The sequence below is a fragment of the Momordica charantia genome (genome assembly GCF_013281855.1).
Source record: "Momordica charantia cultivar OHB3-1 chromosome 7 unlocalized genomic scaffold, Mcharantia_2.0 BLBB01000007.1, whole genome shotgun sequence".
Classification (NCBI taxonomy): domain Eukaryota; kingdom Viridiplantae; phylum Streptophyta; class Magnoliopsida; order Cucurbitales; family Cucurbitaceae; genus Momordica; species Momordica charantia.
This window is the reverse complement of record NW_028275165.1, coordinates 1472942-1545030: the sequence shown is the minus strand read 5'-3', so window position 1 is coordinate 1545030 and position 72089 is coordinate 1472942. Positions and strand designations below refer to the sequence as shown.

At 32.7% G+C, this 72089-nt stretch overlaps 6 protein-coding genes across 9 annotated transcripts in view; 1 reads left to right on the top strand and 5 right to left on the bottom strand.

Moving 5' to 3' along the window:
• The window catches only part of LOC111014746 (large ribosomal subunit protein eL38z/eL38y), a 2389-nt gene extending 433 nt beyond the window's left edge, over positions 1-1956 (bottom strand). Inside the window, exons 1-2 of the mRNA XM_022289555.2 lie at positions 1799-1956; positions 542-725 (exon numbers count right to left, since the gene is read on the bottom strand). Of these exons, the coding sequence (XP_022145247.1) occupies positions 542-725; positions 1799-1801 (187 nt within the window). The 5' untranslated portion in view covers positions 1802-1956. The remainder of the gene's footprint in view (positions 1-541; positions 726-1798) is intronic.
• A 15518-nt stretch (positions 1957-17474) lies between these two features.
• Positions 17475-19914, bottom strand: LOC111014689 (protein SHORT-ROOT). Its single transcript, XM_022289491.2, has 2 exons — positions 19400-19914; positions 17475-18896 (listed from the first exon to the last, which is right to left on the bottom strand). The coding sequence occupies exons 1-2, from the start codon at positions 19835-19837 to the stop codon at positions 18006-18008; spliced, it is 1329 nt and encodes a 442-aa protein (XP_022145183.2). The 5' UTR covers positions 19838-19914; the 3' UTR covers positions 17475-18005.
• Positions 19915-40330: 20416 nt separating this feature from the next.
• On the bottom strand, positions 40331-49284 carry LOC111014716 (RNA-binding ASCH domain protein). Of its 4 annotated transcripts, none has more exons than XM_022289519.2 (11): positions 48949-49283; positions 48158-48336; positions 48017-48080; positions 47858-47906; positions 47356-47410; positions 47192-47279; positions 45872-45990; positions 44266-44391; positions 42403-42496; positions 41398-41552; positions 40331-40619 (listed from the first exon to the last, which is right to left on the bottom strand). In XM_022289519.2, exons 1-11 carry the CDS (start codon positions 49136-49138, stop codon positions 40560-40562), a joined length of 1179 nt encoding a protein of 392 aa, XP_022145211.1. In that variant the 5' UTR covers positions 49139-49283; the 3' UTR covers positions 40331-40559. The 4 variants fall into 4 exon arrangements, with proteins under 4 accessions (XP_022145211.1, XP_022145213.1, XP_087982746.1 ...); XM_022289521.2 differs by having other exon boundaries at positions 48017-48077; positions 48949-49281; XM_088126620.1 differs by lacking the exon at positions 45872-45990 and having other exon boundaries at positions 44266-44396; positions 48949-49284.
• A 12347-nt stretch (positions 49285-61631) lies between these two features.
• LOC111014707 (Peroxidase superfamily protein) lies at positions 61632-64748 on the top strand. Its single transcript, XM_022289510.2, has 4 exons — positions 61632-61931; positions 62046-62225; positions 62909-63068; positions 64081-64748. The coding sequence occupies exons 1-4, from the start codon at positions 61677-61679 to the stop codon at positions 64497-64499; spliced, it is 1014 nt and encodes a 337-aa protein (XP_022145202.1). The 5' UTR covers positions 61632-61676; the 3' UTR covers positions 64500-64748.
• A 1609-nt stretch (positions 64749-66357) lies between these two features.
• On the bottom strand, positions 66358-68618 carry LOC148209989 (E3 ubiquitin-protein ligase RSL1-like). Its single transcript, XM_088126596.1, has 2 exons — positions 68098-68618; positions 66358-66556 (listed from the first exon to the last, which is right to left on the bottom strand). The coding sequence occupies exons 1-2, from the start codon at positions 68616-68618 to the stop codon at positions 66358-66360; spliced, it is 720 nt and encodes a 239-aa protein (XP_087982722.1).
• A 611-nt stretch (positions 68619-69229) lies between these two features.
• LOC111014657 (uncharacterized) overlaps positions 69230-72089 on the bottom strand; it is a 4578-nt gene continuing 1718 nt past the window's right edge. The window contains exons 1-2 of the mRNA XM_088126510.1: positions 70952-72089; positions 69230-70873 (exon numbers count right to left, since the gene is read on the bottom strand). The exon at positions 70952-72089 is cut by the window's right edge and continues 1718 nt beyond it. Of these exons, the coding sequence (XP_087982636.1) occupies positions 71892-72089 (198 nt within the window). The 3' untranslated portion in view covers positions 69230-70873; positions 70952-71891. The remainder of the gene's footprint in view (positions 70874-70951) is intronic.

The following is a 72089-nucleotide window of genomic DNA, read 5'->3' as shown; positions in this document are numbered from 1 at the left end:
TAGTGAGGAAACGTGTGGAGAGGGAGGCTAGTGAGGAAACGTGTGTGGAGGGAGGCTAGTGAGGAAATGTCTATGCACATCGAACTACGCACATAGAAGCTAGTGAGGAAACGTCTACATAGAAGCTAGTGAGGAAACGTCTACGCACATAGAAGCTAGTGAGGAAACATCTATGCAGAGAAGCTAGTGAGGAACCTTCTAGAGAAGCTAGCGAGAAAATGTCTCTGAGGAAATGTCTGTAGAGAGAGAAGCTAGCAAGAAAAGTAAATGCAGAGATAAACTAGTTAGAAAACGTCAATGCAGAGAGAAACTAGTGAGGACATATCTAATGTGGAGAGAAGTTAGCGAAGAAACAAGTTGGTGAGAAAATTTCTATGAAGTTAGTGGGAAAAGTGCGTTTTAGGAAATAAAGGATTGCATGACGCAGATGATAAAAAATCAGTCAAATATAAAAATACTTTGTGAAATACTTTTAACCATTTAAAAGTACTTCCAATCATACTCTAAAGAAAGTTGCAGTTGTAGTAAATCAAAAGTTAACCTGGTGGAAGAGACTGCTTCAACTTGTCTGCCTTCTCAGAGTCAAAAACACACAGAGTATAAAGATATTTGGAACATCGAACTTTGAACTTGACGACATCTTTGCTCCTCTTGATTTTCACAGAGCGTGCGTCCTTCCTTCTGGCAGTGAGAAGGAAATCTTTGATCTCGTGAATTTGCTTCGGCTGCACATCGAAATACAAAACAAGAGGATCAAGAATCAATAATAATAAGGGTGTTTGGGAGTGATAGCCAAAATCACTTTGCCATTGTCAAAAACACTTCCCTTCTATCGATCATGTGTGGCAAATTTAAAAATTGATTTTCGGAAAGTTAAAATCACTTTAAATTGATCTTTAATGTATCACTTGGATGGTGATTATGAAAAATCAATTATACTTAACTCTACTTTTCAAAATCACTTATTCTACCAAACACACCCTAAAACACAAAATATAAGACGTGTACAAATGAGAGAAACCACACAACAGTCACAGAACAAAAGAGAAAATCCACATCTCAAACAGTACTGTTTTATATATCCCTGGGGCCTAAACAGGAAAAAAGAAAATTCAAGCAAGAAAACTTCAGATTTCAATCTCCATAGAGTGAAAATCTAACAAGAGCAAACCTACCCAGAACGTTGAAAATATTTAGTTACCGAGATTTGATTATGAAAAGATCTGGTGAATTCGCAATATTCTAGTACCAATGACTCAATAAACAGATAAACAGAAGCCAATGACAAATCAAGATGACCAATAATCATAGCAGAGGCATGAGAGGGATCACAATACATCGACCACCATATCAAGTTTAAGTTCAAAGAAAAAACTAGAATTTTTTACCAAATAAAATGAATTCACTTATTCTCCACAAAGAAATTGAAGATCCCACTTTTACTCTACGAAAAAGTCGAAGATTAGGAATTGAAGATTTTACTCGTACTCTACCAGAGAAAATGAAGACTTCACTCGTACTCTTACCCAAAAAAAAAAATTTTTTTGAAGACTCACTTGCCCTCTACCAAAGAAATTGAAATTGAAGATTTTACTTGTACTCTATCAAAAAATTTGAGATTTCACTTAAACTCTACCAAAGAAAAGAAACTGATAAGTACATATTTCTAAGAAGTTTATATCCCGCAACTCAAAATCAGCTATTCAACAATCTAAAAGCCCTAATTGGATGAAATCAGCCATTAAACAATCAGAATCCATGGATAAATCTTCAAATAGAGTTAGGGTTTGAGAGGTACCATTGTCGTCGAAGAACAGAGAAGCCGTGAAGTTGCTGATTAAGAAGGCTGAAACCCTAATTCTGAGAAACTCTTATTTATATGGCTGATTCCTTAGGGCGGAACACCGAACAGGGATGATGGCTTAATTACCTTTCTATCCCTCCCCACTCTTCCGTATTTTTATTTATTTTTTTTTGAATGATAGATTTTATTTTATTTTTTATTTTTTTGAAACAATGATAGATTTTATTTTTATATTATTATCTATTTTGGTCCTTATATTTTTGTCCCGAGGAGATGTTTTGATTTCTGATTGGAACAACTTAACATGCCCAATACAAATTTCGTATCTAACAGAAATTCTTACAAAATTGAGACAATTTTCAACAAATTTAGGCATAAATTTGAAAATAAGAGATTAATAAAATTTTAGATTTGAAAATTGAATCTCAATTTAAAAAAATTGTTCCACCTGTTTTTAACAATATATGGGTAAATAAGTATTTACTAATTAAATTTTTAGTTTAATTTAAATAATTTTAATTAATCTATTAACAATTTTGTTATAATTTTTTTAGTACAACCATTTTTGTTATTATTTTGTATAATTATTGTTTTACAATGATATATAATTTATAATATAGTCTATTTCACATGTTTTCATTTTTACAAAATTGAAATGAGTTTATAACCTGAAATAATATATTTATCAAAGTTTTTATTTTTTTAATTTAATTAGGCATTTTCAAGTTTCAAATTTAAAATCTGAAAATAATCAATACATACAAACGTTGTTTTATAATTTATACTATTTGGATCACATGATCATAAAATATATATATTTTTTAAATTGTATTGAATCCATGAATTTAGTAAATTTGAAAACAAGAAAAACATAATTGGGATTGACAACCAAACGGGATATTTTTTTTCTTTTTTCTTAAAACAAACAGGACCTTATTGACTACAGTTGTCGAATCATAAATTTTGGACAATCACAAACAATCACGTCATATTTTAAATTAATAATGAAATTACATTTCGATTTATACATGTCTCCAAATTAACAAGGGTCGAGATGCCTGAGTTAGACCACCCGACCATACCAATCCTTGCCCAATTATACTGGACCACCGGACTAGACCAAGCGTGACCAGTACATGACCAAACCACTGATCATACCGAACTCGACCCAACTAGGACTAGATCACCCGGCCGAGTCAATCCATCTAAAACTCGCTTTGTAAATAGAAGGGTCAAAATCCGATTGACTGGCTGCACTCAATATGCAAATATGAGCAGATACTTGCAGCGCGAGGTACGCTCTTGCTGCCATACATTTAATATTGTTCAACTAAATGTTTTGCTGACTTAACACCAAATGGATGTAGCATCAACAAAATTATTAAATGAAGCTTAAATGAAGGATATGATATATGTTTTCTTAAAGTTTCTTCTATAATATATACAGAGGTAGATAGATAGTACATGGGACAAAATAAAATAAAAAATAAATATTAACTACCTTTTAAATATAAAAACAATAAACATATTAAAATACATATACAATTATACACATATATATAAGGATGCTATTTGATTCCTTCTATGTTATATATATATATTTTGAACGAAATACTAATTTTTGGACAATTCCATTTTAGGCATATTTGTAATAAAGATATAATGAAATTAAAGGCCCAATCTCAATCTAATGAAATTAAAATATATATATATGTTATATTATATTAAATATATAATGTAAATTCAATAAGGTTAACTTTTTAGTTTGCCTACAGTAAAACAAAAAAATTCAATTTAGTCAGACATTTTCTGTAACTTATCAATTTAGTAAATTTTTGAAAAAAAAAATACTCAAAAGCTTAAAATCAAATTTGTTGAGAATATAAATTCAATTATTTTTAGTACAATCTAGTTTAAAAATAAAATGTCTAAAAAATATTTTTTAAAAAAGAAATGATTTTATAAATGAACTGGTTGAGCCAATGTGAGCCTAATTCAACTGGTTAAAGTCATGTATGTTGATATATAGTATGTTCAAACTCCCACTTCTACCTTTTGTTGTACCAAAATTTTTTTTTATCTAATAAACTAAGGTCACGATTTGGGTCATGGGCTTAATTCTTGGAAGTTGGCTTGGTCAAGTCCAAGCCCAAACTGTATCAGACCTATCAAACTTAATTGAGCCTCACACTGTGATACTATTTGGAGATAATATTTTGGGAGAGCTGTTTTAAAATTGTATTTACACAAATGTCTTCAATTTTCTAAGTAGAATTTTATTGTAACACCCTTTCTACCCTTATTTATTGCTTTTTAATATATTATAATTTTAAAATTTAAAAGATTTGAATCTTTAATTTATAATTATATTCCTTTAATTATTGTGAGCCCATTCAAATTTTCAACCTAAAATCCTCAAATCTGTCAAAGATTTGATCCTCCCACCAATTAACAACTTCCAAATTTGTGAAAGATTTGAATTTTCCACTTCGTTTTCTGCCGTCTCCAACCTCCTTCGTTTGCTGCCGCCTTCCTTTCAGACGTCAGACCTTCATCAACGAGGATAGGATATTGCATACCGTCTTCTTTTAATTCTTCTTTCCTTCTAGATCTTCTTCTTTTCATTGCCGAATAGACTTTCCATCGACGTCGTGTGCTTCCGTCAACGAGGTATTTATTCCTTCAATTTTCGTTGCACTTTTCCGACGCCGTGCAGCATTCTTCCATCGACGCCGTTGAGTGTTTATCTCGTCTCCTGTCTACTTCTGTTTTTATCATTGGTAATTATTAGTCTTCTGTTAAGATTGGTATATATGAGGATATATTTTATGTATGTGTATAGAAAATTGAAGTTCTAAACGTCTCATAGTCTTAGTATTCTTGATTATATTCGTATATATGGGTATATATTGTATATGTGAATATATCTTATGTGTATATATTTTATATATATAAGATATATACACATATATCTTATAGTTATGTAGAAAGGGTCCTCCAAAATTGAAGTTCTAAACGTCTCATGGTCTGGACGATTGTTATTTTTGGATTTTGGGGGATTTCTGAAGTTTTCAAATTTTGGGAATTTTGGGATATTGTTTCAAATCTTTGTCAATTTCTTTTTTACAAAAGCCTCTGTAAAATGGATGTTTCATTTTTTTTTGTTTCTTTCTTTTGAGAGATTTTTAGACGGGATTTAGAGATATTTTGGGAGGTTATGATTTCAATTTTGGGGAATTTAGGGTTTTGTTTTTAATGTTTTGGTGTTTTAATTTGTTTTGGAAAGTATCATTAACCTAGGATCTAAATTATAACATTCCAATTAATCAATTTTGAATAAAAAATTAATTTGTAGATACAAGAGGGTATTTAAGTAATTTATGTGATGGGTACCCTCTTAAATAAGGTTAATAGATGACAAATGTGTAAATTCTATACATTCCATCATTTTATGTAATTAGGATCTTTAAATAGCCCATCAATGTACTAATCCCTACTATTTGATTAAGATAAAATTATTTCACGGACTCTTTTGGAAACTTATTTTTCAAGTATCTAATGTTTACAAATTTTGTAATTTTAGATTTTTGGATTTAAAATTTTTCCCAAATGCTAAATTTAATGGCATTTATATTTATTATAATTAGTCTTTTTTATTTAAATGTAAAAGATTTAATGTTCCAAATTTGATTTTGTAAACATTAAATTATTGTGGGATCCAAATAAGTTATTTTTATAATCCACTAATTTACTCATTGATATTACTAAAGAATGAAATTTATTACAAAATATTTTTTCATTTTATTCCAATTTTTTGCTCAATTTCAATATATTTCAAATGCAATATTTAGTTCAATTTCACTAAAATTTGCCGGAGAGCACTACATAGACGACAATGGAGTACTACGGCTTCATCCTTTTCGTTTCTGTCTTGTATATATATATTTATTTGTTTATCACATACATTTTCATTTATATGGAGGTATAAATTATATCCGGCTATACATTTTCACTTATATGAAGATATAAACTATATCTGGCTATAAATTATAACTTATATATGAACTATAAAGTATATACGGTTATATCCCTCTACAATTAACAAATAAAGAAATAACCTACATAATCAAATATATACGATGTTACCATCGAATACTTTTTAAATAACCCAAAATCATCTTAAAAAACCCCCCAAAATCGAACACCCAAAATCAGAAATAAAAAATAAACATAGAATATTTAAAACGTAAACTACAGAAAACGAGCTACCATAAACAATGGTGAAAAGCGAGCGAATAAGAAATGGGTTGTCGGAGACGGTAACGAACAGAGAACACTAAGAAGACGAGAAGACAGCTTGCCAGAAATAATGGTGAAAAGCGAGAGAAAAAAAAAGACCGAATGAAGAAGATGAATATGTAACTACAAATTTGGGAAGTTTTTTTGGTAGGGAAGTGAAAAGGTGCACAAATTTAGGGATAGGGAAGTGAAAAGGTGCACAAATTTAGGGATTTAAAATGTAACCCCCAAATCAACCATTTTTCCATTTTGAATTTCCATATCTTAATAATAATTACATGTTTATAAAAAATGGTATATTGGTAAAATGCAGATGAGTTCCATATTTAACGGGTATAGTTTAAGACAAAAGTGTAAAATTTGTAAAATGAATCCCTTTGTGTAATTACTTTTGGTCCCTGTACTTTCGTTAGACTAACAATTTAGTCTTTGAAATTTAGTTTGTAATGATTTAGTTCCTGTATTTTTAAATTAGTCCTTAAACTTTAATATGTAACAATTTAGTCGTTGTAATTTAAAGGTGGTAACGATTTGGTCCTTATCGTAAAACTTTTTTTTGTTAAGTTTCTTATATATATTGATTGATAAACTAAAGATGGACCAAATATATTTACAAAGTAGAAAGATTAAATTGTTATACAATAAAATTTAACACTTAGTTTTAATAAGTTTTTTATAATAGGGACTAAATTGTTACAAATTTGAAAATACAGGGACTAAATCGTTACAAGCTAAAATTTAAGGACTAAATTGTTACTTTAGTGAAAGTACAAGGACTAAATCATTATTAAAAGACTAAATTAAATGTACAGGACCAAATGTATTTTCTAACTATTTGTGTTTTATTTAAATAATTAGATTTTTTTTTGTTTTATTTAGTACAACAATTTAGAGATATAGAGATCGAACATAAGAATACGTATCAATCACCACTGAGCCGCTCATGTTGCCATTTAAATAACTAGATTTTATATTTGTTAAGAAGTTACCATATTTGATTTCAACCTATTAAACCTGATATACTCGAAATTTTAGAATTCTTGTGGGCCCATCCATTTATAACAAAAATCCTTAAATTCTCTCTTCTCCTCTTTTTGGAAACCACACTTACCTTTTTTCCTTTCTTTCTTCGTAAGCTATACTAAAAATTTTATATTATCCAAATCTATTTTTGCTTAATTTTCTGACACACATATATATATTTTTTCCACGTCTTGTCTTATTTTTAATGGTAGGATAAACATGTACTTCTAAAAAATATTCTTTCCATATATTAATTATATTCTTCCTCTCATTATTTTTTATCCAGTAATATTGGTTTTTTTTCCAATAGTATGATAACATATGTTACTCCAAAAGGTTATATAATATGTATTTTTCTTGTTATAAACTAAAGATTACCTTATATAATATATTTCAACGATTATTTTATAATATATTTTTCATTTTAATCTTCTAATATACAGTATGATAAACATATACATCTTCAAAATATTATATGATATATACTTTTTAGTGTTATATACTAAACTAAATAGTTATACAATATATATATATATATATTTTTTTACCAAGCTTACAATATGATAACAATAATATACCTCTATATGTTATATATATGGTATAATGGTATATACAATTTTTTTCGTAGTGACATCATCTATTTTCTCATTTGAAAATAAATTCCAATTTATATGAAATCTTTAGGTATTGAACAAGTAGTGGCAGGACTGTAGGGAGAAACTTTTTCTCCCTATTTTGTCCCTTAAATTTAAGGTTTTCTTTAGTTTTGTCGTTCAACTTTTTCCTTCCCAAATTCCACCTATTTCTATCCCAAATCTTTTCAAATTCCCACTAATTCACTATCTCCTTTCTCTCTCCCTCCTCTCCACCCCTCTCTCTTCTACTTTTTGTATTTTTATTTATTTATTTTTTGTCTTTTTAGTTCCTTTATTTAAGTTAGAACGAAAGAAAAAAAAGAATATAATGTGAAAAGTTTTAATAAAATTTTTGTCAATTTATTTCTAAAAATTAATGGCTCCAACGGATAAAATGTACAGAGGTTTCCACAGGTTTGGTAGGCCTTTGGGCTTGGATAATTTTGGCCCAACCCAAATTTTTTAAATGAATTTAAATTTAAATATTAATCCACCTGATGTCATGGTAAATTGGGTTTTGGGCCAAACTCAGTTCTCATATGATCCAATTACATATTTTAATAGTCAATTTATCTTTAATTTAATTTATGGTTAATATATAATTAATCCCTAAATAAAATAGATAATGATATGGCCGTTTATGATTGGTCCAAAATTTATGGTTCTACAGAAGGTACCTTACATTATTTCTTTTTAAAATTTCACTATTGAAATCAAAATTGGAGGGAGAGGAATTGAAAATATATTGGCTGTGGATTCATTTAATTGAAAAATATATAAAATTGAAATTGAAAAGGGATTTTTTGCTGTCCTTGATTTACAGTAAAAAAATAAGATTGATTTTTTTCTTTAGATTACGCAGGATATTTTCTCACCACGGTTGAGGTCACTGCTGCGTGTCACTATTGAAGTTGTTGTCTGGAGTCTAGATCATGATTTTATTTTTCCTTGGTATTTGATAGCATTTTATACTTAAAGGTTATTTTAAATTTTTAAGTGGCATATAAATAGATAAAAACATGCCTAATGAAATTCGTGATTAATGGATTCTTAATTATTTCACGCTACTAAAATTCCAATTTTTACATTCTATTGCATACATGATGATAGCTTGTCAAAGTTGAAATTCATTTTTTGTTTATAAAGATTTTGCTATATTTTATTTTAAAATGTATAATTTTAAAATCAGTTCACTTTTTATTTTTATATTTAATTAAAATTATTTCGAAGCTTTTTATCAAAAATAATAATAACAACAATAATTTCGAAGCTTTACAGTTGACATATTTCTGTAAGGAATGGAGGTAAGTATTTTTTTTTTTAAGAATATTTGTGTTTTCTTTTTATAATAACAAATCATTATTCATGTCACATTGGGAAAAACCAACAACATTATGGTCTTGAAAATTAATAACATTGATCTTTTAAAAAACTTACGAAATCTTTTCTCTTCTTGGTGAAATTTATCTCAATTGTTTGAATTTGATCCTTCTATATAAATAGACTATAAAATGTTCCTCTAAATAAGAGTATAAATTAAAGTAATAGCATTAAGTATTGTCAATAAAAGTATAATGGGTATTGCATTATTTTAATAGTGAATTTTACTTTTTCTTCTAAAAAACAAAGCCTTTTAATTTAATTTTAAAATTTCAAAAAACTCAAAAAAGCCATAAAATTTAATAAGATAAGTAAGATGTGTATACCTTAAAAAACTTAATAGTGCTGTTTTCCTTTAAATTAAAACTTATAACCTTCCAAATGTCTAATAATAAAGATATGATAAAATTTTGAATTTAAAAAAAATTTGTCAATTTCTATCCTAGATACGTGTTAAATTATTTATTCTTGCTGGCTGTATTTTAATTATGAAATGTATCAAACAATCATTATTGCTTCTCAAATTTGTTTAGAGATAAATGATTGATAAGATTTATTGTAAGCTCACTTTTGTGTTAGATATAAAAAAAATATATTAAAAACTGTTGATGAGGTAAATAGGGACCATTGTATTTAATATTTTAACTACTTAATTAAATTTTATGTTTTAAATACTTTGAAATAAAATTATGAAATTTTACGTGCGTGTTACTTGTTATACTAAAAACAAAAGTTAAGATTATAAAAATTTCTCTCTAATTTTATATGATCCTACTAAAATTTGAGAATTAAATTATGAAAGTGTGATCTATATATATAAAGGTAAGAATTTTGCCTTCCTAGAGAAAATTTCTAGCTGCACCTTAATTTTTATGGAAACTAGAACTTTTTCCAAAATGAAGCTATTGAAGAATTAAATATAAATGATATCTATTAAGATAATACATTTGAGTCCATTTTGATTTTAGCAAAATAAAAGATAGGAATAAGAACAAAAAGTTAATCTCATTTTTTCCTTAACTTTTTTGCGTATTATATTTTCAATTTTGGTTCTTTTTTTTTTAAAAAAAAAGTTCATTTTAGTCTCTGTACTTTTAAAATGGAACATTTTGATCATTTAATTTTATTTTTAATCTCATTTTGAATATCACAATTTCAATACAACCTTACACAGTTACACTCAATACATTTCTTGAAATATGACTATGATACATGTTTAGCCTTATTTGATTTTAGGTTAAAATACTATTTTGTGTTAAGGATCGATAAAAGAAGGGAACTTACGTAGGTTTATAATAAATATGAGATACTCATCTCATTGTCAATGAGTTTTAAGATGGAATTTGGTCCAAAAATGAGATCTGGTCAAGATCGATGAGCCAAAAGAACATGTGCATTTTGTACTTATATATTTCTTGAAATGTAACGGTCACGTACGTTTAGCCTTATTTAATTTTAAATATGAGATGAAAACTTATAATTTTAATGTATTTTGATAAAAAAATATTTATTATATGAAAATTCATATTATACATGTATATAAATATATATTTCAATTACTTTATTGTAATTATAATATATTAATTATTAAGTATATGTCAATCCATAATAATGTTTTACCGTATATATGTCATTATTTCTATATAAGATATATTTTTAATTCACATTGTATATATGCCAAGACGAGCCTAACATAACTTAAGACCCTAATAAAATAAAATGCTTAGATACCAACAACCTCTTTATAATGTTAGAAGATTGAAAAAAAAAAATTAATTTTTGGTACTATTATATTGACTTTCAATGATCTATATTTTAATGGATCATGACATTGAATTATTGTGTGTATGTATATATTTTTTTTATGTATTCTCATAAGCCTCTTTTAAATATATCTTTGTTTTGGAGTTTATTTATGTTGTACATTAAAATAATACAATCAAACAAACTTCAATATAATTATTGAGAAACCATAGACTTTGAAATTTTCAAAGGGGATAAAAAGAAGAAATAATCTTTTAAAAAATAGATTTCATTTTCATGATGGTATGTCAAAAATGTCATATTTGAGAAGATAATTTTTATTTTCCTTTTATTTTTCGATGTAGTCTTCTATTTTACTCTTAAAAAAAAAGAAGGAAAAACTCATTAATTTTTTTGACATAAAACCCTCATCAATCATTCAATAAAGAAAGAGAAAAAATATGTTGTCCATAAAATATAAATATGGAAGGAGACCGTAGAGTGCAATCACGCATTGTTTGAGGGAAAAACACAATATGATACGTCGAGATAGTTTAGTAAGGTCAAACCCATCCCATTTGCTTAATGGAGAAGATCAACCTACCTTGGAGACCGAGCAGAAAGCCAAACCAACTATAGAGTCGCCAAAATTCTCTTCAACCAATATGAGGAAGCCGACCTCAGGCCCGACATCCTTTAATAATTAACCTTCGGTCGGAGTGGTTCCAACGACCTTTCCTCTCTCCATCCTCGCCAAATGACACTACTCTGCTCACTTAGCTACGCAATTTTGTCAGACTATGATCTACAGTAGCTCAAACCACTACTGACTTGAACTTTTGAGTGTTTGTTCCTTTTGTGTATGTAACTTCTTGTGAAGCTCATTCATTCTTAGCTCGCTTCGTTTAACAAAGGCCGATCTATCCAGCTTGATAGAATTCAGCATCAACAACACACATTTTACTGTAATATTGTAAAAAACATTTTTTTTATTTTGGCCTTGTTAAGGATCCCATGTTAAAAAAATAAGGGACCTAACAAGGATTTATAATGGACATGAACTACTTCTCTTGTTGCCAATTGGTTTTAAGATGGAACCTCGTGAACATTAATATGATACGTATCATTGTCCAAAACGCTCAAACGAACATCCGATTCAAAAATGGGATCCGACCAAGATCGATGAGCCAAAAGAGCCACGATCTTGAGAGGATATGTTAAGGATCCTACACTCAGGAGAGTTTATAATAGACATGAGCTAATCCTTTCATTGTCAATTGGTTTTGAGATGGAACCTCATGAACATTAACAGGCCTTTCCCACTTTCTTGATATAGTTTTTATTTTATTTTATTCCACTTATTTTTCCTTTTAAACCAATTTTTATCTTACTTTCAAATATGATAATTAGTGAAAATAATACTTCTGGCTATGGCAAAAATGCCCCGAACCATGCCAACACTCCCCAATATAATTTTCTTACGAATATCTTACTTCTTTTTTTAAGTAAAATAAATTATACTTAAATATCTTTTTTAAAAATCATTCAATTCTACCATAATCTCAAACATACCCTTATAGACTTTTCTAATAATCATTAGAAACAAATTAAGTTTTTTTTTCTGTCCCCTAATAGCCGTTCACACATATCTAACGACGAAGAATCGCTCTCGAATAATTTCTCATGTGATAATTTGATAAAGCACAAGTTAGAGAGGGAAAAAGGGCAGTGGTAGTACCAATCCTTATCTGAGAGAAAGCTAGAAGAAGAAAAAGAAAAGTTGGTTTGCCACTATATAATGTTGGGTTAAAGGCAGTACAAATGTGAGGGTAATTGAAGCAATAAAATTATGCTATTTCAATCACTAGACCAAAAGGCAAATATGGGATCAAGTGGGTAGAGTTGTGGTTCCCATAAAGCCTTCCTCTTGGGTCCATATGCCCATCTTCATGTCAAACTTGGTTTCCAATTTGCCTCTCTCACCAAGCCCTCCAACTTCTTCCTCTTGGACTCTAACCCCTCTTTCACTCATTCTTTCTCAATGTGTAGTTCCTTTCTCGATCTCAAATGTTTGCGTCGTTTTTCTAATGATCTTTTATGCTTTGCTTGATAACGATTTTGTTTTTAGATTTCTGTTCTAAAAGTTGTTATTCTAATAAAAACGAGGTTTAAATGTTAGTATCATCTTTGTATTTTCGGCTTTGGTTCATTTTGGTCGTTCGTGTACTTTTAGAACGTCCATTTTGGTCGTTCCTGTACTTTTAACTTTTGTACATTTTAGTCCATTTACTTTCAGAACGTTGGTTTTGGTTATTGTACTTGTAAGAAGTGATTATTTAAGTTGGTCCTTATTTTGAAAAATTTTAACCCAAATTTTATGTACCATGGAAATTTGTTAATAAAAAATTTATGGCTACGTTTCAAGAAATTTAATGAGTGATCAATTGTTATATATTTAAAATTATGATAAGAAAGAAATTAGATAAAAATGAAACTGAAGGGATCAAATAGTTACTTTTTAAAAATACAGGGACTAAAATGAACATTTTAAAATGATAAAGACTAAAACGAACAAAAACTCAAAGTACAGTGACGAAAATAGACGTTTTGAAATTACAGAGATTAAAATGAACCAGAGTCAAAAATATAGAAACCAAAATAGTATTTAAACCTAAAACATATACTTTTCTTTTAGTCTTTCACTTTTTTAGTACCATTTTTAAAATTTGAGCAAAATTAAAAATAAATTTTTGAAAACTATTTTTTAAATTGGGTTATATTTTAGAAATTTTTGTTATTTTATTTATTTATTTTTTTAGCGGAAATAGTGAGAAAATGATTTTGAAAGTAGGAGTCGAAAACAAAGAGAGAGGTTAGTAAATAAACAAAACTTTTAAACTTTTTTAATATCCTTTTTAAAATTTGAGCAAAATTTAAAAAATAAATAAAAAATAATTTTTTGAAAACTATTTGTTTAATTGGGTTATGCTTTTAGAAAATGAATTTTTTAGCAGAAATAGTGAGAAAATGATTTTGAAAGTAGGAGTAGAAACAAAGACAAATGTTAGTTAAATAAACATAATTTTAAAGATAAAGAATACGTTTTTGAAAACTTTTTTTTTATTAATTTTCTTTTCTAAAATTGGACTATGGTTTTAAGAAAACGATTTTGAAAGTAGAAGTAGCTAGAAACAAAGAGAAATGTTAGCAAATAAACAAAATCATGAGATAATGAAAGACATACACATTTTTTTTGTTTAGCTTTATCAAATATCAGAGTCAATAGGTTCAAACGAGTATCTAACCATCATATTGAAGGGATATGTTAAAATATCTCACCCTGAAAACATCATAAAGAACCTAACAAAGGTTATTATAATATATATACATGACTACTATTCTTATTGCGAATTAACTTTGAGATGACGAATCCATGAATATTGATATGGTATTAGAGTCCAACAAAGCTCAAACAAATATCTCATCCAAAAATAGGATCCAGTCAAGATTGGTGAGCCCAAAAGAACCACCATCTCGAGGAGGCATGTTAAGGATTCACATTGAAAAAATAAAAAACCTAACAAATGTTTATAATATACATGAACTACTCCTTTCATTTTCAATTGATTTTTGAAATGGAATTTCATGAATATTTATATATAGCTTAATTGTTTTAATTTAACGCACCAAGTCATAACTTATTTGATTTGAAATGACTTGAGCTGCTCTAAAAAAAATGGATCTACAAACTAACCATTGACAATCTAATAAAAGAACACCAGTTTTAAATTCACGCATTTTTTTATCACGAAAATGATTAATCTCAGCTGTGAAGCTCAGACTTTAGATATTGATGTACGAAGGATCTGCAAAATAGAGTTAGCACTCTAATACTCAAGTCAATACATAATCTAATCTATATACTCAAGAGAGAATATAGTTTCACATATCTTGCGTGAGAGACATGAATATCTATTTATATAGACGCGAGTTCCTGAAAGGGCTCTTGATAGTACTCCAACGACTATCTGACCGCTCGAGAATTGTGACACCTTGTTGGCCGAGAATGTGTCTGTTGCCTTTGGACCTGCCGATGCTCTTTAAAGTCGGCTCGTCCCTGACGAAGGTCCACCGGAAGGTGAAATGTAGATCAATTCGGCTTCCACTACCGAGTTGCCTGAAGTTGTCCAGATGAAAAGTTTCATTTGGTTCTTCTGATCATCATGGTGATTGATAATCTTTGATGTCAACACGTAACAGGTGATAATTTACCTCAAACATGCAACATTATCATTCAACGATAATGAGAAAATTTGCTTAAAATAATTTTAATAGATATAGAATTAAATTGAAAATTTTAAAGAATTAGAGAGAATTAAAAAGCGAGATAAAATTATATTTATTATTAATAACAAATTTAGTTAGATTCACATCTTGCAACACCCTCAATTCCCTCTTTGGAACTAAGCCAATGATTGAAATATTTCCCCTTACCCCATTTTTATGTTGGGGGCCAAAATGAATGGTTTGTTTGCTTCTAACTCAAGATTTATTGGGTGATAATTAAGTGATAATTCAACCATTTGGAATTACTAATTATTCTCTAGAGTTTCATTTTGCTTGAAATTGAAATCAAATAGTTCTAAAGGATAATGCTTTTGAACATATTCTTTTTTCCATATTTTAAAAATGGCTTTGTTTAAGTTAAAATGAAACATATTTTGAACCTCTTTCAAATAGTGTGCTTGGTGATAAGAATATATTAAAAAGATAACCTTTAACATATCAACTTAAATTATTAGATTTAATAATGATGATTTAGTTTATATGCCAACTTAAATATAAGTCAGCTCGTCAAGGATATTTATCTCCGATGAAAAGGTCGTGAGCTCAAACCCCAATTTATTGTATAATATATATATAAACTCCGACGAAAAGGTCGTGAGTTTGAACCCCACTTGTTGTACTATAATAATAATAATGATAATAATAATTTTTTATCTATTAAACTTTGCGCTCATTTATTTACGTATATATATTTGAAGAGGATTATTAATATATCAAAATTATTAAATATGTTGTAATTTATAAAAGTAAGCTTTTTAGGTTCAGGGGGTTTAGTTTTTTTTTCCTTTAATGTGAAAGTGTCTTTTTAACCTTTTCTTTTTTCCTTTCTTGAAAGGCTGTCTTTTAACTTTTTAATTACCTCTTTTGGTATATAGTTACGTCGTAAACGTGTTTTGAAAATTGGGAAGAAAAATTTATTTATCTGTCAACACGAGGATATAACTTAGCCGTTAAAGTATCTACTTTTTTCTTGAAGTTGAGGTAGAAGAAGGTTCAAACTTATTTACATGTTAACACACAAAGCATAGCTCAACGGTTAAGGTATATCTACTTCTTCCTTGAGGTTGGAGGTTCAAATTATTTTCCCATGCACCACGAGCATATCGATATTCGTAGGGTTCCACCTCAAAACTAATTGACTATAGAAGAGACTACCTCCTTACATTACAACCCCTCGAGGCTCGTTTGAGCTTTTGGGCTATGATACCATATCAATATTCATGAGATTCGATCTCAAAATTAATTGGCTATGGGAAGAATAATCCACTTATATTATAAATTTTTGTTAGGTCTCTTATCTTTTCAATGTGGAATCCTTAACACAAAGCATAATTAACTTAGCGGTTAAAGTATCTACCTTTTTCCTCGAGGTCAGAGGTTCAAAATTATTTACATATTAAAACGAGTCTGGCTTAATTAGCAGCTAAGGTACCTATTTTTGTATAGGTTAGAAGGTTCAAATTATCCCTACCGTCACATTTGGTTGTAATAAAATATCTCTCTCTCAAACCCAAATGAGAAAAGGAACTGAAATTTTGTATGATTAAAACCCTGTTCCCAAACTTTCCCTTTTTGTGACATGTCAGCCCTTATAATTGAAAGAATATTATACATTACAAACACTTGAAAGCCAGTAGATCTCTCTATTGTTCTCTCTAATATATATGGATATGGATGTTGTTTTCCCAGCTCCCAAACTGATACATCCAACCACAAAAATTCCAATAACCTTTCAGCTTGCTACCTACAAAAGAATCACCAAATTTTGTGTATATATAGTTGGATGTTGTTTTCTTTTATTTTTTTTTTCGGAATCAATGTCGTTTAAGTTATATGCTAGTGGATTTTTATAACTGGAGCTCGTCACGCCTATGCTGAGCAACACCGTGACTAATGCATGACTCGAACACAAGACGTCATAGTAGGTTAACTACAAAGCCCCATGTCCCAACTGCCATTATTAAAACAGCTTTTTAGTTTTATGTTTTTTTCCCTCAAAGAAATAAAGTTGTCTTTAGTAGTAGCTCCTTTATATTGTTTTTTGGTAATAAAAAGAAATTTCAAGAACAAAACATATAACTTGGGAAGTTATATTTGGTTTAATCTTACTTTTTTAGAAAGGACTTATTTTTTTTTCCTTCAATATATATATATATAGAAATGGGTATTATCAACCAAACCCATAACTATTTTGAGAACTTTTATTCTTTTGTTTTCATGCTCATTGTTCCTCCTCAAAAAAATAAAATAAAATGTTGATCAAATTTATATGTATGTCTATATATACACTCCATAGAATATTCCTATTGCTAGAGTTCATCATAAAATGTAAAGAAGTTGCTACAAACTCACAATAGCTAACAAATACACAGATGAAACTAAGCAATATCCAGCCAAAATTTGGGATGTGTTTGGCTTTGGAAAGTCACAAACTCCATAGATCAAAAAAGTCCATGGGAAAAGAAAAACCAAGCAAAAACAAAGGCAATAACACACATCAACAAGAAAAAAAAACCCTCTCCCAAGAAGAAATTAAGAAACAATATATAAATTTGAATACAAAACAAAAACAAAGTAATACCCAAAAATCTACATAATATAATATAATATTTTCATGGCCCAAAAAAAAAAACCAACTTTATGAATATATAGTGGTATAGTGAAAATTATTCATCCTCCGAATCCAATCGGGCTACAATTTTTTAGTGTTTCGTTTCTAGCTTCAGCGATATAAAACCTTCCGCCACATTGTTACGGCCTCTCGGTCAATAATCCTAGGGTTTCCATGCTGAAACCCACACCACTGATTCTTCCTTCCACGTCAAGTAAGCTCCGACCCTTGATTCGGCATCCTCTTCTTCTTCGGCGGGTCGATCCGACACCGCCCAGCCGGATCTATACCTCTTGAGCAAGGCCTTGACATCGTCCATCACATCATCACTAAACCCAGCTGAGGAAAAAGCTGCCTCTTTCAGCCTTTTGCTCCATTGCCTCCCTCTCTCTCTCCTCTCACTTCCCATTTCTCCCTCACTCTCATCACACCCCAAAAGCCTCACTATGCTTCTTGAACACTCTCTCTCCAAAACCAACCTCTCATTGCTTGTTGCCACAAAGCTCTCCTCCAACATCTCAAAGTAGAGAGTGTAGAATCTAAGGCACTCTTCAAAGCACTTTTGGAAGTCATTTTTGGAGCTTATGAAATCGGCTTCTTCCTCCACAATTGTCAAAACTCGAGGGTTTAGTGACTTGAACATTGTGATCACATTGTTTCTTTCTTCTATTCTCACTCTCCTCAAGGCTCCAATGCAATTTATGGCTATGGCTTCGTCTTCTTCAACTTTGAGGGCTTCCTTTGTGAGCTCGGTCAAGTGGTTGAGATTTGTTATGGGGTTGAACTCGAAGGGGACTCCCATTAGCCTTGCGAATTTCTCCATTCTTTGCCCAATTTCCTTCATCACTGGCTTCACTATTGTGGTTGTTATCACCACGGTGAGCTTGAGATGCGGCGTGTCGTCGTTTCGGGTGGCGAGCGACTCGAGTAGGGTTGGCCACTGGGTGCAGAGAGTGTTGCTAATGTCGATGATGTGGAGCTTCGTCTCTCCCTCGAGTGCCTCGAGAATCGCACCGTTCGAAGCCACGTGCCCAAACGTTGTCCACGGACTCGCCTGCGTGATAAAAAGATCAAATTTAACCGTAGCTTATCAGCTTAAGCTTTTAAGGTTTACTGGTGTTGATTCGTCAACTTAATTATAGTTTAAAATATGAATAACATTTCGAGTCCCTCACCATTTCTAATACTATCCATTCAAAAGAAAAAGAAAATAGTGATTTAGCATGATATTAGAATAAGAATTACCGTGTTTCTTTCCAATCTCCCATTAATATGGATGATAACTTGTTGGAATTTGTGTTAATTTTCAAATCCTCAAGTGAAAGAAAAGAAGAGTTCAAATTAGAAATAAAAGATCAAATTTAAAGATTTTGAGATTTAGTAGGTATTTAACATGATGCTAGAGGGTGAACTCTTGTATTATTAATTCCATACCAATTAATATTTATAAACACTTGTTATATCTTGAGAATACTTAAAAATATGAATAAAAAATTAAATTTACCATAAATAATTTACATAAGCTTTTGAGTTTAGCGGTGATTTAACACCAATTACCTCTTGAAACTTGAGGATCAACCTTCGAGCAGAGTCGAAGGAGTGGTTCTTCTCTGCCACGGCGACTAGGGTTTTGTAGCAGCTCTGCCCGGTTTCCGTGGCCCTGCAGAACAGCGCTTGCAAGAAGTAAGAGGCCAGTTTCTGATCGGAATCGCCATAGGGGGAGGCCAGCTCGTTCAACATCCACAGAAAATGGTGGATTTTGTTGGAGTCCTTTTCAGAGATGGCTTTGGCACACTCCTTGAGAAGGGTGGAGGCCCATTTTCCGGCAGCGCCGGCAGCGGAGGGAGAGCGGTCCGGCGAGAACTCCGACGACTGGCTGGTGGAGGTGTGGCTGAGCTGGTTGGAGCTCTGCATGTCTATGGAGATGGGAAGATCATGGCTTTGGTGGAAGAAGCTTGTGGGGGCTTCTTTGGCTGTGAAAAAAGTTATGTCCATGCTTTCTTATGGAGAAATAAAAAAAAATAAAAAAAAAGGATGTGTTTGACAAATTTGATCGAGGGAGGAAGAGGATTCTTTTGATAACCAAAAAAAGAAAACTAAGTATTACTTTTATATTTAGAAAAAAAAAAAATATATATATATATATATATATATATATATATATATATATAACTAAGCATAAAGTTTGGTTGAGAAAAAGCTTTTATTTTAATAATTGGACTTATGATTAAATGCATGTCTCATTCCCTCCCTATATTAAATTCATATTATATAGTTTTATTTTATTTAAATTTTGTTTTAATATTTCAACTTTCATGTTTATATTTACCAAAACCAACATACCTCAGCAATAATTGGCATATACCTCAAATCAAGAGGTTGTAAGTTCGATCATCCACCCCCACATGTTGTACTAAAAAAACTTTCATATTTATATTTGTTTTGCTTTGTTTTGGTCCTAGTTTTAAAGTTTTATATGGAAGTCTTATTTTAGTATCTAGAACTTGAGATTTTTTGTTTGAGGTAATTTCAATTAATTTTAGCATATTTCACATGAAAATTGCAAAATACCACATTAAATGAAATAATTGCGGATCTAAATATCATGTGTTTTTAGTATAATATGTGGGAATTGATGATCAACTAACCTCTTGGTTTGAGATATATGTCAATTGCCGCTGTGTTATGTTTGTTAAATAATATACTAAGATGCACAAAATATATAAAAGCAGTTACAAATATAACAACATCTAGATTATTGTTGTTATATTAAGATTATTGTTGATCAACATCTAGATTTTTTTAATAGAACATGTGGGGTGGGGTGGTGGAGGATCGAACTCACAACCTCTCGGTTGGTTGGAGATATATGTCAATTATGGCCGAGCTATGCTCGCTTTAACATCAATATCTAGATTGAAATATCTAGCTAGATTGATAACGGATTACTATTAATTGAGTTAACCATTGATTTAGTAGTAATTATAAAATTGCTATATTTGCAATTATTTTTTAAAGATGAAATTTACAGTGAGTTTTAGAAAACCACATGTGCAAATGATATTTCCAAATATTACCCATTAACTTTTTGTTTTTTGGTTTTTATTTTTAGAAATCTACTTATTTATTAGCAATTTTCTTTATTGGTAACTTTTAAATAATAGCATTTTCAAAAGTAATTTTTTCTAGCCGTCCCAAGTTCAAATTTTCCATCTTTTGTTAAACAAATTTTCATAATTTTTTTTTTTGGAAAATGAAGAGTTTACATAATCTTAACTTTTACTAAATTACCATAACAAACAAGGCATTAAATTTTCTATATAATACAATATAAAAAGTTAACAAATAGACCAAATCAAACTTTATAAACTAAAGCCAAATAAGTATGAAAGTGAGCATACAACAAAGAATTTATCAACCAATTCATTTCCTTTATATTATATTATATTATATTATATATTGCAAACTCTAGGAGTGACGTTGACATTTTTAGGGCTTAGAGAGAGAAACTCAGGTGTTTGCTTTTAGCAATTGAAAAGAGAGATGAATTGCATAAAAGGAAGAATGAATGATTTGATTGTATTATAAGCAAATTTTAATGCTTCATTCCCAAGAAAAATTGATCAACAAACTCCAGAAGATTTTATTTGTTTAAATGATTTTTATTTAATGAAATAATAAAATAATGCATATAAATATGTTTGTTTTTTCTTTATATATAAAGATAGCATATTGTGTGATTTTTCAACACATATATCTTGGTGTTGCTTTCTAAATATTTTAAGTGCATTCTTGTAACACTTAACATTCCTAATATATACTTTGGTTGTCTTTTAGAAATTAATCGTAGGTTAAGTGTTTTCGTGGTAGAAAAATTTAAACACGTAAGAATTACTAATTTTTAATTAATCCTAGCTCCTTTAGACTAATGGACAACGGTCTTGACCAGTTGAGTTGTGTTCGGATTGACAAGTCAACTTAATTAGCTTTTATAAATAAAAATTAAAAATATGATCATTAGTAAGAAACATGTTAATGTTATGGATTAAAATCCATAAGAAACAAATACGAAGATAGATAAAATTAATGAAAAAATAATAAAAATTTGCTATTAGTTTCAACATAGTGGAGAAGAATATTGGGAAATAAAGATTCTTTCAACCTCATGCCTTTTCTAAAAGTGCTTAAAATTTTCCTTTTGGGGTCCAATCACCCCTCCACAAAAATTAACAATGGCAAAGTTGTTGAGGAGAAAATTATTGAGATTTATTAAACAATATTAAGGCTATTTTTTTTGGGTTAAAATGAACCTAATTCAACGGTAATTGACATAAATCTCCAACTAAGAGGTTGTGAGTTCGATCCCCACCCCCACATACGATCTCGATTCAGAGAGAAAATGCACATTTGTATTATTTTGAGTCTCAAATTGGTTTGATCTTTTCCAATTATCCTAGTCGGGCGAACTAAGTCCGCCCTCTTTTGATTGTTGGGCCCCACCTATGGAGTTTCTTTGTTCTCACTTGCTCTCTTTTGAAGGCCCTTTATATTCTCTTTCTTAGCCAAAGAAAGACGGGACGGGACGGACGGTCAGAGGCCGCAGCGGGACAACAATCCACGTTCCGGTAGTGTGGTCAGACATCCCATGTTGATATGGACGATTGGTAAATTACCTCTACCGATAAAGTTATGTTTATGTCAGCTACTATCACCATATGTCATTAAATTAAGAGGATCATGAGAGTGAATTTAAAAAAGATTATTCTTTTATAAGATTGTGATTATTAGTATATTAACATTTCAAATAAATCTACTATCCATTCCAACAATACATTTTAGAGTAAGTTAATGGTCAATGTTTTTTATTTTATAGGAGGGTTTGTCTATTTTATCAAATTAATAGGATATTATTTCTATTTTCTTCTCAATTAATAAAATGTGTTTAATGTTGCATCATCATTTTGTCAACAAATTTTAACGTCTTGTAATGAAAAAAATTTAATTGAAAAATTTATCGAAAAACAAAAATATATCTTTAGCATAATATTAAAATACTATCAATACAAAGTTGTTTGAATGGTTGTGTGGTGTGATATTTCAACTGACAAAGTTTAATTAATTTTTTATTTTTTCCAAGTTCAAACCTTCTCATTTCAACTTACGATTTAGAAAATATTTAAAGCATTGAATTAATTTAATTTACTTATATTATATTAATCCTTGGTATCAATCCCTTTTGAAATTTCTACAAAATATTAAAAAACCTAGGAGATAACAACTCATTAATATCACCAATTTGAACACACCATATCTCCGACTAAAAGGTCGTAATTTTTTTAGTACAACATGTGAGAGTGAAGGATCAAACTCACAATCTTAAGAAGAAAAGGGTCGTGAATTTGAATTCACTCTTACATATTGTACTAAAAAAAAGTCCCGTCTAGTACACTACTATTTATGTCCCAAAAAATATTAAACTTTGACCTGATAATATTAATCACGATTGATATTGTAAAGTAACCCACAAATAGATATAATAATACAATAAGTTCATCGTTATTTTAGATAACAACAAAGGAATCTTGAAAGAAGAAAACAAAAAATCCATTTTTTCTTTAGTTGAAAGCAAACACAATATGTGACAATGATTATATAATTAATTTAATGGTGCATTATACTTTTGGGATATATATTAGTTTAAAATAAGCTCTAATTGTCATTTATTGGTTGCTTGAAGTTACATAACACCAACTCTTTGTTTACATAATATAATAATAATTAAACCTAAGACATGACATCATCAAGCTAAGTTAACCAAAATGAACTCATTATTGAGGTTTGTTTTGTTTTCTCCTTCTTTGAGTTCAACCGTGATAGGGCGGGATTCAACCATCAATCTTGAACCATAGTAATATATATGTTATCCATCTAGACTCGGATTCATAATTCATTAGTGAGCGTTATTGACTATTGAATGTGTCTACTAAAAGATTACAGTTTAGAAATAGTTTGTGTTTGATTTCATTTTAGTCCCTATGATTTAGACAAGCTGCTCCTTATCTTCTTTGGTGATACAACCATTTTTTTAAATTTAATTCATATGATTTTAGATTAATTTCATTTAAGTCCCTAAACATTATAAAGTTTCAATTTAGTTACAATTTGGTTAAATTCCACAAACTGTTCTCAGACTGTTTTTAACCACATCAAAAAAGACAAAATTGAAAATGAGACATATTATATGAATTAGGCTAAAAAAATACATTTGGTCTCAAAGAACTCCCGTGAAAGTAACGATTTAGTCCCTGGACTTTCAAAATAACAATTTACTCAATGTACTTTTGAATTGATAACAATTTAGTCCCTACCATTAAAAATTGGGTTAGATTTAACACAAATACGAAGTGGCATATCGATGTGTATAAGTAATGTCCAAGTGTGCAATTGGTTCAATTTTGAGTTAGTTCAAATTTGAACCGGTTTAAGATTAAAAAAAATCATAGGGACAAAATGACACTAAAGTCAAAACAATTTAATGATTATTAAGTTTATTAATCACAAAAATAAGTTAGATAGAGATGTATTTCGTTACATAGAATATTAATGGTATCAAGATGTTGATTATTCCTAACATGAAAATTAGAGAAAATGACAAACAAAAAGTAGGTTGGTTTTGTGGCATATACTTTAGTTACAACATAATTCAATATTCAAGACAACATATATAATATGCAGTCCAAATTATAAATATATGCCTTTGATTTATTATTTCATACAAACAAAAGGATCTCATGTTGGTCAATTATAATTAATAATTGCAAAGTACAATTCATTTCTATATTCACATGTTGGCCAATTAGATTTTGCAGGCAACACCTCGTCCTTCTTGTTACTTTTTTTTTTCCCTTTTAAATTAAAAAAAAAAATGTTGGAGGTTAAAAATAGACTTGTCACCTGGAGAATTAGAAAAGAGTAGTATGTAAGATCTTTTCCTGCAACATCGGAGATACGATATGGCCGACCTTAAAATTCGACCTTAAGGTGACTTGTAAGTTCGGTCAAACTCCCATTAGTCAAAGGTAATGCATGCTCCCATCTTAAAGACCTGATAGGTCGATCTTGTGCAATTGATTTTTTGACAGTACAATCGAATAGTTCGAGGTCGTTATCACCTAACTCCTAAGGGACCGTTTGTTTTATGGGAATCTCAAATTCCCACGGGATGGTCATCCAGATGCCCGTCTTTGTTTGATAGGAATGTTGGATTCCCGGGTATTCTTAGATGCCTGTGCATCCTAGGATGCCTATGCGGGAGGCATCTGGACAATCTTAGATGTCCTATAACATGGGTTTCTTAGATTTCCCATGTTGATGACATCTTCTTTTGACAATTTTGTCATTCATCGTTTTTGTTCTATAATATTTTTCATCAATAATATTTATTTCTCATTTATTTTATCTTATTTTAAAAATAAATGTATGCACTAATTCATTGATAAACGTCTAAATATAATTTTATTTATATGCTACATTTAGATATAAAATAAATATTAGTTAATGGTATAATATCTTAATTTGTTTTTAATTCAAATTTAGGGTGCAATCTTTTTCGTTTATTTTACTCTTCCAATAGTCACCAAACTTGAACTAAAATTGACATAAAAATATAATATTAAATAAATAAAAGTACAATTTTTATATGAATCCAAATAATATTAAATTTAACATGTAAATTATATGACGACCGCTAAGGGCATTTTTGGAATATTACATAAATTTACAATATTCTCATGAATAAATCCTGTAAAACAAATGTAGTTATAAAAAATATTTCCCGATTCCTTATAAATTTTCCTACAAAGCAAACGTGATTAATTTGAAATTCCGGACATCTAAAATTCCGGGCATATGAGATTCCAAGCATCTGAAGATGCAGACATCTACATTCCAAAAAAAACAAATGGCCCCTAATAGAAGCACTCAGTTTGACTCTAGTACAGAATCTAAGCTTGGCTTGAGACCTAAGATCAATCTCTTATATTTGAGTTGAGCGTCTGAGTATTTATTTCCTTTGTGCATGTCTTCCTCACCAAACTCACTCTTAAGTTCGACCGTATCCAATTTTACAAGTCCTCAAACTAGATCAAAATTCACTAGAAACACAAAATATATGTCGATTTATGTAGTTGTTTTCAATCTTGTCCTTGACATTTTAAAAGTTTAACTATACACTCCATTTTTAATTAGCTAAAAAAAAACTTTTCTATTTTCAATTTTTGTTGAGAAGCCTAATCAAATTAAAAGATTGGGGAGGTAACTAAATTTGAAACTTTTAAGATGTTTGGGAAATACTTAACTAACAATATAGGTTATGGGCAAAATTGTTTATTATTATTATTATTATTAAGATTATGTATTTTGCAAAAGAAAAAAAATTAAAGCACTGAAAAGGAAAAGAAAAAAAAAGACCTACAAAAAATGGCCAGACACAATTACAAACATGAGACAGAGGAGCAGAGGAAGGAAATAATAACCCCCTTTTTTTATTAGTCTTTTCATGTTTTAATATTTTAAGAAATAATTGCTAGTGGAGATATTTCTTTTTTCATTTTTACAGAATAAAAATAGGATAGAGTCCACTTCTTTGTAATTTTATAGGCACCAAACTACTTCCATGAGAGGTATTTTGTATAATTTAAACTTCATTTTCTTTTTAATTTTAGGATTTTATCATTAATTCAATTTATATAACTTTAATATTTAAATTTATTAAATTTTATAAATATTGATGTCGATTCTAGGTGAGGTATGCGAGGTGTCATTTGGGTGCCATGTACGCCTTCGTCTCTGATGGTTTGTTACCTATACATACAAAAAACTTGCACAAGTGTTGTACTCTATTGAATGCACTTCGATGCTTACGCTAGAATTCAAATAGGAGCAAACTGGTATAGAGCAGAAAAATGACGTACTGGGAATCTCAAGAATGAGAGTCTACTTTGAGTGTGTGTAGAATCACTAAGAACTATGTAGGGAAATGTGATTTACCTTTCGTTAGGGTTGCCCTTCTCTTTTTATATGAGATGGAGATGAGTGTAAAGGGGAGGTTACCACTCCCATGGGCATTCACAAGGGAGAGGTAGGTTGGGCCAAAGATTTGCAAAGATCATCACATCCTCTATCTCCCACTGTCGTGTAGGCGAAGGGCTTGACGGCGTCCTATGTAATCCTTAGTGGCGTGCAACAGTTTGGGTACATGGTGTCTCAGCACTCTGCCTACTGGCTGTCCATCGTACGAAATCTTTAGCAGCACTCAGTCCTATTGCAAGTACCCTCGAATTCTTTTCAGTGTGCTCGATTGTGCAGAGTTAGTTTCCTGACCCGACCAAGATAACTTAGTTGGCTTCTTGACGCGTGACATGTCATTTTTGCCCCATAATAATAAACAATTCATAAAGTGGAATTGATATTTAAGTTTTATTAGATTACCATTTAAATTTCTCACCTTTTGCTTTACATCTTTTCACTAAAAAATATTTACAAGAAAAAGAAAAGTAGGGTTTGAGTTAAAGAAAGCAAGATATGGGAATATTTTGCAGCTTTGAAAGATGGCTATGATGACTCAAATGATTGGCTCAATAAGTGGGAAAAATTATTAAAAAGAGAGATGCAATGCATCAAAAGGACCCAAACCCTAAATAAAGTAGAATAGAATAACTACTTTCACACTTTGATGTTACATTCTTCCACTCATAAATATCATCAAATCATACACCTCTCTCTCCTTTCAAATTTTGCCCCCATTTGGGAACTTCAAAAATCTCCCTCTCTTTCTCTTCCTATTTTCCTATCTCAATCACACAATTAAACATTCAATTCTAATTAAAGAAATAAAAAAGAAAAAAAAATCTACAACACCTTTTGAAATTTTACAAAATTAAAATAAACTAAATTATATTATATAAAATGTTATGGAATAGTGTCGTTTAAAGTTCTCTAGAACGAGGCTCGAAAAGAAATCATTACAAAGAAGTTTTGAAAATTACGAAGGAAACTTTGAGCTCATATTAATCCTGAGTTTATTTTAATTTTATCAAATAGTATTTTAAAGTATCAATTTTACCTTCATTTTTTTTAAAGAACATTAAAGATAAATCTAAAACTAGTTTTTTTTTTCCTTTTTTCTTTTTTTCAGTACAACAAATGTGTGGAGAATTTGAATTTGTGACCTTGTCAGAGACATGTGTCAATTACGCTGAGCTAAGCACATGTTGGCAAATCTAAAACTAGTTAGCACATACTATATAATTTAGCCCGCCAATAAAGAAAGTACTAAAGTTAATGCGGATTATATGTTTTTAGTTCCTAATGTTTGGTATTTTTTCAAAGTTTTAATTTCATCTTTTATGTTTTATTTTTCTTTAGTTAAGTCATTGCAATCACTTTTAAGGAAAAAAAAATCCTTGCAATTACTAAATATTAAAATAATGATGATATACGAATTTAAAATAGTAATTTTTACCAGCATTTTAATGGCTCAAATTTCTATAACAACTTAACAATTTCATGTCAAGTAAGTTATTTTGTATGAAATGAGTAAAATTTTCATTTTATAGACCAGTATTGTTGTCTATTTAATCAAACTAAAATATACTAAAATACTTTTAAAAGAACTTAAAAGATATCATTAATTTTCATGTTTAGTGACAAAATGAACGGACTTAATTAAAAAGATGTCGTTACATCGAAGATGAAATTGAAACTTTTAAAACATCCGCTCCTAAACATATATTTATCATAAAATTAAACAAGTGAAAGAAATGGAGTTTGTCTTTTGCTATTGTATGCTGCCTGCCTTAGAAGAATCTTGAAAAATGGTAAATAATTATTAAGGAAAGGAAGGAAAAAAAGGAAATAACCTACAAGCCCCCAAATGCCCCCAAATGCCCCCTATCCCTATTAGAGAATATAGAAAATATATTGGAAAATAAACCCTAATTTGGTGGCCAAATGTTTGGAGATCACAACATAAGCTAAAAGTTTAAAATAGGAGACCAGTTTTTGACACCTTACTCCAACCTTGTTTTACCCATTTGGTCCATTGTACTAACATTTTAAATCAAGATTTTAATCGTAGATGTCGATATCGATCGAATGTTGAGGTCTTGTTTTAATTATGAATGGATATTTTTAGAAAAATTATAAAATTAAAAAACCCATAATAAATAAACAATTTACCTTTTTTAAATAAGTTAAAAGTTATTTTTATTATTTTATCTATGATATTTTATTGATATACATCTATGTTTTTATATTTTGTAACTTTTTTGTGATATTATGAAAATGTTGATTCACTCCTTAGGCTTAGGTTAATGTTGCCAACGTACGTAAATTTTGGTTGTGTTTTTAACCATTCAAATTAACAGGCAATTGGTCAAAGTTGTAATTGAAATGGAGAGGTGATATTTAGCTGCAAAATGCACACTTTGGGTGAGACCCACTCAATTAACATTTAGAATACAAACAAAGAAATTGCTTATGGTTTGTTTGGAATTGATAACTAGGATCAAATCTTGGGTTTTTTTCCCTTTCTTTGTTAATATTATAGGAGACGTGGGACGAGGGATTGGACCTTCGATGAAGAAGTGAGTACCTTAACCTTCGAGGTTTGTTGGTTTAGTTGGAAACGAATAAAATTCAAGTAAATCACATTTTTCGTATTTAATGTATTGGATGTTTTTTTTAATACAAGATGTGAGGGTGAAATGGAAGATCCAACTCACAACCATATATCAATTATCACTGAGCTATGCTCACTTTAGCTAATATATTAGATTATATTAAATATTAAGGAAAATAACTAATTAAAATATTAGATACATTTCAGAGGTATATATATATATTTGGATTCATTAAAAATTAAAGAGAATAACTTATTAACGTAGTGAAGAAAAGTATGTATATATATACACAAAAGAAATATTTAATGAACTAGATTATTATTTAATATTAAAGGTAATAATGTATTAATGTATTCAATATATTTAAAGAAAAAAGATTCAAATGGGATAAATATCTCTTAATATATATATACATATATTTTTTCTTGAGTACTAAATATATTTTTAATTTAAGACATATTAAAATATAGCTTTTATTTTGGCTAAAATTTTATCTCCGGGTCTCTATAAATATAAGCCTAAATTATTAAGAATCTCTTGATAAATGTCTCTATATATATTTCTTTCCTCTCGTTCAATTTCTTTCGAGAAGGTTCCCATAAAACTTAGTCTTTATTTCGAGTCTTACCACATAATGCTTTGCGAAGGTTCAACTTGTGAAGAGAAAAGAAGATTGAATTTCTTTATAAATAAAGAAAAAAATATTAGGATACTCTACAAAGGTACCTTCTTAGTTCTTGAGAGTAGCCAAGGATATATTAGCTAAGTGATATGTTATAAGGTCAATAATTACAAAGAACTGTCCTTGTTCATTGGGTGCTAACTCTAAATTTTAAAATCCTAGTAAGAATTCTTAGCCTATATTCTTTCAATTTGAGATTAATCATTCAACTCCTAAGTCAAGCGGTAAACTTAGCCAACTTAAAGATAATATGAGCATAGCTCAACGGTAATTGACATATATCTCTGACAAACAGGTCATAAGTTCGAATCTCTCTATCCCCACTTTTTATATACTCTGTAAATTGTTGAACTAGAAAGAAAAAACATCGTTTAATTCCTAAAGGTTAAGGAATGAGATAAGAGTGAGTAATCAACCTAGGATCTTGTAAGATAGATATGTAGTTTTGTATTCTATTATTTGGATGCATCCTATATTATAGGATGAGTTGTTCCCATACAAGTTTTCTTGCACAAGTGTGTAGTTAAATTCTATTCAATTTCTCTTTGGCCCCTATGTGTCTTCTATTGATGAGATTAGATGTGACCCTTATGTTTTTTTTTTGGTAAAAAATTCTTTTCACATATTTTCATCTTTTAATGCAAGAGTGGAGGGCTTTGGTGCTTGGGAGTAAGTTCATTTTGAGTTTCCAGTAAGAAACATGTGCGATGGACGTGGTATTTTTAGTTTTATTTTACTAGCTATTCTCATTGGAAAAAAAAAATATCTCTTAGATCTTTGCTTAGTTTTTTTGTTCTCATCTTTTCCATAAAGCAATACATTATAAAGAACAATAGAGTCCACTCATAATTCAATTGACATTATTCTACTGAAATTTTCTACACGACAACATAGAAATGAAAAAATTTTATATATATTTGAGAAAATAAGAACATGAAACTTAATATTTGATGGGGGAAGCTGATGAAATCACAATTTAAGTGAACTGTAGTAGTGAAATGTTGATGACAACATTTGGGCTGAAAGTGAAAATGTTGATGATGTGCAAGGATAAGGAAAAGTTAGAAATTTTTCATGAATAACTGGTGATAATATTTTAAGGGTGTAAAAGAGAGATTTAACAATGAAAAATCAAGAGAGAAAGGATAGGAAAGAAAACAAAATATAGCTTGAATCACGAAACGAGAGACGAAAAAGAGTCATTTTATAGTTGTGGAAAATGAGAGAGGTGTTAAATTAACTATTGGGAAATATAATTAAATGTTATAATTATTGAATTAATTTGAGTTAAATCAAAATTTTTTCTACTATATTTTATGATTTAAATTTAATTCATTAAAACACTATAATTTTTGAAATTCCATTAATTATATAAACAAAGATAACGCCATTCATTTTATAATTAACTTTTAAGAACAAATTGACAACCATCCTATTCAAACTTTCGCATTCTCCTCCTTATTTTTTTTTATTGTTAATTTTAACTCAAATAAAGGATTAAAAAGAAAAAAAAGAGAGAGAAAAAAAAAAACTTAGGAGGGATGCGTTGGGGGAGGGAGGACGGGAATTAATAATTAGTGAAATTTGCGAGATTTGGAGAGGGAGAGAGAGTTGAATGACAAAAATGTCATTAAAATAATAAATAAAAATATTAAGATTTAAGGACAAAATAGGAAGATCAAATTTCGAATTCCTACCGCTCATTTTATATACAGTATAGATTAATCTCGGTACAAATAAAGAACATGAAGTAACATTATATGCCATGATTCTATGTTTGTATCTATATTTTGCAACTTACAAAACATTTATCAATACTTAATTAGGCCTCCTAGTTATATATGAAGTTAATTATATCCTCTAATAATTTGCATAGGTGAGTGAAAAATGTACATTCAATAAGCTAATATCTTGGGACAGGAATAAGTTGAAAGTTTAGTTCTTTTTTTCAACAATAAATTGAAAGTTGAAACTATGGATTTAAGAGATAGAACTCGATCACTTGTTTCCTCCCTTGGAACTTAGATACGTGATCCTCACGTCACTGCAACAAATTTGAAATTTAATCACAGATAAAAAAAATCACGCGGAGAAACAATGCAGACAGTTAAAAAAACGCGTGCCGAAATAAATTATTTTTTTTCTATTCATATGTCCATATTTTCATAATTTAAGGTTTTGAAGGTTGAATTCCTACTATCGGGAGTATTATAATATTTATTGATATGTCCATATTTTCATCCATGTTTTTATATGTTTATGAATTCGACATCGATAGAGAGATGAATCAATAATTTCAATATTATCGCAGAAAGAAAATCAACGAAATATAAAAAATTATCAATAAAATACCATTGATATGAACTTTATATTAATATTAATAATTTGCAACTTATTTAAAAACTGTGAAATTTTTATTTGTTAATTTAAATATTTATTATGAATATTTTATTTTTATAATTTTTCAAGAAATATCCATCAACATCGATAATTTACATTTAAAAGTTTCCTCTCTAACTATCCGTTTTTAACTATTGAGAGAAATTTAGATCATCACTAGAACATTAAAGGTCCCAGCACCATAACCTTCACGTCCTAGTTTCCGACGATGATTTTAGGTATATAATTAAGTAATAGTATTCCTTGTAAGCATGGTTGGGAGTAGAGGGATTCGACTAGAATGAAGTATTGTTGGAATTGGTAGAGCCAAAACAATGGAAGAAAGAACTAAGAGGAATGAAGAAATGTTGCAAGCCACGGTAGCCGAGAAGACAACATTGAGACGCTGTGCATAGTGATGAAATGCTGCAAGCCATGCTAGCGTCTCAATGCTGCCACAATTTGAAGAAAAACATGGAGACGTGCGCGGGTTACTTAGTGATGCTGTAATGCTTAGCATTACAGGAACGTCTCAATACTGCGATGATGTTCTATATATCCTTCTTATTTCATTTTAGGTTTTGAGTGTTGTTACACAAAATATTGAGGGGCGGCTGTGAGGCAGTGTGTTGACAGCAGAGAGACAAATACGAGATTCCAGGTTGTAGTGTGTCGTTGGCAACCAATTCTTAAGTTAATTGGTGAGGTTTTTTTAATTCATGATCGCATTGTTGTAGTTCTTAGAAGCTAGGTGGTTTTTGTTGAGACTTCTATAGTGAGAGACATTGTATGCCATTTAAAAAAAGCAAAGAAACACAATAATTAATGTGGAAAAACTCCAAATCGAAAAAAAAAACCACAGCCCATAAGGGGAAATCCACTCCCAGTATATCAGGATTAAATATTTCAATTGAGATAATTAAAACTCAAGTTGATGAGTTCCTTTTATAGCAGTCTGAACATACCTTACATTTTCGATGTGAGATAACTTCTACCACGGTGAGCATAACTCCCTTTTTCGCATATTTTTTGTTTTGTTTATTTAAAATATCTCATTTTGGATACTTATAATTTTTAGTTTCGCTTCTTGTCCAGACTTTAAATACAAGTTGAATTTTTTTAAAATATAGACAATTTTAAAATTAGGATCTCAAAATAAACTACTCACATACTTTCCTTAAAAATAACTAATAGAATTGTACTTATCGAATTTTCTCTCTCAATAAAAAATAATGCTTGAACAATTTGAGAGTATAGCAGTTACAAACACGGCAAAAAAATTTAAGAAAATAACAAATTTAGCATCTACATTTTAGATTTGCAAATATAGCAAAATTTTTAGAAAAAACGGAGGTCCAATAATAAAATGTCAAATTTACCCTCGTAGCATTGATATACCATTGATATATATATCTGATATACACTTGATATACATCTGATTTACTACTTATATACAAGTGATATATCATTGATATAACTATGATATCTACTAATATAATTTCTTATATGATTATATTATTTAATATTTATTGATTTACCACTAATATATGTGTAATTATATGTGTAATGTATTATTGATATGTTTTTGATATATCACTGATATCATATTGATATACAATTGATTTACTTATGATATATCTATGATATCTACCAATATAACTTCTAATATGGTTTACAATTGACATACGTATGATATACATAGGTATATCATTACAAATATATTTAATATATCATAAATTATAGGTACATCACATGTGCATAAGATGTATATTAGATGTATAATACGTACATCTGATGTATATCAAAGGTACATCGGATATACATCAGATGTAGATGTAGATAAGATGTATATCAGATATACATCCATCAGGCGTATATTAGATATACATCAATCAGACGTATATCAAATATACATCGGATGCATATAAGATATCATAAGGATAAAACTGAAATAATAAAAATTTCGAAAATAAAATTCAAATATTTTACCATATTTGCAAAATACAAAAGAGGTTGACATTTTTGTAAATATGTATAAAAATTTAGCTACCAATTACAATTTCCCTAAATAATATTATTTTCCCCTCTATTCTCTACTCGCTATGCTCCAAGGACACCATACAAAAAGAAAATGGGATTGATAAAAAAGAAATGTCAAAACCAATTAGACCACAATGACCTCAAATTTAAAAGAAAAACCCTAATTAGAAAGAAATTTCAAATTGAGAGAATATAGCCCTTAGATAAACTTATATAAGACAATTGAAAAGATATACTAAATAGCACAAATTAAAAACAAATATAGTATAATTAAAGAAAATAGACAAGTACAATTGAATTGTTTTTACTAAAATTGCCAATAACTAAAAATCACATTTAAGCAATAATATCCAAATATTGCTTTCACCATTGTTAAGTTCTGCTTCTTAAAGTTAGAACAGACTAAAAATACACATCCAATCAGCGTGCTAATTAAACACCAACTTGTTTCTTAATAAACCTCAATCTACATCTAATTATGGGGCTTTGTTTGACTAAACAACTTATCAATTTTCATATAAAGAGACAAAAGAAACTATACTGTCAACAAAAAGTTATTTAAATTGTGCCTCATCGAGATATGACTCTACACAACACGATGTTTAAAGTGAGAAAATTTGAGGTTTGTATATTGGAAGTAGAGAGAATGGCTGATAGTCTCATGCTTGTGTATTTTTATGGTTGGTTTATGATCGTATTGTTCAAGGATCTAACGTTGAGTAGATAAAGGACCTCACAAAGGTTTATAATATAAGCGGACTACTCCTCTAATAGTTGTTTTGAGATGGTATCAGAGCACCTTGGTTGGTTTTCTTAAGGCGCCACTGAAGTTTGAGCAAAGATTGCAATGTATTTAATGTTTTTTTAATTTTTTTAATATTGTTGTTGATGGCGAATTTCGGAGTGGTCCATGTGTCTCGGATTCTCTAAGAAGCAAATAAGCCTTCAACCAGGAAACTCGACGCTGGTGCGGTGTCCTGCCTAATACAGTATGATGCTCAAGTTGGAAATCAGAATAAAGAAAATAGGAGTAGACACTTTTAGGATTTTAGTGACAGGTTTTTCACTTGCTTGGCAAAAGTGGCCGAGTCGTGGGTGTCTGACTAGGAAGGACATTGGTTGAGGTGGAAGAGGTGTTCCAGGTTGTACGAGACCCTAACGGCGGGGTGTACGCCTCGGAAAATTAGTGGGTGGTACCTTTACTTACAGGCCTGCGACGTGCAGTCTGCGAGAGCCAGATCGCAATGTTCAGCGCTCTTGTTGTACAACAGAGGTGATGATGCACTCGCCTGCGGTGTGTAACCGTCTGTGGTCCCATGCCTTGCTGTCGTCCCTACAACCCGACACGTGTCCTACTCGGATTTACCCTCAACAATTATGTTTAACACATTCGGTCGGTTTCGGTCGGAAATTACATATTGGACCAACCGATCGATCAATTTATCAAATTAACTTATCAACATCAGTTTCGTCGGTTTAGATCGATTGGATCAGTTTTCGAAACCTTTTCCACACTCGTACAACCTTGTACATTTTTTAGTCCTAGTGGACAGTGAACTCTTTTCATTTATCCATTTTTCCCATGAGGGTGTCGACCTAAAATATGTCATCTCTTTTTCTTTTGTAATTTACTATCATCAAAATATGTTTTTAACTTATCTCCTATATTCAACAAGTGCCTCACCTTTCAACTCGAAAGATAAATAAAATAAAATTCTCACCTTTGTACCATCTTTGATTTTAGTGAAAACTTTATATTTACATATCTTGATATAAATCAATATCACCATTATCATTTTTTTTTCCTTTAATATTTTCACATTTATCTTTATTCTTTACTATTTGTTGATTTTCAACCCAAAAAGATTGAATTAGAAAGTTAAATGAGATCTCACGAGCTAGAAAGACAATCTCAAAAATATCAATATTCAATGTGGGATCCTTAGTCAACATGTCCCTCAAGATGGTGGCTCTTTTGAGCTCGTCAATTTTAACAAGATTCAATTTTTGGACAGATGCTCATTTGAACTTGTTGGACTTTGATACCATATCAATATTCATTCGAGTTTACAACTCAAATCTTTTACTAGTCTTCCCCTCACATGTTAGAAAAGGGCGGTCTCCCCTAAACCTTATTCCGTCCAAGCTCTCATAGCATTCTTCTTTCTTCCTTCTCTGCTGCACATCTTGTAAAGATCTTGGCTTTATGGTTTTTTGTTTGGTCAGGGGAGAAAGAGTTTAGAAAACCAAGCATGGTTTAAGCGAAAATCAATACACATTCAAAGAGTTGTACACGAGTTTGGCAAAGCATTCACCTGTATCTCAAAATCAATTAACAATGAGAGGAATAGTTCATGTATACTATAATTAAACATTTGTCAGGTCCTTTATCTTTTTCGCGTTGGATCCTTAACAAAAATATCATTTATGAAGAATTAGAAAAAAATTAGGAAAAAAAAAAAGAAAATTTGATGCATTATATTAATGACCAAGAGTGACATAAGAGTACATAGTAAGAAAGAAAAAAACATACATTGAAGTCAAATGACAAAGTCGGTGCATCTTTATCAGCAATATTTGATGCCCACTCAAGAAACAGATTGTGACATATCAACTGCCTTACCCCTACCCAATGTACCAAATAAGAAACAAATTAACTCTTTTTCTTATTTTTTTTTTATAGCTATTGTTTGATAACATTTTAACTCATTTCTACTTCAGTTTCTTCTTCTTCTTTTATTTTTTTTAAGAAGCAAAAATCAAAATAAATTCAGTTTCTTGTTCTTTTGTTTTTTCAAGAAACAAGAATCCAAATAAATTTTGAAAAATAAAGTCATTATCAAACGGCCCTTGTTTATCAAGTTTTATTACAAGAAGTGTTTCCGATGCTAATGGTGGGTTGTATGACTCGAGTAAGAAGTGCCAAATTTTTTAGTTAAATAGTCCAAGTGATTTTTTAAATTAAATTCTAAACTCACCTAAAGGGGTTACAAATTTTTGAGTTCGTTTGATTTTCGGGCAGAGAGAAAAGAACCAAATCAGTTCGGTTAAGCGGATATGAAAATCTGGTTCAGGTCGATTCGATGAAACTTTATATATATATATAATTTAGTCCGTCCTCCCCATCTTCTATTCATTTATGATGTGAAAGTGATATGATTTAAGATTTAGATAATTTAGATTTTCTATTAGGATCGGAATTGAAATTACATTTAATTTTAGATATTATTTTAATTTAAATGTTTTATTTATGATGAATTATAAAATAGGATGGTTTGTTTGTATCAAGAGGGAGAAGAAAAAGGAATACAATCAAATCATATTTTATTATTCTCTCAATTTTCTTTCCTCCCTAAAATTTGTCACTCCCCCTTTGATTTGAGGAGAAAAAAAACCAAAACATGTTGTTACGAGGGCCTCAACCATTAAAAAGTTGATCACATGACGTCGAGTCTGATATATACTTTTGAAGTTTAAAAGATAATCCCTAAAACATGTTCAACGTCACCCCTAATCGAGGTTAAACCGATGACTCGTGCAACTAGACATTTAATTGGTACACATGGATCTAGGGCGTCTTAGTTGGGACAGTAGATTATCATACCGTCGTCTTTTTTTTCTTGACAATGACTCATACTTCAAGCTTTGAAATCTTAGATATGCATAGGTCTTGTGATTTAACTTTCCTCTCATTTTGTTGGTTATACTCAGATCAGATGATTTTGGAACTGATTTGAATTTTTTTATTCCATGGAGTTGATGAACAAAATGTAAACAAATTCCTCATTGAAATATTATTCACCTTATAAAAACTTGTGGAAAAGTGTGTTCAGTAGTCAAAGAACCTACATGTCGTAAATTTGATATAAAAGATGGAAGTCACTTTCTTCTACTATTTTGCAACTATTTGAATTTCTAGTATTACTTTAGTTCATTTAACTTGATCGACTATCAATGCGTGGTGTCACGACCATACTGGTAGAGAATAGGTTGTGACACCCACGTAGTGGACAAGTGGTGGCGACATGCATATGTCGCCCGTCGGGCTATTTTGAGGATGCGACCAAGGAGGATGGTGCATCACCTATCACACCCCATGGATGTACTCAAGAACGCCTAGAGAAGGCATATGCAGAATGTAAGGCGAAGGCGATGTCAGTGGTGTCGGTGACAAGCTCAGTGGGGGCCAGTTGGGGCCCCGGGCCATGACCCTAGAAGTAAGGGTTCCGTCAAGAGTTTGGATGAGCGGCTTTAGAGTTAAATGCATATAAGTGAAATATGCAAGGACGCTAAGTTTCGTGTCAATCGGATTTCAGACGTGCGTTCTAGGTTGGCGAGTGACTCCTCACCACTTTGCACGTACATGTCTGCCAGACCAAGAATGCCTTAGAATGTACCTTAGGGGGAGGCATGGTGTTAGCTCTCTACCACCCCTGGGCCCTGTGGCTTAAGTGAGCTACCTCATGGCACATGCGTGTGTCATGGCGTGGGCGAGCGTTGCAAGACCAAGGTCTTGGGCGTCTTCCTTCGAGAATGGGAATCTCAAGGGCAGGGTCGGACGGCACCATGCCGACATTGCGCCTCGTCCCATGGGCTGGAGGTTGCACATAGGGGCCATTATGCGGTATGGTATGCTCGAACGACAAGGCACGGTTGCGGGAGTCGACGTGCCTCAATTATGTTCTGATGGATGAATGTCCGAAAAGTCTCAATCATAAATACAAGTCCATGGGTCGGTTCTCGGTATGCGTGCCCAAGTGATCAGCAAAGCCCGATGACATCCCGATGCTCGGGGTGGCATCCTACAGTACTGGTGGGCACCCGGTAAGTGAGAAAAAGCTAGTCTTGGCCCGTAAGCGGCAAAACTCATCACGATTGCCAAGTTTAGTCATTCCTTGTCCGGATCTCGGCAGGAATCATCCCGGCAGTACCCGGTAAGGCCGTTTAGCCCGTTATTGACTAGTTTCTCGGCATGAATGGTCTTAGAGGCGTTCGTTGGGCCCAATAAGCTAGTTTTGACATAGTTAAGCGGCAGGAATCTCCCAATTGTACCCGGTTGGCGTTTTAAGCTCGTTCTGACCCCGTTATAGGTCAGAACTCATCCCGGTAAGGTCCTGACTCATCGTAGGAGCGGGAGGGCCGAGTGGCCGAGAACCAAGATGGTTGGAAAAGCGAAATGAAGCTGAGTCGAGGAAGAAAGAACCTTGTCTAAGGTCCGACGAAGCCACAAAGGGCGCGAAAAATAGATTGGGGCTAGAGTTCCTCGTAAGGCTGGGCATGGTCGAGCTTAGATCATGACGCCGCGCAGTTGAAAAATGTATGACCGTGACACGTGGCACCTTGAGTTTACCCGATAATAATATATACTTCTAAATTAGAGATACAAGCATATTACTTCAAGGACGGAATAAAATGAACTTTATAATTTAAAGATATGTATCTAACCCATCTAAACTGCGGCCATTGTATAGTAATGAAAAGAATCCCGAAAGAATCAGTACACATCTCAATATGATTCAAACCCAGATGAAGTTCTATACATATATCAGAGAAAAAAGAATGAAGGAATCTGGTAGGATTTCTGAGAAATGATGGGTACTCTTTTTCTGAAGCTAAGATCAGCAAATTGTAGCATGATAAACCGATAGTATCGTATGAAATCGAAACAGCTTACCTGTGCAATGAAGTATGAGAATGAAATGTGCATTATGGTGCAAAACTGCAAGTGGTATTCATATAGTTGAGCTGATAAAATAATTATTTCCAAGAGATGAATTATTGCTTACATACTGTTCTTGCAAATCTCATCATGTGACATAAGATTCTACTTTAATCAAGTATCTCATTTCCTGTTGCTAAGGGGACTCCAAGGACAGCATAGAACAGTGAAAATATTAAAAAGTAATTACCTTAAAAAATCATCTTCAAAGGAAGATTAGTGCTTCCATCCCTTCAAATGTCCATCTTCCATGTATGGCTCCAGAAATCCAATGAACTGAATGGTGAAAAAAGTTTATCAAGACTATGATCTCTCAAGAAGTAGTCAACTAATTTCTCCATGGATAAACTCTCACTTAGCATACAGTTTCTTATTATTTTTTTTTTTAGTACAGTTTCTTAATGTTGGTATTTGGTAATATAGGAAAAAAAAGAAACATAATGAAATCAATTCGTCCCAATAGAGATGTAGTTTCTTTTCCAACAATTTTGTTCCCTCTACGACGTTCAAGGAATAACGAACAAGAGAATCCTAGAATATGATGGATACAACACTGTAACTACAAGACCCTATGAACTCGATAGTATGTAAGCAATTACATAGAAAAGAGAAGAAATTTTGAAAGAAACCATATATTTATAGCATTCAAATAGTTGCACGTCCCTGGGTGAAAGGACATACCCTTTCGTTTAAAGTTGTGTCTCTTACGAAGGACATACTCCCCAAGAAGAGCTATGAATCTTTAAAATTTGTTAAACGAATTTATTCATAATTTCCAACATTTTGAGGAAAGAAATGTTGGAAATTATTCTTTCCTCAAAATGTTGTAAAATTAGGAATAAATGAGCTAAAGTGAACATAACTCAACGGTAATGACACCTATTCCCTAACCAAAAAGACTGTGAGTTCGAATCCCCATCCCACGTGTTGTACTAAAAAAACATTTCTTTCCTTGAAAAATTGGAAAACAGTAATTTTCATATAACTTTATGGCATTACCAAACATAAATTGAGAATATATAAACAAGAGAAAGGTGTTGTATGAGAACGATACCTTGTTTCCATCTTTTGACCATCTGGCACCATACCCTTCTGCTATTCTTATCTCGAAAACTATCCCATGTGGTGGAACAATATGAATATTCAACCAGCAACAATGAGCTATCAAGTCAAGAATGCTATTCATAGCAAGCTTATTCTTATCATAATCTGGAGAAACAGATTGTTGTGCAAAGGATGATCAGTCAAGTACACTACACAATCTTTTTATATCAAATGAACTTCAATCCTTTTGATTTCTTATAAGTTATATAGAAACTAGTAATCATTCTTTTGAAACGTCCAAGTACTAGTCGCAATAGAGTGACAATCTGTATACATTTAGGTCCAACATAATTTTTAGCTTCAAATATTCATCATTATTTAAACCTCGTTCGATAACTATTTCATTTTTATTTTTTGCTTCGACACAATTTTTTTATATGTTTTTTTTATAACTTGAAATTGGAGCTTTGCTCCAGGGCACTAGACCTGAGAGACATCAAGGATTTTTGGTATTAAGCTCACCGAAAAGTTCAGACTTGAGTATGATCAAGAGACCCTAAGGTATTTCCAGACTGTCTCTTAGGAGCTATGTTTCACCGTTCTTAAAAACAAATTTGAGTTCTTGACCAAATTTCAAAGACAAAAATAAGTTTTTAAGCACTACTTTTTTTAGTTTTCAGAATTTGGCTTAGAATTTGAAAAAATTATTAAAAAGTAGATAAAACAAAGAAACACATGGGTGGAAGTAGTTTTTATATGCTTAACTTTTTTATTAAAGAACTAAAAATAAAATAGTTAACAAATGAGATCTTAGCTAACCAAAGAAGTTTATGGAATCATGACTTACCAGGTATGGTTTTTATGGTCAGAAAAATAAAACAATTGAGTACAAGAATATAAGTGACCTTAATCCTCATGAATAAAACAATAGAAAACATCATTTAACAACCAAAATTAAATATTGAACTGAAAGAAATAAAATAAAATAACAATGATAGTATTAAAAACTACTCACCATTTCCATCACAAGTACCCCAATATTTAGAGCTGGATCTATGGTGGTGCTTTGCCAAGGCCTTAGCTCCAATAGTCAACTTTATGCCTTTACCCTCAATCCATAAAAAAAGTTAACTTTCATAATTGGGCAACATAGTAATCACATAAAACAAATATTACTTTTTCTCTAATAAGAAGGCAACTTTCATTCAGATAAATGGAAGTACACAAAAGAGGCTACAAAAAGAATAAGCCCCAATAGAAGAGAGGGCTAAATATATCATTTTTTTGGATATTCGTGAGTGTCTGACAGCTTGCGTGCACCTCGACTAATCTCATGAGGCAGCTATCTAACCCTACAATATTTGATGACGGAAAACACATAAAAATTAATTCCTAAAGTAGGTGTGGCCATCCTGGGTTGGAATCCATTTTCTCTCAATTTCTCCTAGCCCCTTTGGACCAATGAGCCACCCAAGATGGTTTAGAGATAATATATCATTGAGGCCTTCGTTAAGATAAATGTATATATACTGCATTAAAATAACCTTAAACCTCTGCCCTTTCATTTTAAACTTCATTAAATACCATCCAATAGTTCTAGGACTTGCCAAAACCAACCTTTCCAAATTTCTCTGAATTTGCAAGTCTCTTTCCGAATGGTTTCATCCTCTGCCTGTAGGGAACATATAGACTAAACCTATAGCAACTTGGTCTAACTTTCCAGATCTTTTTCCTCTGTATTGAGTGGATACCTTTGGGATTTCTCTGACTGGTTCTATTTTTCCTTCTAAGAAATTTTGAGGATGAATTTAGAAGCAGAAGAGCAGCAGGGGAAGCACTTTTTTTTTTATAAGAAACTTAGAGAAACTTTCATTAATCACAAAAGAAAGATACAGCGAACCGGCTGGGTAGAGGCAACCCCACCCAAAACCTAGACCAACTCTTTCCAATTGTTCATGAACAAGGAGAGGTTGATATTACAAAAAAATTTTCCGTAATTAATACACCACCAAGAAACAGTGAATATGTTTTGGGAAGCACTTTGGTATATATATATTTTTTTAATAACTGGGAGTCAGAGCTTTGCTCCCCTGTACCTAGAGGCACCCGCGCCCGCCTCAAGGCCCAAAATCGGGAGACATCAAGGGTTTTTGGTATTAAACTCACCAGAAGGGTCGGACTTAAAACCTCTAAACTAGTATGACCCAGAGATCTCAAGTCATTGCCAACTAAGCTGCCCTTGAGGGCGGGAAGCACTTTGCTATTGCTTCCACATTTTCCTTTTGAGAAAAGAGATAAAGTTTTCACTAAAAGTTACAAGGTACCCTCAGTGATGCAAATAGAATGAGGATATTCTTGTCATATTTTTCATTCTGCTTGACACAGATTTTGCTGTGGTAATGATTTTCTCTTACAAGTTCTACAAGAGCTGTGTCATTTCATTTGGTCCTGATTTTATCGGAGACTTCACCCAAGAGAAGCTCTTGACAACCTTAATATCATAATCAAAACCAACCGTAACCTTAATTGTGGCTATTACCCGTGTAATTTCTCATTGATATTGTAATCCGATTTCAGTGCTAACAATAACAGATATCTCCAAACTTCTGAACACTTGAAGTAAACTAAACAGAACCAATAAAACTACACCAGCAACATGTATTTTTTGATATCCGTGAGTGTCCATACCAGCTTACACGCACGACTAATCTCATAGGGCAACCGCCTGACTCTACAACATTTTGTGTCGGAAACACATAGGAATTACTAATTCTTAAGGTAGGTGGCCATCATGGGGTTTGAACCAGCAACATGTATTATAACTCTGTTTGCTTGGGAGAAAAAGAGAAGCGACTCATCACGGAATATAGAATCGAACCTCGGGTTTATATGGAATCATAAATGATGATAAAAGAGCTGATCTTGGTGGGGGAAGCGCATCAGCAACCGTTCCTGTGGTATGTGTCAAACCTAGAAGAGCTTGAAGACCTTCATAACTCAGCCCCTGGACTAGAGAAATAGATAATCAAAAACAAACTAGATACCATGCACCTATATATGGTAATGTCAATGCAAAAATCCGCTCTATATGAGAACTGTTGTGAAAAGGAAACTACAGATGGAAAAATAAAGAAGACATCACAAAAACCCAGATATTATGTGAAAAAATCTTCCTAATTAAAGCCACAAGCCAAAATAGAAGGAATCTTCAAGAATGAAAATTGGTACAAGAATCTAAAATGTGCTACCAGTATGTCAATACAATGAACCGAAAAACTCCAAACCTAAACAATAAACCTATCAGCTTTATCATTCTTATTAATATTCATGGGGTTTCATCTCAGAACCAATTGGCAGTGAAAGTAGCCAATGTTTATTATAAACCTTGTTAGGTCCCTTATCTTTTCAAGGTGGGATCTTTAACATGCCCCTCAAGATCGTGACTCTTTTGGTTCATCGATTTTGGTCTGATGCTCGTTTGAGCTTTTTAGATTCTGCTACCATGTTAATGTTCATGGGTTCCATCTCAAAACCAATTGACAATGAGAGGAGTAGTCCACTTATATTATAAACCTTGTTAAGTCTCTTTTCAACGTGGAATCCTTAACGACTCTAAAAAGTAAAAATAAAAATAAAAACCTGTAAGCTTGATCCTTCCACTGCATCACATGGTTTTTCTTTTTCTATTTTTTATTTTTTAATGTTGCGCCGCAAACTTTTCAAGTTGGGCCATAGAAAATTCAAGTGACTACACAAAATATTTTCATGGCAATAGGAGATTGTCTTCATTTCTAGGTAGTGGGTACATAATTTTATCTGCAGCAAAGTGAATCACAAGGATACACTATACCATTTAAACCCTCACAAAATCTGAAGACAAAAGTTATTAGCTCTATCCTAAAGCTTCAAGCCTTAAGAAGTTGGGCAGTAGAATTTAATGTTCACAATTCACAAAACATAATTGAAGGACTAGCTGAATTGAACTCATACCCTCATCATGTACACTGATACTACTTTAATATCCTTATCATTAAAAAAATTCTTATGTGAAATATAAACTAACTACACATAGGACTAACTTCTTCTTTTTTTTTTTTTTCCCTCCAACTGGGAGTCGGAACTTTTGCTCCCCTACACACAGGGGCACCCGTGCCCCTTCCCAAGGCCCGAACCGGGAGACATAAATGATTTTTGATATTAAGCTTACCAGAAGGTTTGAACTTGAGACCTCTAAGCTAGTATGACCCAGAGACTCCAAGCCTTGCCAACTGGGCTGCCTTTGGAGACAACATAGGGCTAACTATTAACAACTTGATATAATAAATTCTGCAACTTTGGTGACTGGCACGCAACATGGACATATGACTTTGGACAAACAGATAGTTTAATTCGAATCGAGATTTAGTTCATAATATTCAAAATGACAAGTACGTGACGATCATGGTAAGGTGAAACCATAAATTTTAGCAAGAAAGAAAACTCACTGAGATTATTGAAGCAAAGGAAATGTAAGGCTGAAATGGCACGCTTGAAATACAGATAGCAAGAACACAGTCAGCCATTTCTTCGTCTTCTATGTTCAAATATTTTATAATTTGCAAACCTGAAGATATGTGCACCATAATCGTTCACTAACATAACTTCATGGTTTGAATTCTAAACAACTTCTCCATCTCTGTTTACTTCTTTCTTTAGTTTTGTTTTCCCTTTTATTATTCTCTTTCTCAAATATTCTATCTTTGCCAGAGTTACTGATCTTATCTTTTATGGTTGAATTAAATTAAACCTGTCAATGTTCATGATTTCCCAGAAGAACATGAAATGCATAAAAGAAGCAACCCCATAAAAGTTGATTTTTAATGAATTATTTCACCAAATAAACCAGTTCTATTTGAGTCAACAAGAATAACTAGCAAAGATGTTCTAAGTAGTAAGTAGTACATTTTTCTGATTATACTAAAACTTGGTGATTATTTGATATCTAATCAGTCTCTGCTTTTATGTTTTGGGAAACAAGGAATACTATAAATATCCTAAAATTTCATTTGGCAAGCTTATTTTCATCAATTATTCCAAAAACAGTGATCTGGTCACGTCAATATTTTAGACTTCATTTTGATATTTTCTTCATTTTTCTTTTCTTTTAAAAATTGGGAGTCGAATCTTTGCTCCCCTATACCCAGGGGCACTCGTGACCGCCCCAAGACTCAAACCCGAGAGACATTAAGAATGTTTTATATTAAGCTCACTGGAAGGTTTTAACTTGAGACCTCTAAGCTAATATGAACATGAGACTCCAAACTCTTGCCAACCAACTACCCATGGGAGTGATATTTAAATTCGTTTTTAAATTCAATATTTTAAAATTGTGAAAGTAGAGTAAAATTTCAACAATATGGAACCTTATGTCTCTCACATAGAGCATAGTTTCTCTCTATAAGAATTCTCTCCCGCTCTCATAAAAGAAAATTCTATTTTACCATTTTCCAAAAAGTAGATTCTGCCAAACACACTCTATTTACTATATTTTGAAAATTCAATCACAAACATAGTTCTCCAGATTTCAAATTCAAGAATCTGCTTTCAGATTCTGCTATCAAAATCCATTTTCAGGTTCAAGAAATACGATGATTAAAGCCTTGTTCTTAGATCACAAACCAAATGGAGCTTTAAATATCATCTGAAATTTGATCCAAATTTCAAAAATATTACATATACGCTACGATGTAGTAGTACATTTGCCAATATGAAAAATGTTGTATAATTATTTAAATGGTCAAGCAAAGGTTGTATAGATAGATTACCTTCGTCTATGCTTTCAACGCCAGGCAGAATGCTTTGAAGATTTTCAGACTCCAACATATCAGAAAATGACACATACCGGCGAACATCCTTCAATACTTCACAAGTTACAGAGAATAAAGCCAAACCAAATGGAAACAAAGTAGAAAGCAAGAACACATTTTACCGAGATTTCAAATACAAGACATTTATTGAACATAATTAGCATTCCTGGTTCAAGTCTGCAGTCAGGAAGGAAAGGGGAAAAGGCTGGATCAAAAACAGGAATTTACAATTTAAAAAAAAAAAAAAAGAAACTAGCATAAATCAAAACAGGAGAGCTACACTGATAAGGAAACTATGGAGTATGGACCCAAGTAAATAATATTTGTTAAGATACCATCTTTCTTTTTGTTTTCTAATGACTCGGAGTCGGAGCTTTGCTCTCCTATACTCAGGGACACCTGGGACACCTGCACCCGTCCCAAGGCCTGGATTCGTGAAACATTAAGGGTTTTCAAACTTGAGACTTATAAACTAATACGACCAAGAGGCCCCTACCTTTGCCAACTGGCTGCCCCTGAGGCTGTTAGGATATCATTTTAACTTAGTCATATTTTAACTTAGTCATATTTAAAGTGAGAGTTGAAATTAAAATTATACGATGATCATGTGATAACGAGGAATACCTATCATATTTGCCCAAATCATACTTTGCTTCAATTGATTTTTGGCCATCTACAAACAAATTTAGAAGGCAATCCGTATTGAAATGATGAATAAACAAACCAAGGAACTTTGGAGAAACCTATTGCTCTTGATTAACGTTGACTTTCAATTCACAATACCTTTTAGCTGCGTAAAGAAAGGCTCATCAACATAAAGTTCAAGGATTACAGTCTTCAGTATCTGCTGAAATAAAAGAATCTTTTAAAAAGTTGGTCTTATCAGTTAATGTTTCAAGAGAGAAATTGCCATCCATCACTTACCTGCACCATTTCTAACCCCTTATCCATAATCAGCTTCAGCCATTCTTGCTCTTTCTGCTTCAAAGAACTTTCTCCAGTCATCATTGACATTCTCCTATAATTTGGACAGAAGGTGCCAGAACACAGGGATTCCCACAAAGCTGATGCTAAACGCTTGTATAAAGGATATGGAGGCACTCCTTCAAAAAAGACCAAACAATTTTGTGGTCATGCCATCGTGCTAAATAAAAAAGTCATCCTAATGAACTATTGACAGCCTGAAAAGGGCATGAAAAGAAACTCTTTAAGTAAACAGGGCATTCGTCTCCTCCAATAGAACAAGGCAAGCATGAGGAGGCTGACAGGAAAAATTCTCCTGAGAAATTTAAGGAAAGCAAGAAAAACCACACGAATTAACGTGGAAACTATTCTACTATGTGAAAAATTACACAAATTTCTCTCTAACCCCAATTACACAAAACACAAACCTAATATATCAATAAAAACAAAAATAAAAAAAGATATGGTTATGTAAGTCGATTATCTCATTCAGTTTGAAAATTCGTGTAAAAGTTGGTAATTTGACTTTCTAATAGAGTCGTTAGTTTCGCAGCTCTGGAAAAGTCTTCCATGATTCTGGGAAATGGGGTCGAGCTTGATCAAAGTAGAAGGACAATGCTGCTTTAGAAAAGAATTAATAAAGAGAGAACAAATATCATGAATCAGGAGACCTAATCCCAAACCGCACTTGGAGGGCACAAGCTTCAATTCTAATATTTTGCGAAAATCCAACAGAGGCTCTATTTGTTTACCTGCTGTGAAGTGTGATAACGGGTTGGAAGTGGAAGGATCATGTTGAAGGAGAGCAGAGCAGAAGCCACCAGAGAGACCCAAATCGAAGTCTAGAGTTCCTTTTATGGAAGACTGCAGAATGAACATGAGCAGCTCCGCCACGCAGTCCTTCATAGGAATGGGAATGTCGCCACCGCCGCAGGTACTCATTCTCCAGCTCCCATAAATCAAGCACAAGCTTATCAAAGCAATTCTCTGCAGCCCTTCAAAGAAATAATCTCTTCACAATCTTTCATATAAGCGTCAAGAGAGAGATTAAAGATGATAATTTTACTTGACTATCCTCAGATACGGGAAGTCTTTGAGGATTAATCGCCAATGGGAGAAAAGACAATAAATTCTTACGTATTCAGCTCTGATTTTTTTTTTTTTTTTTTTTGTTTCTCGTAAATTTCCATCACAATTCACACTGTTTTGCTGTTTAAAGTTAACAAATCTCGATACCACTTTTTTTTTATCGATATTATTAAGATTTAAGAAAAAGAAAGCTTAATAAAGATTACTTTTTCATGCAGGTATTCAATTTCTGCCACCGGACTGCACGACTCAAGTTGCGGTTCGTTAAGAAAACAATTAACACACTCAAAGAAGTAGTTTTTTATTTAATTTCTATGTTAATTGTTTCTTAACTGAGTCCAAAAAGTACGAACGAGCGCTCGACTCAAAAATGGAATTCAGTCCAAAACTAATGAATTCAAAAGAGGCATCGAAGGGACCTATCTGAGTATTTATAATAGACATGAGCTACTTCTCTCATTGCCAATTAGTTTTGAGATCAAACTCCATAAATATGACTTGATATTAGAGCAGTTTATGACCATCTCCAACTTACCCAATCTAACCATGACACTCGGCAGTAGTGAGTGGCCGTCTCTGTAATTGAATCAACTACTAAATCAAATCACCTCTATTAAAATGGATAAAGGGAACTTCCTACTGTGGCAAAATTTGGCCTATCCTGAGAAGCTACAAGTCGTTTGACTATCTTGTGGGAGACAAGTCATGCCATCTCATATATCTTCTTCCCCCACTTTAAAACCCTGTATACGAGACGTGGATCGCAATAGATCAATTGAGAGGACGTCCTGTGTCTGAACCCCTGCATTGTCGTTTCCTCCCAATTTATTATGATTTCCACTCGTTGGGCTTTTGTGCAATGTTCCAAGCCCACAAGTGGACGGTTAGATATCCAATATATGAATTAAATTTACCCAACTCATTAGCTTACGATTTTGATTTTCGGTTGAGTGGTTTTTATTCATCATGAGTCCAAAAACCTCAAATGAGCACTCGATCCAAAAATGGGATCCGATCCAATATTGAGCTACTCATCTCATTGTCAATTGATTTTGAGATGGAACCCATAGTATGGTTTGTGTTATTGATCTTTTATATCTTATAAATATTTCAGAAAGAATAATATCTATTTAATATGATTAAATTTTGATTTGAAGATCCTTTGTTCTCGATGTTATCAGTTGGTTAATTGTGTGCTGTTGATGCATAAAATGTCGAGGCCAATCGAACCGGGTGATTCGAATTTGACCCGATGGGTTGTTAATAGGGGGAAGACGAATTCTTGACTCGAATGGTTGGATCGAAGATGATCTGCACAAAGAAAATGTGAGCTAATGCCGGCGAGGTGCTGACATACACTCTGATGCTTAAGTACTTGATAACAAGAAAGAAAGAGAATTGCGTAGAAGTGTAGTGAGTTGTCGTTGAACCTCAATTTGACTGGGATCTTCGTCTTTATAGGCTCATGGAGGGAGGAAGAAGATGTATTTCCTTCCAAGTAATATGGCCGGGCTAAGATGCCTACGGTGGAGGCGTGCGCACGACACTAGGTATGGCACGAAGGTGTGTAGAGTAGTAGGCCGCCATGGTGGCGTGCGCTTCATGCTCTAGCAAAGGTGGCTGTGGTGACCACAAAGGAGAAGGGGGCACCACGACCGCTTGGGTAGCGCTCGCTTTGCTCGGGAAGGATTGCACGAAGGTCGTGCTTCTCGCATTGAAAAAGGTGCACTGCGGACAATTGGGGTGCACTCGTTTGGTGCTGAGAAGGATTGTACGGCCTTGGTGGTGGCACGTGCTAGGCGTGTGAGTATTGGGCTGATGGGCCGCTGTGGCGGTGTGTTTGCCACGCTGGGAGTGCATGGAATGGGTCGATGGACCGTGGTGGTACCTGCCCGTGTAAGACTTTTTCATAACATCCTAACAGTGGCCCCCCATTTCTGATCTGAAAGCTTTAGCACTTTTGTTCAGGAGTGTACTTAGAGAAAGAAATGAGTGGGGGCGGGCATGGTGGCTGTACAATTTTTCTTTTTTTTTAATGCCACGTTTCAACCATGTAGGGGGTGGTAAAATTTAAATTTCAAAACCCATCATTGAGCTTTGATTTTCCACCCTCCTTTAATTACCTCTGATTTGACCTCCTTTAATTACCTTTGATTGAAAACGTGTTTTCCTCCTCCCACTCTCTTTTTCTTCTTCTTCTTTTATTTTATTTTATTTTATTTTTTATTTTAAATTTTTACCTGCACCTTCATCCTTCTTCTTCGTTTAGTTTTTACATTTTGTTCTCCTTCCCTCTCCCCTTTTTTTTCTTATTGCTACTTCTGTTTTGCATCTTTGACATTATTATTGGACACTCAGATTTCAAAGGTATTTTTACATATTTCCTCATCTTCGCCTTTGCTTTCGCTCATTATTCTAGTAAGTTATTGACGTTCTTTTTCTTTTTCTTTCCCATCCCTTTATTTTGAGTTTTTAATTTGTTTTCGCGGACATGTCGAGCTCCGACAACACTTAACGGTTGAGTCCCTTAGATTCGTTTATGGAGACATGGGTGGCTTCAAATGGTTCTGAACAAGCCTCTGCATTGCGTTCTTCCCCGAAGGCGAGCACCTTGGGTAGGTCAGAAAGGGTGCAGCACGCTACCCCACTCGAATGATTTTTCCAGATGACGAGGGTGTACAGTCCTCCATTACTCGGAAAGACCTTGCTGTACTTCGAGATATGTATGAGATTCCTTCTACTATACATCTTCAAGTGCCTAACAAAGGGGAATGAATGACATGTCCGCCACGAGGGGAAGTAGCATTTTACAAAAAAAAATGTTCGATTGTGGTGTAAGACTACCTTTACCTTTACCTTCCTTTATTCAGTGTTTCTTAAGTTCTTTCCATCTGGCCCTGGCACAACTGGTGTCAAATGGATGAGCCACCCTTCTTGGATGTTACGTGGCATGGAGGCAAGTGGGCGGGGGTTCCGTGCTTCACCCGGGGGTTATCGCCAATTTTTTTGAACTAAAAGCTACTCTACTAAGAAAGAATTTGTTTTTCTACATGTCGAAACATGATGGGGCGTAGTCAACCGAACCTGTGGATAGTGTTTTAAACGTGGCTGCACTGGATATCTCAGCACGGCCGCGACGGTTGCCCTAACACCTTCATCCGAATCAGGCAGGGCAACTGTAGCATCCGCATTACCCAGCAGCAGTGCGTCTGGCGTGAGTGCGGTGGTTTTTGACCAATCTGACCAGGAAAGAAGGGTGAGCTCTAGAAGCGCTCGTGAGATTCCATCGACCCAATGTCCTAGCTCGAAGAGATGGAAGGATAAATGGTTTTTTGTCCGTGGTGACTATTTGGCCCCAGTGTCAGCTGATTGCTGTTCATTTGTTTTCCCGATCGAGTTCGGACAATCGGGTCAGTGATTCTTTACTGTTCCAATTTGTTAGCTCGACCGATTATTGTTATTACTATATATATATTATATATATATATATATATATATTATATATATATATATATCTACTTTATTTTTTTTGTGGGTAATGAGGGTTCAGTCGACCTTGGGTGATGATGATGAGTTATTAAGGAACACGTTAGAGTTGCTGTCCGTAAATGATTCAGGCGACGTTTCTTTGATCGTGGAGTGATATTTGAGACTGTACTGACTATCCCATCTTAGCTATCCTATTCTAGACTCAGAGGCGAGGAAACTCGTGGGCGAAAGGATTAGTTGTGAGGACCTAATTCGTTTAGGTATAACATTTTTGCTTCCCTATTTGGCTTTATCGCCCCAGTTGTGCATTTGGTGTAATCGTTTCTTTTTTTTTTTTTTTGCGTGTGCATACTCTGAAGTCATGCCACCCACCACCTCTTTTGTTGATTGCCTTGTTGCCCAAGCAGCGAAGCGAGTGACTTCTCAGGCTACTGACCAAGGCGGCTCCTTTAGGGCACAGGAGGTACCTCCTCGCCAACGTCGTCGTATCGGAGGCTCCTCCCAAGGAGAAATTGTGTCGGCAACTTCACTTCGGCCTCCTCCTCCTATTAGCCTGCCACGACCCTCGGCAACGTCCCTAGTAGGGGCGTCGCCCAGTACTATTCACCGATGGATATCCCCTTTCCTACGTACGGATTCCGTGGACCATATATGACTTCCTTCCCTTCTAGAGCAGTGAATTCAATGGGAAGGAAGATGTGAGAGAGGATGGGTTGCTTGAATGTAATGGAGGATTTTGCTGCATAAGACCCCAAACGTGAATTTAATCAAGCTCTATTTGATCTTCAAAGGGTATGGTCATTGCTTTGGATTTTTTATTTTTCATCTTGCCCTTAATACGATTATGGATGGGTTGGTCATTATTTTTCAGTTATGGACGCTTATTCCGGGTATAATTAACCAAATAAGAATCTACGACCCAGATCAAGAAAAAACCTCGTTCCTCACGGAGCAAGGACTATACTATTACCAGGTGATGTCTTTTGGTTTAAAAATGCTGGAGTCACTTACCAAAGAATGGTCAACAAAATATTTGCACCATTGGAAAAAAGATGGAAGTATATGTCGATGACATGTTAGTAAAAAGCAGACATGTGACCCGACACGAAGGCGACTTGGCCGAAGCCTTCGATATCCTGCAGCAGTATCATATGAAGTTAAACCCGAACATGGGTGAAACGTGGCACTAAAAAAAAGGAAAAATTGTATAGCCACCATGCCCGCCCCGCTCCTTTCTTTCTCTAAGTACACTCCTGAATGAAAGTCCTAAAGCTTTCAGATCAGGAGTGGGGGGCCACTTTTGGGATGTTATAAAAAGCCTTACACGGGTAGGTACCACCACGGTCCACCCATTCCATGCACTCCCAATGTGACAAACACACCGCCACAGCAGCCCATCAGCCCAATACTTACACGCCCAACACGTGCCAGCCTCACAATCCTTCTTTTTGCCCAACGAGCACATCCCAATTGGCCGCGATGCCCCTTTCTCAACACAAGAGCACGACCTCCGCGCAATCCCTTCTCCGAGCAAAGCGAGCGCGACCCAAGCGGCCGCGATGCCCCTTCTCCTTTATGGTCACCGCAGTTACCTTTGCTAGAGCATGAAGCGCACGCCACCATGATAGTCTACTACTCTACGTACCTTTGTGCCATACCTAGCGTGGTGCGCACACCTCTACCGTAGGCATCTTAGCCCGACCATATTACTCAAAAGGAAATAAATCTTCTTCCTCCCCCTCATGAGCCTATAAATACGAAGATCTCAGTCCAATTGAGGTACAACGACAACTCACTGCACTTCTATGCAATTCTCTCTCTTTCTTCTTATCAAGTCTTACACTGACTTAAGCATCAGAGTGTATGCCGGCACCTCACCGGCATTAGCTCATATTTTCTTTGTGTAGATCATCTTTGATCCAGTCATTCGAGTTAAGAATTCGTTTTCACCTTATTAACAACCTATCGGATCAAATTCGGATCACCCGACTCGATTGACATCGACATTTTACGCATCAATAGTTGGCGTCGTCTGTGGCGGTGTGTTTGCCACGCTGGGAGTGCATGGAATAGGTCAATGGATCGTGGTTGTACCTGCCCGTGTAAGACTTTTTCATAACATCCCAACATGTGCTATGTTTAGTATTGTTTAAATTTTGTTTAGTAGTTTAAGTTGACGAAATACCGAACTAGTAGATTCATTCCATTTATTTTTTATTTATATATATATTTTTATTATGGTAGGTAATAATGGGTTTATCATATAATGATGTTGGTTCAATCCCAACTTAAAATATCTCACTTAGATTCACGAATACTAACTTGTTAGTAGTGTAATGACCTACCTACACGTATAATTATGGTGAAATTTCTAACCGTAATTTAACATATTTACACAAGACAAAGATTTAATGATGTTATGAGTAGTGGTGGATCCAAAATTTTCATTCAGGATGCTTATCATAAAATTCAGTAAACATGTTTAGCGAATTTGGTCTCGAACAATACAATTATAAATTGTGGATCTATAACTTTATGTTTGAGAGATTGCTAAAAAAATAATGACTAATATGTATTTAGTTTATATATTTTGATATTAAATTGGATAATTTTAAATTTATTTTCCTTAAAGCTTCACTACTATGTTTAATAGGTTGAAGTTTAAAAAAATTATAATAAATTAAACTTTCAATTTTACGTCTAATAAGATTTTGCGTCTAATGTGAGAGAATATGAATTAATAGACACAATAATACAACATATAACAATCTTGTTTAGATAAGGTAGTTTGAAGCAATAAATTTTTGAGTTTTAAAGTGAAAGTTCGAGGATCTATTAGATGCAAAAGTGAAAGTTAGGTGACTCATTTGATATTTTTTAAAGTTCAGGAACCCATTAAACAGAACTGTTAATATTTATGAATTAAACTTATTATTTATCTAATTAACTTTGTTCAATAAGACATAGAACAAAATTTTATAGGTAAATATAGAAGAAAAAGAATCAACTTGAAATAATAAATCAAAATTTCTCTTTTTATAAGAATTATAGAATTTTTAACCAATCAATTATTAAAAGTAGTTTATTGAAATTAAAAATACTTTTTATTCATTTCCACTTGTATGTAATACTAAAAACATATCTACTTTTAAATAACTTTTATAAGTATAATATCACTACAGATTTTTTCCATAATTAAAGAATGATTGTTTAAGAAAAAATAGTAAGTTAAAGAAAGAGTACTAAATTTATAACATATATTATTTTATGTATAATATTACTGTAGATTTTCTTATAATTAAAATCTTTATTTATAAAAATAATTATAAAAAGTAAAGAAAAAGAATACAATACAAAAAATAATTGTTATTTATAAAAATAATTACAAGAATTGCAGGAAAAAAGATACAGTACTAAAAAAAAAAGTTGTACAAACTTGATAATAGGGAGACTTGAACCCTGTACGTTATTTATAAAAATTAAAGGAGAATAATATAATACATAATAAACACTAGATGTGAGAGCAGTAGACATTTTTTCAATCAAGTTGACACAACATAGGTATTAAACAAATACTTTATGAAGTTTAGGGGTGCTTGAGCCCCTCTGGCCCAACGTTCATCCACCCCTCTATCAGACCAATATATAATTACTTATGGTAAAAGTTAAGAGGAGAAATCAAAGATAGGACAAAGCATTTAGCCGTCTCTATCACTACGGTTGCATTGGTGGTAGATATGATTGTCCACATTGTTGTAACTTGGGTATGCATGTTTGGGAGTGATTTTAGTACGGTCAAAATCACTTTTTCTAATGTCAAAACTACTCATTTGCTCATGTTTTTCAAATTAAGAAATTGATTTTAGGAAGGTGATTTTTAAGTATCACTCCGATGATAAATTTGAAAATCAATTGTGCTTAAATCTCCTTTTTCAAAATCACTAATTCTACTCTAATTCCCAAACGCATACTTTCTAGAGTCTTTGATGTTGCTGTTGATTGATCGTGTGGTTGGATGGTATGGGCAAATATTTAAAAAGTTTTGCTATTTACTCTTTTTGTAAAATCACAAATGATTCATAAATATATTATCGTCTAACATCATAATTGGGTCTCCAATTTTCTTATTCCATCATGTTTATTCATAATACATGATTCTTGAAAAAAAAATGAATACATTGTCAATCAAATAACTAAATAATCTAATTTAAATATACAAACCATCAATGAGATCTTGATCCTCCAAAATAGTTGTCATCTCGTTATTATCAAAAGATATATTTATTTAACATAAATATAAATAGATCAAAATAATAAATATTCAATAAGACATATTTAATAAATTAAAAGTAAATTGCAAAACTTTGGAAAAGAGTTGCACATGGCTCCATGGCCAACTTTGAGCGCCTTTTAACATGAATTCTACGACGATATGGACTTACATATTTACCACCAAGAAGTTTAAAGTAATAGTAGTGATAGAGATAACGAAATTATCTAGCATTTTGATAAAGAAAAAAAAGTAATATATATATTTACACACACAAAATGAATGAAAAAAAATACAAAAAGAAAAACGTAAATCTAGAAAGCATAAAAAAGAGGTGAAAAGAAGAAAGAGAGAAAATAAATTTTGAATGACTTTTAAAATCAAAAATAAATGATCTTAAATTTTGGTTCGAAGTTGTTTAAAAAAAAAAGAAAGAGTTGATCTACTAAAAAAAATGAAAATAATTTTATGAAGTTTGAATATAGGAACCATAGTAAAAATACAAAATGACATGAAATTTGGGTTCGAAGGTGTGTTTAGTAATATATTTGTAATAATTACAACTAAATATTTAGTTTAATCTGAAGTTCTATTAATTAATTTATTAATATTTTTTTTATGAATTTTGTATATTATTATTTTACAACATTATATAATTTAGAATACATTAGGTTTTATATAATTTAATTTTAACAAACATAAAATGAGTTTATAATATGAATAATATATTTATCATTTTTAATGTAATTCTGCATCTTAAATATTTCAAATTCTGAATCTGAAAAGACTAAAAACATTCAAAAGTCGTTTTAAGAATTTCTACGAATCACATAAACCTTTTGAAAATTGAATCTCCCAAATCCTGTCAAACACGTATTCACTTAATCCATTTGATTTAGCAAATCTGAAAACAAAAAACATAATCCAAGTTTCCAACCAAATAGCTCGTCCTCACAAAATTCTGATTTCGTTGGGCCAATTTGATAGATTGACCCACCATTCTTAATCAATGGATAGCCCAACCCAATCAAACATTGACTTTGGGCAGATTTGGGCCTTTCATGAATTTGATTCACAAGCACAGATTCTATTTAGAATTTTATCGAAGCGAGCATTGCTTAACGATAATTGACAATATTTATTTTCAATTTACTATCAAATTTTTAAGCATTTCTTAATTATCGTACTTGCATGTTGTCAAAAAAAAAAAAAAAGTACTTGCCTAATCTCAATATCACTCTCATTCGGATGTGTGGTGTCTATTCATTCACGTACCTCTCCTCTACTTTCGATGTGTCACATCATTACATTGACATCAATGACATATTAATAATATTATATACCAACGAGAAAAGAGGAAAGAAAGAAAAAGACGTAGAAATTAATGCTCAATGCTTAATTAATAGACAACATTATATAAAATTTTTAAAGGTTGTAGGGTTGGCTGAAAAATGAACACGGTTGCCCTAAAGAGAAGCAAAAGAGCCCATGCATTTGTTTTCTTGCTTTTTAAAACTAATAGTTGTGGCCAACTAATTAGCAAATACTTTGAGAAAGATTTATAACTTAAATATAATTCAAAACTATAAGTAATTTGACCTTAAATAATATAATGTACGGATTAAAATATATGTCCTACAACACAATCATTCCCATTCATTCTATGAATTTAATGCTTATATGAGAGGGTGATGATAATGTATAATGAAAATATCAAATATATTTTAACCTAACATCAATTTAAGTTATTGGATTAAGTGATGATTTTGTATATGATATTAATAACTCAAGTATTGGGCTTCATGACAAACGGCTTGTCTAAAAACTTTTCTTCTTTTTTTTTTTTTCAAAATAATTCTCTATTTTTGTTAAGAAGTTTTTAAATTTTTATGTAATTAAATGACTTACAAAAAAAAAGTTTGTTTTTTTTTAATCTAAAGTGTCTTGAGTTGCCTTGAAACTTTAAGAAGGTTCATTAATTGAACTAGTGTTAATTAAGAGAGGATAAATTCAAATCTACCTTAGAAATTAGTAATTCCTATGTATTTTCCGGATCAAGTGGTTACTAGATTAGTCGAGGTGGCGTAAACTGATCTGGACACTTACGTAAAAAAAAACGAAAAAGAAAAAAAAGATGTTGATTAGATTCGGTAGCTTTGAAAACAAAGATCAAATAATTCTGTTTAGTTAATATATTTTAAAAGAATACTGGAGAGAGAGAGAATTGTTGAAACAGCGAGGCAGCTGCATGGTCAACTTGCACCATTTTTTCATGCCGACAGATAAGCTACAACTTGCTCATAAATGTGTAGTATAATTATGATTTCTTTTCAATCAAAATTTTATAATTACATCCTCAAGATTTGATTTTTTTTTTCCCCTAAAAAAAGCTTGGTTTTTAAGGAATTTAAGATATTGAACTCAAATAATAATTGCATACGCGAAAAAAGAAGGTGCAATTGATAGTATAGGTAGAAATCTATACCATTCTTTAAAATCGTTCTTAAATATGTTGTTTCCAACATGTAATAACTTTTAGAGTCATTCTCGTTCTATATGTGATATTAATTCATTCATGTGTACCTTTATTTATGTGTCACGCACACAATTAAGTACGAGGTATAGTTGGGCTTTTAACCAACGAATTACTATGGATAAGAGCAAGCTCTTCATATCAATGAAAGTGGATGGACAAATAACTATTTGATGGGGAGACTATATTATTCTCAGTTCCAGAGGAATATCGTTAGATATTGGTTAAAAAACGAGAAAGATGTTAGATATATAAATAAAACCATATTCTCATTGTACAAAACACCTCTGGGAAAGAAAGGTAAAAAGATAAGATCATGCCGAATTAGATTTAGAATAGATAATCTATATATCATTTTATCTTTGAAAATAGTGTTTACACAATAAATTGGATAAGGTCGAACATGGTTAAGGTATGACAAGTGGAATATCTTGAGTGCTCGATCAAGGAATTAATGACCTGCACAAAAAAGGCTAACACTCCAACCCTCAAATCACTTAAGTTCGAACTTAATTGGGAGTTCGAGATAGAATTTGATACCTGATGCAGCTGGAGTAAGACTCTCTATTTATAGGTTGAGGGTTCGATGGGCTATTTGACAGGCAGCTATATGTGTCGGTCCAAAGGTCGAACGTATCAGGTGCATGTGCTCGGATCTAGTCGAACGTATCGTAGCGTCTTGCGACTAAGTATGACAGGTCGAATTTGTTCAAGATGACTCTTTGAGTGTGACTTGGCCCACCTGGAGCTTTCTTTACCCTCCACGTGGTAGTGTAATTTTCTCTCATCAAGATAGAGTATCGCAATTATCACAATTAAGCTCTTTAATTAGTTTTATGGGAGAGATATATGATGTGAAGGATGCAAGCATTCATAAGAAAGTACTGATTTGTATATTAAAGAAACTATTGGGATCTCCAACGGAATTAAATAAAACTATATATTATAAATTAAAGTATTGGATCTCAAAATTATTAATTGCACTCATTAAATTTCAAAAGTTTAGATCGATTTTAGAAGCTCTCAAAGGAGGATTGGATTTGAGAAGTCCATGTGCTTTGCTTCCTACAAACGTGTTGACTTTCTTCGAGGGAAGTCTAAGGAGTAAAAAATAAAGGCCCGTTTGTTCCTTTTCTTTTTGTTTTTTTTTTCTTCATTTTCAGTAAAGATAAATCAATTACATGGCTTCACATCCATGAATTCATGTATAATAAAACAATATTTTTATTTGTGTTTTGGAATAAGTTGGAAATGAGAATAAGAAAGAAGAAATTTGTTTTAACTGTTTCCAAAATTTCTATATATTTTTTAGAATGTTCTCAAAAAGGGAGAAACAAAAAATATAGTTGCAAAAGGCTTAGATCTCTTAAGAAAATTGAAAACGAGAAACAAGAAGCGAAAATGTTATCAAACGAATCCTAAATATTTTCAATTTCTTGTTTCTCGTTTTCAAATTTATTAGGAAGTCTAAACATTTGACAACTATTTGACAACTATTTGTGTTTCTTATTTCTAGAGATATGCTCAAAATTGTATAGAAATTTTGGAAATTGTTTTTTATTTCATTTCCAATTTATTCCAAAACATAAATAAAACATTGTGTCATGTCATTCTTCAATCTAGGGCTATTAGAGCCATGCAATTCTATTTGAGAGATTTACCAAACATACCCTTAATTAATACTTCTTTTAAAAGTGTTTCTGTTGGGTTTGTAATTAAGGAGTGCAAAGTCTCACATTAATTAGAGAAGAAAATGATTTATGGTACATAAAGGAATGACAGTTATCTATTGGTATGAGGTCTTTTGGGTGAAACCAAAAGCAAAGCTGCGAGAGTTATTCCTAAAACGGACAATATCATACAATTATTGAGATACTTAAAGTACCGTTGTCCTTAACTTCAAAAATTCTAAACTCAACGAGTACTTCTAAACTTGCTTAGAGAAGAGTACTCAACTTTAAAATGCATAGAGTACTCCAAAATCTAACGATTAGAGAAAAGAAAAATCAATTGTGTATAAATAAGCCAAACCAATTGATCGGTATTTGGAATTGGATCATTTTTTATTTTCAAAGATAGAGAGAGAGAAAAAAATTAAGATGAGGAGAGAGAGAAGGCATGGATTTGTTTTTGTGTCAATTTTGGGCATAGCATTGGTGAGCTTGTTCATGGTGAAGGCAGAAAATACACTGCCATCGCCATTGAAGCTTTCATGGCATTACTACAAACTCAACACCACCTGCCCTGACGCAGAGGCTTACATCAAACACCAAGTTCAGTTGTTTTGGCAAAAGGATAAAAGCATCACTGCCAAGTTCCTGCGTTTGCTCTCTGCAGATTGCCTCTCAAAAAATGTAATATTGTATCTTTATTCGTTCACCCGAATCGATCTAATAATTTTGGACTGTGTCGATGTTTACGTTCTTGTTTGTTGTTTGTTGTTTCTGGCTTTGATTGGGTTTTTGCAGGGTTGTGATGGGTCAATACTTCTTGACGGTCCCAACTCGGAGAAAAATGCGCCACAAAACCAAGGGCTTGGAGGGTTTGAAGTGATCGACAAGATCAAAATTGTGCTTGAAGATCGATGCCCCGGCGTTGTTTCTTGTGCAGACATTCTCAACTTAGCCACTAGAGATGCGGCCCATTTGGTAAATCATATCTCTTCTTTGACGATGTTTGCTTCGATTTACTTTTGAGTCGTATATTAATTAGTAGTATTTAAGAATGATGTAGAATAATCCATATAGCAAAATAGTTATTTCAAACGAATCTTGTAAAAATGCTCGGATAAAGATTTTTAAAATAAGGATTTTTTTAATGTTAAATTATAAATTTGGTTATCGAATTTTCAATATTGTATCTAATAGATTTCTAAAACTTTATAAAATGTATAATAATATGAGCATAGCTCGCTTTAGAATTTTTCGTTTTAGGCATTACTTACTAATCTATGCATGAAGATCATTATGTTTGGATTAACCTCCTAGCAATAACTTAATCATTATAAAATTAGTTTAAAATAATTTCAGAGTTTATCCTCCAAAAAAAAGTGATCTTAAAGTAATTGACCATAAATTATTTAAAAATCACTATACGGTAATTTTGACATTTATAGAACCCTAAAAAGAGTTTATCATAATTAAAATTACTTTTACGAAAATGTAATCAAATACAAAAGTATTTTAACTAAAACCATTTTCATAAAAAATGTTTTAAGAAAAAATATCTTTTCAAAAAAAGTGTTCAAATTAAAAGGTACATCAAATTTACCTTAAATCTGGTTGTTAATTAATTTAATATCTAAATCGACATGTGAATGAATCCGATGCAGGCTGGTGCACCATCTTATCCAGTTTTTACAGGAAGAAGGGACTGTTTGACAACAAGTGTCGATGCAGTGGACTTTCCATCCCCATCTATATCATGGCAACAAGGGCTAGCATATTTCCAATCGAAGGGTCTCGATGTTTTAGACATGGCAACCTTACTAGGTAAGTTATCGAAAATTCGTACGATAATGATTTTGTTTTTAATTTTACGCTCTAACAATCTCTTTGTTAAGGAGATCCCACATGTCTCATTAACAAGGTTATAAAGTAAATGAGCTACTACGTGGGATCCTTAACATGCCTCTCAAGATCTGGCTCTTTTGGTTCATAGATTTTGGTTTGATCCTATTTTTGAAACGGATGCGTATTTGAGTTTTTTGAACTCTGATATTATATTAATATTCATGGGATTCCATCTCAAAACCAATTGGCAACTAGAGATGTAGTCATGTCTATTATAAACTTTTGTTAGGTGTCTTATCTTTCATCTCATATTTCCAATCTAAAATTCATTCTGACATATCATTGTGCTTGTGCTTGTTTACTAAAAATTTCTATTATAAACCAATTTCTTGATTAAGGATCCCACATATCCTCTTAAATTGGTTTATAAGACAAATGAGCTATTCCATTTATTGTCAAAATTGGTTCGGAGAGAAGTAGTATATGTCTATTATAAGTCCCTTATCTTTTCAATGTGGGATCCTTGACATGCACGCTCAAAATCGTGGCTCTTTTGGCTCATCAATCTTGGCCGGATTCTATTTTTGGACCAAATGCTCGTTTGAGCTTTTTGGATTTTGAGAGGAATAGTCCATGCATGTTAAGATCCTTCATCTTTTCAATGATCATCTGGTATGATATAAGAGTTCAAAAATGAAATCCAGTTAAGATTAGTAGCTCAAAAGAGCTACCATCTCGAGAAGCAGGTTAAGGATCCCAAATATACACGGACTACCCTCCTCTCATTTGTCAATTGGTTTCGAGATAGAATCTTATATGAATATTAATATGGTATTAGAGTCTAACAAGTTCAAGTGAGCATCCAATCTAAAAATGTGATCAGGCCAAAATCGGTGAACCTAAAAGAGCTACCATCTCGGAAGGACAAATAAAAGTTGTATTGGATTATTGAATCTTGATCAATATTGTTTTTATTGTGAATGATCATCAGGTGCACACTCAATGGGGAAAACACACTGTCATTACATTATGGATAGGCTATACAATTTCAATGGCACAGGAAAACCAGATCCAAGCATGAACAAATCCTTCTTAAAAGAGCTTCAAAAGAAATGCCCAAAAAAATCAAAACAAGACCCAACAGTGAACCTAACTCCAAAATCTGGAAATGACTATCAATTCACTGGTCTCTACTACTCAAGAATCCTGTCGAAGAAAGCGGTCCTCGGGATCGATCAACAACTTCTTTTCGGTGACGATACAAAGGAAATCGTCGAAGAGTTCGCTCCGAGTTCTGGATTTGAAGACTTCCGGAAGTCCTTTGCTCTCTCCATGAGTAGGATGGGAAGTTTCAAGGTCTTGACCGGAAAAGATGGCGAGATCCGGCGAGATTGCCGACGGAGAAACTAGTCCAGCAACTGCCAATTCTTGGGGGGAGAAAGAATGTATTGTTGAGAAGAAGAAAAAAAAGTTTGTCTTTGGTTTATGAATAAGATTTTATAGCATCTAATATGATATAAAATAAGAAGTACAAAAAAAATATACATATACTAATTCTAAGTTTTGAAATTTCCATTTGTATTGGTGATTCTGTTAATGGATAAGCAATAAGAATTCTAGTACATATGTAAATTATTTGTCATTTAAAATCTTTAAGGAAGCAAGATAATGAGAATATTTATATTTGTTTGAACTACTCAACTACACCACCACCTTGTTATCCTGTCTATGACATGACACTTGTATCCAAGTACCTCACAATGATTTGATATTATGGACTTTGTTACATACAAGATCCTGCTATATACTTTTTCATTTAAAGATCGGGTTGAACTTGGAAGCTTGGTCAGGGTTGTGTTCCTTCGAGCAGACTAGGTCGGCTAAGTGATCGAGGACCCAAGTAGGATTTGAACCTCCAACCAACAGTTAATAGCCGACTGTTTCAGCTCACAGATTTGACCCTCAAGTGATGATCTTACAATTTTGTGGAGACCTGTGTTTGTGGTAATCGGACCTGATCACTACTGCAAATATAGAGGCATAAAAACCAAAGGGCTGCCGACTCCAACTCCTACTTAATAAAAAAATAATAAAATCAATGTATTAAAATGAAAATATGAAATTTAACTTACCATTTCTATTAGATATGCAAAATAATTTGTTTCTAAAATTCAGGACACTACACTCATACCTCGATTATTATAGATGGCGTTTCACCTTTATAATTATACAAGAACTCACTATTTTCTTTCAATCTAAAGTGTCAAAACTCTTACAAGTTTGTCACAACACAATTTTAACTTTGAACTCCCTTTGAATCCTCTTTAATTATGCGAATGCCTCACACCATTGAGGATGTCTTGAAATCGTATTAGGAGCTAGCACTGTCTTGTTTTTATCAAGCTTGGTTTTGAGTTTTAGTTTGAAATTGAACTCGGCCCTATTTGATGATTAGGCTCCGCAACTCGTGCCTACTTGCTTAAGAGGCGAACCTTGTTTTTCACTTGTTCAATACCGGTCCGCTATGAGCAAAGCGAATAGAGGAAGGCCCGGACCGTTCCGAGAGTACCAACTACCATGTAATGTCGTAGAAACTATGTTGTAGTGAGGGATAGTTGACTTCGTCATTAATTCTTTCGGGGGTAGGTAGTTCCTTTTGAGGGAGCCCCATGCGGACTATGGGTGCTCCTCCTCCACTAAAAGCCGCTCAGTAGCATTTGTTCTTGTGGTCTGTATAGCAGCATTAGTAGAGTAGTGATCGAACAAATTAATATGATCGAAGTGAAGAGATTCCAACTTGATTATAAGGAATAATTTACACAGAGCTTTTTTACTAATCTCGAGGGAATGAGTAAAGATCTCTTAACCGCACCGATCTTTCAGCACTAGGCGTACTACAATAGACTTTGCGTTTTTATGCTTTCGTCTCGATAATTCTATGGAACATTTGGGTGGAGTGTAATAATCGCAACTTCCCGAGATTCACACGGATGATTCCAAGATTCTAACACCACAAAATCTCTCGTTTGTAATTATGATATATCTATCCTTTCTCAAAAATTGAGCACATTTATTTTAGACTCTAAGCACGAATATAGCTAGACTACTTATTAGAAAAAAAGAGAACAAATTCCATTAATTCCTCTTCTAAACTATAATTTCTTATTCAATTGTCATCTCAAACTTAACAAAAGTCTCCGAGGAACAATCTAAGTTGAATTCAAATCCCTCTAGAAATTGTTCTTAATCGCTGCAAGACGTCGCGATTTCAGAAATAAGTATCCGATAAGTCGTCCGAGAAACGAGTGGCCCAAATATACAAACCTATAGCAAATGCAAATGTAAGAAACATAAGTTTACAAACAGTTGCAGTATTGTATTTGTCAATCTCTTCCTCAAATTCTTTGCACTCGCAGCTAAGCCTTGTGCGCTCTGTCCCGCAATGGAAGCAATACACTGTCTTGCATCTGTCTCCCAAATCAAACCACATTCAAAGAAAGAAAGAAAAAAGAAAAAAAATTCAAAATTTACATCGTCGCCTCGAAAACTTGGTCGAGTCGTGTATCAACCTCAACATGTTACCCATAATCAAGACTTTATAACAAGAAATAATTACCGTCTCCAAACGATAGCTTGAGTGGTTTGGGATCTTAAAGAATAACTTCGAAGTCTTGGATCCAAACCACATGGGTGGGACGTAACTTCAAGCAATAATGACCATTACGTACCATATATAGGGGCATAAAGTCCCAAGCGTCGCTAACTCATGGGTAATAAAAAAAATAAAATAAAAAATAACAAGAAAGGATTATGGATAGGGGATATGGAATACAAATTAGTTTAAATATAGTCCATCTAATATATAAGCTAAAGTAGATAGGATAGAAGTTTATGTTTTACCTTAGTTTTCAAATTCTATGCTTTTTTTTGTTTTTTTTTAAGTTGCTTAGATTTTAAAATTAACATTTAAACTACATTATGTCAAATAATTTGCATATATCAGATATGGTAGTTGGTTTAAATAGAGTTCAATCGATTATATAAAACTAATCAAGGTAATCTAGTAAAACTATCATATATTCATTCATATTTTTCCACTCATTTGAAGATTTGATTCTAGAACATTTGGGATCGATGATTTCAAGTTTTTAGTCTCGTCTTTGTCATCAAAATCATCTCTCTTTTTTTTGGTATGTCGTTTTGTCCTAATGAAATGGTATACCTCGTCAAAAGTCTAAGAAATATTTATCAACGTAAATATGTTTTTGAGGATTAGCTTTTTAAAAGGCAAATTCGATTTTTTTTTTTAAATATTAGAGTGATTAAAAAAAATTGGGAAAATAGAGTAGTTCCAAAACTATTTTGAAAAACAGGATTTTTATTTGTACTATTATTTTGTTGTCTCTATGCAAATGATGTATATACAAGGATGGGTCTCTTAAAATTTTCTTACATATATTTCTCAACCCCATATTTTTCGTAGAAGAATATAATATTTACTTTAAAATGTTCATATTTTGTAAAATTGAAAAAAAAAATTGATTTTGTGGGGATAGATTTTTCAGTAAGTTAATTTGGTAAATTTTTTTCAAAAAAATTATTAAAGGCTGATTTTGTGGGATTAGATGTGACACATCAAAAAAATTCGTTTTGGAAGTATCTATTTTCCCAATTTCTCTAGTATTCCAAAGAACCCACAACGGTAGTTGTTTCAATGCCAGATGAGAAACAAAAAATGGACTACCAAAACACTAATGAATTAAAAAAGAAATAATAATAATAATAATAAATTAGAAACAATACATGAAAAAAAACTGCCATTAACCCAGAAAAGAGAAAGGAGAAGAGTAAGAAATTGGTTTAAATCTAATAAATCTAAACTATCTAGTACCCATCATCTAAAATCAGATCCTGCTAGATTAATCATTGAAGAATTAAACAAACAAGAAAACCAAATCTCTTAATTTAAATTAGATGAGAAACAAGAAACAAAAACATAATTAAATACCTGCATTTGACGATGCAAAATCCAAGGTTCGGGACAAGCTCGGTATACATCCGACATTTAGGGCACGATGACAGCTTCTTCTTCTTTCCCAAAGTCATTTCTATAAACAACATATCATTCAAACTAATGAAGTCCCGTCTGCTCACATTGCACCGCCGGCCTTCGTGCCACGCCGTCTGGCACAAGAAGCAGAACAATCTCTTGCACGCCGGGCATGCCGCCCTCGTCACATACGAGGGGGAGCCGCCGCAGCACTCGTCGATCACCAAAGCCTGGCAGTTCTTGTAAGGGCAGTAGCTCTTCTTCTGCCAAGAGACGGCGGCGTAGCAGAGGCGGTCCAGCCACCGCTCGTACGGCTTATCATCTATGATGCCACGGAAGGAGACCGGGTCGAGAACCGTCTTGCAGTCGGGGCCGGGGCAGGTGATCTCAATGGCATTGATCTCTAGCTTTGAGTTGATGTGCTTGGCAATGCAGTCTTTGCAGATGATGTGAGGGCAATTGTTGTTGTTGAATTTCATGGAGGGAGAGATTGGGGAATTGCATAATTGGCAATCAAAGATTATTATTTGGGCATCATCCTTTTTATGATCCGCTTTTGGGGTTTTGATAGAGCTTAGTTTGTTGCCCATGGTTTGTTTTGGTTTCAAATGTGAATGTTCTTTAGTTAGTTAGGGTTAAATAGGTTTCAAGATTTTGAAACCCTAAAAACTTAACCCTAGGGTTTTCCCTTTATGTATTTTGGAATTTGGTTTATCTATGTAACTAACTCCTCAATTCACTTGGATCTAATCAAAGGCCACTTCTTTTTTAATAAAAAAAAAAAATTGGGTTAAATATTAGGGAGCCTAATCTTTTAATTGTTTTCTAAATTAGTCTCTATTCTATTAAATTTCACAGTTTAATTCATTTTATGTATTGAATTTATTTCTTTCGAATAAGTCTTTACCATCACTAAATACCATCACTAAATATTGAAAGAATGACCATATAAGAATTCAAAAATGACAATTTTTATGAGGTCCTCGATTATTAATTTAAATTTTATATTTCTTTTTTTTTTTTTTTTGGAAAAAGAGACTTCATTGATGTATGTGAGAAACTTACAAAAAAAAAAAAAAAGAGACCTATATAAAAGCACTCCAATTAAGAGATATAGTAGATGTATCGTAAGTACAAAAAATATTAGATTTTGTAGACCAAAGAGAAGCAGTGACTGTAATGTCCTCCCAAATGTTGGTTGTAGTCTATGAAAAACCTGTAAATGTTCGGTGATTTCTTTCTAACCAAGTATGCCAAAGAATAGCACTTATAGCATTGCTCCATAATATAGACTTCTGGTTAGAGAAAGGAATGCTAAGGTTTTCTGTGATGAATAAATCCACTTGGCAAGGAATCGCACTTTGGATCTGAAAAATGTAGAAGAGACGATGCCATAAACTTGCAGTAAAAGGGCAATGAAGGAAAATATGGTCCAAAGTTTCAAATGCCGATTTGCATAGTGGACACCAACTGGGACTGATGTATATATGTGGAAGACGATTCTGAAGCTTGTCCTGTGTGTTTAGAGCTCGATGAAAAATACACCAAAGAAAAAATTTACACTTCTTTGGGATGAGTAAATTCCATAAGGTGGAGAAGAAGATCTGGTGGTGGGGATGAAAGATAATCCTGAGCCGAAGGTAGCCTTTAATTGACTTCACTGAAAAAAGACCATCAGTGGAAAGAGTCCATTTGGGAGAATCTTTCCCATGTAAATTCGTCGGAACGGGAAAAGTAGAGGATCAGAGAGACCATTGTGCTTGTGCCCTCTCGAATAACGGTTTTCTAGGAGCGAAATTCCAACAACCAAAGTCCATATCCCAAGCTTAATAGATTGTCATATCTTTTCTACTTGTTAAAGCATAGAATCGAGGAAGAAGTTGACATAATGAGCCATTACCAATCCAGTTATGATGCCAAAAGAGAATCTCACAGCCACTGCCTATTTGCCAAATGAGATTGTTGCAGAATATATCCTTTAATTTCAAAATATGATACCAGGGAGATTTGGAGCTACCATATTTGCTATGTGAAGGCAACAATTCGAAGGGTCTTGTTGTGTATTTAACTGTAATCAGTGAAGCCCAGAGACTGTCTTTTTCAATGAGAAAACGCCAAATCCATTTACTAAGAAGAGCCGGTGTATTCAATATTGCCAATATCCAAGCCACCACAGTCTTTAGGCAATGAAACATGATCCCAACGTACTAAGTGAGGACTTTTATCGTTTTGACAGCCCTCCCAAAGGAAATTTCGCATTAATCTTTCTATGCTTTTGCAAGCTTTTTTAGGAGCCCTAAAAACTGAAAGATAATAAGTTGGGAGGCTACTCAATACCGATTATATCAGAGTTAATCTTCCCCTTTTTGATACATACGAAAATTTCCAGCTTTCAAATTTTCTGTAATCCTCTCTATAATAGGAAGCCAAAAAGAGTTCGATTTTGGATTACCTCCTAAGGGCATGCCGAGATAAATGATTGGGAGGGGGGCAGCCGGAATTTGCCATGATAGAGCCAATGCCTCCAATTCTTCTGATGTGATATTAATCCCAGAAAAGGATGACTTGTGGAGATTGAAGCTCAAACCCGAAGCAAGTTCAAAAGATTTTATGAGACTTTGAAGATTCTGTAGCTTCGCGACACTTGGGCTTGTAAAAAGTAGAATGTCATCAGCAAACAACAAGTGTGAGAGATTGAAATCCTGCTGTCCGATTTGAAATCCTTCAATAAGACCTTTTTTAGTAGCTTCTGTTAGAAGACGGCTCAGATAATCCATAGCCAAAACAAAGAGGAAGGGTGAAAGAGGATCACCTTGGCGTATGCCACGGGAAGCAAGGATTTTACCGCGCGGCTTCCCATTCAACAATACTGAATAAGAAACAGACGATATGCACCCATGAATCCAAGAAATCCAGGGATCGCCAAATCTTTTCTGATTTAATACTGTTAATATGAACTGCCAATTGATCTTGTCAAAGGCTTTCTCGATGTCCAGCTTGATTATAACACCTTTTTTGCGAGAGCAGCACCATAAATCCACCATTTCATTTGCCATTAGAATGGCGTCAGTAATTTGGCGACCTTGAACAAAAGCACTCTGCTGTCTAGCTATGGTGGATGGGAGGACTGTTTTGAGACGGTCGGCGAGAACTTTTGCAAGTATCTTGTATATACTTGTAGTTAAACTGATAGGCCGAAACTCTGTCATGCTTTTGGGACTAGGGACCTTTGGAATTAATGCGATGAAGTTTTCGTTAAGGACACGATTCACTATACCTGTTCTAAAAAAATCAAGGAACACTTCCTTTAAGGATGGTTTGAAAATGTTCCAAAATTTTTTGAAAAATTCGATTGTGAATCCGTCAGGCCCCGGAGCTTTATTGTTCCCCAAGTTCTGTATACTACTGTAGATTTCCTCCTCTGTAAATAGGCGAACAAACCAGGAAGATTGGTCAGTACTGATGGGAGCCCAATCGAGATTAAATGCCAAAAACCCTGACTCTGTTGAACCTTGGTATATAGTTCTGAAATGCCTCAATGCCTCTTGTTCTATCAAAGAATCAGTTACTAAACTTCTTCCCCCTGGTTCGACAATCTCGAATATAAAACTACGTCTTTTTCGAGCAGTGCAAACTTTATGGAAAAAAGCTGAATTCTCATCGCCTTCCAAAAGCCAAATTTTCTTGCATTTTTGGCTCCAAAGTCTTGCTTCTTCCGGGTTTAAAGAATTAAGCTCATTTTTTAGAGCTACTCAAAGGTGGCAATCTGTTTTATCAATGAAGCCAGTCTCTTCCTGTTTATCAATTGAAAGAATTTTCTCCATAATTTTGGCTTTCTCTCTTGGGATATTTGGTCCAAAATTCTTTCTCAATCGCTTAATATCTTGGGCTAAAGTGTTGAGCTTTTTAATTAAAGCATACCCCAGATAACCATCGGACGAACCAGAGGA

Bases quoted from the DNA above. Each gene is read 5' to 3' on its own strand.
- LOC111014689 (XM_022289491.2), bottom strand. From the start codon at position 19,837: ATGGACATAACTTTTTTCACAGCCAAAGAAGCCCCCACAAGCTTCTTC. The intron at 18,897-19,399 runs GTAATTGGTGTT...TTTATCACGCAG, and splicing joins TGATCCTCAAGTTTCAAGAG to GCGAGTCCGTGGACAACGTT.
- LOC111014716 (XM_022289519.2), bottom strand. From the start codon at position 49,138: ATGAGTACCTGCGGCGGTGGCGACATTCCCATTCCTATGAAGGACTGC. The intron at 48,081-48,157 runs GTAAGTGATGGA...CTTTTATTTCAG, and splicing joins AGGGGTTAGAAATGGTGCAG to CAGATACTGAAGACTGTAAT. The intron at 42,497-44,265 runs GTTCGATTCTAT...TTATGGATTGAG, and splicing joins TGATTCCATATAAACCCGAG to GGTAAAGGCATAAAGTTGAC.
- LOC111014707 (XM_022289510.2), top strand. From the start codon at position 61,677: ATGAGGAGAGAGAGAAGGCATGGATTTGTTTTTGTGTCAATTTTGGGC. The intron at 61,932-62,045 runs GTAATATTGTAT...GGGTTTTTGCAG, and splicing joins CAGATTGCCTCTCAAAAAAT to GGTTGTGATGGGTCAATACT. The intron at 62,226-62,908 runs GTAAATCATATC...AATCCGATGCAG, and splicing joins CTAGAGATGCGGCCCATTTG to GCTGGTGCACCATCTTATCC.
- LOC148209989 (XM_088126596.1), bottom strand. From the start codon at position 68,618: ATGAAATTCAACAACAACAATTGCCCTCACATCATCTGCAAAGACTGC. The intron at 66,557-68,097 runs GTATTTAATTAT...TTTGGGAGACAG, and splicing joins TTTTGCATCGTCAAATGCAG to ATGCAAGACAGTGTATTGCT.